Source organism: Gigantopelta aegis, chromosome 15 (genome assembly GCF_016097555.1).
Source record: "Gigantopelta aegis isolate Gae_Host chromosome 15, Gae_host_genome, whole genome shotgun sequence".
In the NCBI taxonomy this organism is placed as follows: Eukaryota; Metazoa; Mollusca; class Gastropoda; order Neomphalida; family Peltospiridae; genus Gigantopelta; species Gigantopelta aegis.
In genome coordinates, this window is record NC_054713.1 from 43,219,867 (window position 1) to 43,291,955 (window position 72,089).

Consider the following 72,089-nt stretch of genomic DNA (forward strand, 5'->3'; position numbering starts at 1 on the left):
ACCACCCCCTCAAACATTCCCATACATACATGTACATACTGGTCTGAGAGTGTTGATGTGATCCACACTGTGTAATAACAGTTAAATCACACCCCACCCCATCAAATATTCCCATACATGTACATTCTGGTCTGTGAGTTTTGATGTGATCCACACAGTGTAATAACAGTTATATCCCACCCCACCCCCTCAAACATTCCCATACATGTACATACTGGTCTGTGAGTTTTGGTGTCATCCACACTGTGTAATAACAGTTATATCCCACCCCACCCCCTCAAACATTCCCATACATGTACATACCGGTCTGTGAGTTTTGGTGTCATCCACACTGTGTAATAACAGTTATATCCCACACCACCCCCTCAAAAATTCCCATACATGTACATACTGGTCTGTGAGTTTTGGTGTGATCCACACTGTGTAATAACAGTTATATCCCACACCACCCCCTCAAACATTCCCATACATACATGTACATACTGGTCTGAGAGCTTTGATTTGATCCACACTGTGTAATAACAGTTATACCAGTCTGTGAGTGTTTGATGTGATTCACACTGTGTATGAACAGTTTATATCCCACACCACCCCCTCAAAAATTCCTATACATGTACATACCAGTCTGAGAGCTTTGATGTGATCCAGACTGTGTAATAACAGTTATATCCCACCCCACCCCCTCAAACATTCCTATACATGTACATGTACATACCAGTCTGTGAGTTTTGATGTGATCCACACTGTGTAATAACAGTTATATCCCACACCAGTCTGTGAGTTTTGATGTGATCCCCCTCAAACATTCCCATACATGTACATACTGGTCTGAGAGCTTTGATGTGATCCACACTGTGTAATAACAGTTATATCCCACACCACCCTCTCAAACATTCCCATACATGTACATACTGGTCTGAGAGCTTTGATGTGATCCACACTGTATAATAACAGTTATATCCCACACCACCCCCTCAAACATTTCCATACATGTACATACCAGTCTGTGAGTGTTGGTGTGATCCACACTGTGTAATAACAGTTATATCCCACACCACCCCCTCAAACATTCCCATACATGTATATACCGGTCTGAGAGCTTTGATGTGATCCGTGCTCTGTAATAACTTGCTGGCTTCTCCCAACAGAACAAAACAACACGGTCGACTCTGAAACACACAACAAAGTCAAAATGTGTACCGGTAAATTGATGGCAAATAAATGAGAAACAATAATACTAGTAATAATAGTATTTAGTAATAATCATTAAAAAAATAATTTCACATCTGGTAGTATGGAAGGTGAGAAATAATGCAATAAATATCCTGTGTTCCGTGGATCACAAATATACCACTACTGAATGTAGATTTCATATATTAGTTAAATTTACTCTGATGGATATAAATGCACCACCCTAGCCCAAAGTAAACAATTACAGAGATTAGGAAAAACTGTTAACCTCTGTAACAAGCCTGTGATGAAAGTAAGGAATACTGTTCTTCCACACTGTTCAGCACCATCTGAAAATTTTAATTAAAAAAATATATATATATAACAAGTACTATATATATAATTTATATAATATAAAAAAAGTTTGTTTTGTTTAACGATACCACTAGAGCACATTGATTTTTTATATATAATAAACATATATGTATATACACATTTATACATATAAGTATATAATAGCAGGAGTATCGGAAGCAATTAAAAGTTGGTATGGCCATGAAAGCAATATATATATGAATAGAGGATTTCTCATGATTGTTTTTTTAATATTGAAAATATAAGTAGATTAGGCTGATGCATAGTAATAACGCAAGTAGTAATCCTACTTATGCTACATGTACAACACTTCCAAATTAACATTTTATTTTGATATTTAGTAAATCACAGTTCTAGAATTGCCTCCATCGATAATATGAACATAAACGCTATGGTCAGACCATGAAAACAAAGAGTATGAAGCTGTGATAAATAAACTAATACTGAAGTGAATTAATTGGGATTGATCCTATGAAATGTTGCACCAAGGACTGCTCTACGTGCTAAATGCACCAGCTACCAGGGTTTCTGCACTACATTGTACAGTGTGAATTTTAAAACAACTTGAAAATTTTCGGTTCATTTGGTGAAATAATTTCATACACTAATTAACAGTGAGCTCAACAAACATCTAAATAATGCATACAATATGATGTCACAAATATGTCTGGTAAAATACTTTGTTTTGTTTTTTACTATGCAACTTGATTTTTGTGGTAACCAGAAGTTGGGGTCAAGGTTTTTTTTTAATGAATGCCACTGAACACTAATTAATGGTGTCTGCAATTGGTTGCGCTTTAGTTTGAAAAGTAAACAATGTGAATCATCATTAGTCCAAAATGATCTGACATCACACCCACCCACAATGTTTTATGTTTCGCTGACATCACTACATAGTATACAGAAAGGGGAGTTAACTACATATATAGACCTCAACTTGCACCTCCCTCCACCAGGGCTAACTCTGCCACTCGCCAATTGCAAATTCTAAGAACAATTGGCAACCACATACCACAGCCTTTGTCCATTTGTGGTGCACTGGCTGGAACAAGAAAAAAAAAATCTGCTGAATGGATCCACCAAGGTGGTTCGATCCTGCGACGCAAGCACCTCAAGCGAGCACTCAACCGACTGAGCTAAATACCGCCCCAAGGATATTTTAAATGCAGTATCCCATAAACAGGACAGTATATACCACAGCATCTGCGGAGCAATGACTGGAACGAGAAATAACCCATCGACAGGGATCGATCCTACACCGACCGCGCATCAGGCGAGAGCTTTCCTCGTGGGAACATACCTTGTATTAAAACACATTTGGAGCTTTCAGTTCCGTTACACAGTTCTTTCAGCATTTTTCATTCATGTAAGAAGACAAAGAGAAATATGAAACTAGTCAAACAAACTAAAATAAATAAATAAACAAAAATCGATGTCAACTTATGGGAGCAGCCATTATGTCTCTTTCTATGTACATCCTACCTTTTCCAGAAATAAAAATAGAAAAATAGAAATGTTTTATTTACCGACGCACTCATCACATTTTATTTACGGTTATATGGCGTCGGACATACGGTTAAGGACCATACAGATATTGAGAGAGGAAACCCGCTTTCGATTAGCAGCAAGGGATGTTTTATATGCACCATCCTACAGACAGGATAACACGGCCTTTGATATACCAATCATGGTGCACTGGCTGGAGCGAGAAATAGCCCAATGGGCCCACTGACGGGGATCGATCCCAGACCGACCGCGCATCAAGCGAACGCTTTACCAATGGGTTTCCTCCCCCCCCCCCCCCCCCCGCCCCGAAATAATATAGTATGGTGAAATATTTTGCATACGAGGTTAGACATTATTTACTTCTGTATCGGTAACTCTTTGTCTGTTTGTTTTTGGGTGTGGGGGTTTTGTTGTTGTTGTTTTTTGTTTTTGTTTTTTTTTTTTTGTTTGTTGGTTTTTTGTTTTTGTTTTTTTGTTGGTTGGGTGGGGTTTTTTTGGGGGGGTGTTGTTGGGGGTTTTTGGGGGGGTAAACTAGTATTTAAGGTAGTAAGGCTGTGGCAGACCTATATTCTTGTAAACGGTTTTATTTTAAACATTTACTTGTGTAATTTAGAGATTATTTCCCAATGTGAAGCATCACTGTCTAAAATGATGTATAATGCTACATACCATATTTTTGACAGTGTGCTGAATTTTTCATCTTCTTTGATAACAACTATTGACTACATGTGCTCATGACGGGTGCCACCAATGGGGTAGGATATGATTCACGAATGCAAAGGCGGGTCAAGGGAGCTGACCAGGGGGCATGTCGCCCCATTAAACAATTCAAGTAGCTATTTTAAAATATTTTTACAAATTTCATTTCACGAAAGGAATTTTTTTAATTATTATTATTGAAGTGCGCATTGAAGTTGGTCCAAGTGCTTTTTGGTTCTTGGTCCCCTCCCTCAAATATTTCTTGGACCCGATAATTGGAATGCATGTCATTAGAACAATTTAATTTGTGTAGGTTTATATTGGTCGATCCTATCTTGCAACTGGCAGACATCCTACAAGAAGGATGTATCGTCCTGGTGAGTGGTAGTCGTCCAATCTATAGGCGAAGCGTTTTGCAGTGGTTCATGAGATCAGCACATTGTCAAAACATCATTTTGACTATGTCTTGCTGAGAGATACAATTTTGAAAGTGTTAAACGTTTTGACATTCAGATTGTGCTGTCTGCAAGCGGTCACATATACAATACAAACAACTGAATAAGTATTTAAATTTACAAAAAGTCTGAACGATTCAATAATTATTTTTATCCATCTAGCCTACGATTTTGGCAATGACCAGTATTCTTTTTCAATTGTTTCAATGTATTCATTGTTCAGGGCCTGGTGGTATTGTTTGACATAATAAATAGAGCTATGCTAAATCTGTCACCGCCATTTAATGGGTTTTCTTATTTTTATCATCATCAACATCACCATAATCACCATCATCATCGTTGTCGTCTTCGTCATCATCATCATCATCATCATCATTATCTTCATCGTCGTCGTCGTCGTTGTTGTCACAAATACTAGTTAGCGTTGGAAAGTAACGAATTGTGCGGTGCTCTAATAAGAGAGCCTAGAGGGATGTACCAACATACACCAAATTATGGCGAAGGTCTCACTACACAGATCACTTCCGTGTGAGAGTTGATTGATGTTATGGTTCACATAGCCTATTCACTTCTAGGAAATGGTGAAGAATTAAAACAATATGTATATTTAATGGTAAGCCTCCTGGCTGTATTTTGCCCATGTTATTTTGTAATATTGTGCATCGACCTTTATGGGCATGGGTATATAGCGCAAGTGACAGCCGGAGCGAATCGGTTAATGAACCACCTGTTCGGACCGGTACTACAGCCAGATGCGGTCATATAGCAAAAAACTGAGATGGAAATGTTCTAAATTTTGGAGTGAAAATAAATGCTTATATAATGTATGTTTGCAATGGTGTATGTTGTTAGTGCCAACGAGAACCCGTTCTATGGGCAATCTTCGCTTGAAGTTGGGCAGTTTAACATGGGTTTGAATGGCAGATGACATCTGTGTAGTGAGACCGAAGACATTTTGTCGCCATGGAAGATATGATGCGTGATAGGAATTTTACACATCAAAACAATTTTGATTTGTGACTGTTTTTTAATTAGTCAAATCATAATGTAGAACGTGTTGTTTCGCAGTCATAGTTTATATCTACACGTCTAATGACTTCCACGCACGGTTAGTTTGGACTAAAAATGCAATAACAAATAGCAGTGTTGACAATGTGATCTGTTTTTGTGTAGACTCGGAGCCATTTCCTGTTAATTGTTAGTAAAGGGGTTCTGTCGTAGTTGTTTAATGATGGCTTCTCGTACAAAGTATTTATTATTTTTTGTGTTGAGATGTAAGGATTATATGTTAACTAAATTGCCATAACAGTATTAACACATTTAATATTATTTACTAAAAGACATTTTATTTGGCTACTTTTTTTTTTAACTTTTTTTTGGCAAGTCTTCTTTCCTTTGCCCCCATATCAAAGGTTTATTAAAAAAACATTTTATTTAAATTTTTATGTTAAGAATTTTAGGGTTTCATTGGGGTTAAGGTACGGTTTCATTCAATAATACCAACATACTGTTCATAATTCATAATCTAATATCATGTAAATTCAGTACACCAAAGGAGGGAATTGGGGTGACACTTTACAATGCAAATTACTTTTAATGCCAGAATATTTTATGACCGGAACATATTACTTCTTACAGCATTGAATCATACATTAGCATATGCAACAAACGTTTTAATGGGCTATCAAACTCTGCAATTAAGAAGATGTCTATAGCAAGTAATTTGCCATGAAAAAATGGTGTCCACAACATTTTCCATTGCAATTTTGTTTGAAACTCAGGATTGTAAGTAAATTTGAATGATTAATTTGTTATTTGTGTTGTTTGCCAATATGCTGTAAGATTTATTCATACCAGGTGGCAGTATTCGTTGATTAAAAGTGACATAACAGTTAACATGACGTGCACGTTAAAAAACAATGGGGTTGCAAGGGGATGACAATTTATCATATACAGCGTAGTCAGTCCGTAGTGACATGCCTGTTCAATCTTTATATTTTAACTAATATTTTATCAGTGACAGAATATATTTAATGCGATGTAGAATTTTACTAATTTTCTTTAATAACGGCATAGCTAGTTTCTCTTAGGAAATCTGTCACGAAAGAAAGAAAGAAATGTCTTATTTAATGATGCACTCAACACATTTTATTTACGGTTATATGGCGTTAGCCATATGGTTAAGGACCACACAGATATTGAGAGAGGAAACCTGTCACCACTTCATGGGCTACTCTTTTCAATTAGCAGCAAGGGATCTTTTATATATGCATCATCCCACAGACAGGGTAGTACATACTACAGCCTTTGATATACCAGTCATGGTGCACTGGCTGGAACAAGAAATAGCCCAATGGGCCCACCGACAGGGATCAATACCAGACCGACCACGCATCGAGCAAGCGCTTTACCACTGGGCTGCATCTCGCTCCATCTGTCACGAAGACCAAATACCCCTCTTTCAAGCCCAAGTAAATCAGTAAAGTTTGTTGTTGTTTTGTCGGATTAGGCCACTCGGCACCAGAAAAGGGAAGCATATTTTGCTAATATAAATGACTGAGAAATTTTTATTAAACTATCGGAACGATCTCTATATATATATGTGTCGTCGTTAAATAAAACAAACTTTACTTTTTCACTCTCTATATATGAAGAGTTCAGGCGCAAAACGTGATATAAACTATTTTCTTCAGTAAGTGCTAATCGTAGGCCCACTGATTTGCTGCAAAACGTGATTGATCCTTATGAAATTGTGTTGGGTAAATCCCGGGGTTTTTTCCCATCAAAACGCGATACACGCCAATTAAAAAACATGTTTTTATTGAAAATGAAAAATGGATATATCGTGTTTTGCGCCTGAACTCTTCATATGTAATTCTACAAATATCATCATCAGGCTGACCATAACACTTCAAGTGACTTGTATGCTTTTATGTTAAACATTTTACTGAAAATAAAACACCCGTAATTAATGCAACAATGTATAAGCTGTCACACCCCTGCAGTTCAGTGGTCCCTGCAATGCATGTGCTATGAACAGTCAACAGAGTTCAATGACCTAGTTGATACTCGCTTAATGCGGGTAATTTACATGTATTTACGGCCTCAGTGGCGGAGTGGTTAAGTCATCGGACTACAGGCTGGAAGGTACAGGGTTCGCAGCCAAGTACTGGCTCCAACCCAGAGTGAGTTCTTAAGGTCTCAATGGGTAGGTGTAAGGCCACTACGCCCTCTTCTCTCTCACTAAACAACTAACCCACAGTCCTGGACAGACAGCCCAGATAGCTGAGGTGTGTGCCCAGGACAGTGTGCTTGAACCTTAATTGGATATCAGCACGAAAATAAGTTGAAATGAAAATGTATTTACGATCATGTCAATGACGCTGATATTCAGACACATAGTAATAATGGTGCAGTTACTGTTTTAATATTTACTTTTAATCTGTTTTCAGTTCACAAAGTATATTTTATTTTTAACAATAAGGAAAAAATACATCTTGAAAACAAAAGTCCAATATACTAGTAGTCCATGGCAAAAGAAATGCTGCAGAGAACGAAAAACTCCACAGTATTGCTGATGGTCGCTGACAATTGCAGAGGTTGACCATGGATGTTATTCATGATTAGAAACAGTTATCAAATGCCTTCGGGACTAACATGACTTGAACGTGTGGTGTTCTTGTTTTTTAGAAGTGAAATATGACATAAAATCGTACACGATGTTCGAACGACCGAAAACCAGCCACGGGAGACGGGCAAGTACCGGGAATTCCATGTATCACGAGGCGAAACCCGTCCGACGAGAGTACCAGTATCCAGACAGAATAGAGCATGTCCCGTGGGAAGGTACCGGAGGGGAGCAGGATGGCGAGGGGCGGTTCCACGACACTGATCCAGGGGGCAGTGATCAGGGGATGGAATTTCACCAGCATTCTAGGAACCACAGGAGAGAGTCTGGAGGGCAGCAAGTAGAGGGGTTTGACAGGCCCGACTCTCGGAGGGGGTATCCCCGTCCTGGCAGACCATTTGTGTAGGTCACTTTCTCTTTTATCTTTTATATTTATACATTAAATTGTCCGGCTTCTGAAAAATTGCAAGAACGATCGTTTTTGTTCACATGTCACTTACATAAATCTATGTTTTGTTCACACATTAAATTTAGGCATGATTTATATCCATGGATAGTATGGGTTAAACAAAAAGGAAATGTGATTCTTGAATTTATAATGTTTAATTCTCAAAGGCCTGATAGTGGGGGGGGTATAGGGTGTTGCTCAGTGGCAGTGCACGCTCACTTGAAGTCTGGTAGGTCATATATATAAATAAAATTATCTCAGCCAAGTATCAAAGATAATATTCAACACAGATTTGTAATGGTGAATGTTTTATGCACTGATGTATCAATACATGTACATTGAACAATGCTTATGGTTCGAAAATCAGTGTTGAGCAATAAACTGCTTTCCTGAAGTTGCATAGGAGACCAACTGCCACGTTGACAGTCAATTTGAGTAAAATAAATTAGCAATATCAGCATTTGCCAAGGAGAGAAATATTTCACCCACACGGAAATAATTTTAGCAATAGCAATTAGCAATTTATCACATCAAACGGAAAGATTGCATTGAAGTGATTGATCAGACATTCTCCATTCCGTTCTTGAATTTTCTTCCCTTTTTTAATGACTAAGTACATGTACCTATGACTGTTTCTGATGTTACTGTTTCATAATTAATTTTAAGCGACTGTGGACTCGACAGTCCTCGTTGTGCCTCCTTTGATGATGAGAGTTATGTCCCTTCTTCTCATCCTGCGACTGCTGAGGAACCTAAACGAAAGCTGCGGCCGAAGTCGGCTAGACGACACAGTACACACGGTCCACACGGTCCACACAGGACACAAGTCTTCGGTACGTACACAACTTAGTACTCAAGTGTGTATGTTGTACATGGTTTAGTAGGTGAGTGTGTGTGTTGTACATGGTTTAGTATGTGAATGTGTGTGTTCTACAGTTTAGTAGGCGAGTATGTGTGTTGAACAGTTTAGTAGGTGAGTGTGTGTGTTGTACATGGTTTAGTAGGCGAGTGTGTGTGTTGTAGAGTTTAGTAGGTGAGTGTGTGTTGTACATGGTTTAGTATGCGAGAGTGTGTGTTGTACAGTTTAGTATGCGAGTGTGTGTGTTGTACATGGTTTAGTGTTGTACAGTTTAGTAGGCGAGTGTGTGTTGTACAGTTTAGTAGGCGAGTGTGTGTTGTACATGGTTTAGTAGGCGAGTGTGTGTGTTGTACATGGTTTAGTATGCGAGAGTGTGTGTTGTACAGTTTAGTATGCGAGTGTGTGTTGTACATGGTTTAGTAGGCGAGTGTGTCTGTTGTACATGGTTTAGTAGGCGAGTGTGTGTGTTGTACATGATTTAGTATGCGAGTGTGTGTGTTGTACAGTTTAGTGCGTGAGTGTGTGTGTTGTACATGGTTTAGTAGGCGAGTGTGTGTGTGTTGTACATGGTTTAGTATGCAAGTGTGTGTATTGTACATGGTCTAGTAGGCGAGTGTGTGTGTTGTACATGGTTTAGTAGGCGAGTGTGTGTGTTGTACATGGTTTAGTATGCAAGTGTATGTGTTGTACAGTTTAGTAGGCGAGTGTGTGTTGTACATGGTTTAGTAGACGAGTGTGTGTGTGTTGTACATGGTTTAGTAGGCAGGTGTGTGTGTTGTACATGGTTTAGTACGCGAGTGTGTGTTGTACATGGTTTAGTAAGCGAGTGTGTGTGTGTGTTGTACATGGTTTAGTATGCAAGTGTGTGTGTTGTACAGTTTAGTAGGCGAGTGTGTGTTGTACATGGTTTAGTAGGCGAGTGTGTGTGTTGTACATGGTTTAGTAGGCGAGTGTGTGTTGTACATGGTTTAGTAGGCGAGTGTGTGTGTTGTACATGGTTTAGTAGGCAAGTGTGTGTGTTGTACATGGTTTAGTAGGCGAGTGTGTGTGTTGTACATGGTTTAGTAGGCAAGTGTGTGTGTTGTACATGGTTTAGTAGGCGAGTGTGTGTGTGTTGTACATGGTTTAATATGCAAGTGTGTGTGTTGTACATGGTTTAGTGTGCGAGTGTGTGTGTTGTACATGGTTTAGTATGCGAGTGTGTGTGTTGTATAGTTTAGTGTGCGAGTGTGTGTTGTACGTGGTTTAGTAGGTGAGTGTCTCTGTTGTACAGTTTAGTAGGCGAGTGTGTGTATGTTGTACATGGTTTAGTATGCGAGTGTGGGTGTTGTACAGTTTAGTAGGCGAGTGTGTGTTGTACATGGTTTAGTAGACGAGTGTGTGTGTTGTACATGGTTTAGTAGGCAAGTGTGTGTGTTGTACATGGTTTAGTAGGCAAGTGTGTGTGTGTTGTACATGGTTTAATATGCAAGTGTGTGTGTTGTACATGGTTTAGTAGGCGAGTGTGTGTGTTGTACATGATTTAGTAGGCGAGTGTGTGTGTTGTACATGGTTTAGTATGCAAGTGTGTGTGTTGTACAGTTTAGTAGGCGAGTGTGTGTTGTACATGGTTTAGTAGACGAGTGTGTGTGTTGTACATGGTTTAGTAGGCGAGTGTGTGTGTTGTACATGGTTTAGTACGCGAGTGTGTGTGTTGTACATGGTTTAGTATGCGAGTGTGTGTGTTGTACAGTTTAGTAGGCGAGTGCGTGTTGTACATGGTTTAGTAGGCGAGTGTGTGTGTTGTACATGGTTTAGTAGGCGAGTGTGTGTGTGATGTACATGGTTTAGTGGTTGAGTGTGTGTTGTACATGGTTTAGTAGGCGAGTGTGTGTGTTGTACATGGTTTAGTAGGTGAGTGTGTGTGTGTTGTACATGGTTTAGTAGGCGAGTGTGTGTTGTACATGGTTTAGTACACGAGTGTGTGTGTTGTACATGGTTTGGTAGGCGAGTGTGTGTGTTGTACATGGTTTAGTATGCGAGTGTATGTGTTGTACATGGTTTTGTAGGCGAGTGTGTTGTACATGGTTTAGTAGGCGAGTGTGTGTCTGTTGTACATGGTTTAGTATGCGAGTGTGTGTGTTGTACATGGTTTAGTATGCGAGTGTGTGTGTTGTACATGGTTTAGTACGCGAGTGTGTGTGTTGTACAGTTTAGTATGCGAGTGTGTGTGTTGTACATGGTTTAGTAGGCGAGTGTGTGTGTTGTACAGTTTAGTAGGCGAGTGTGTGTATGTACAACACACACACACTCGCATACTAAACCATACGAGTGTGTGTGTGTTGTACATGGTTTAGTAGGCGAGTGTGTTGTACATGGTTTAGTAGGCGAGTGTGTGTGTGTTGTACATGGTTTAGTATGCGAGTGTGTGTGTGTTGTACATGGTTTAGTATGCGAGTGTGTGTGTTGTACATGGTTTAGTAGGCGAGTGTGTGTGTTGTACAGTTTAGTAGGCGAGTGTGTGTATGTTGTACATGGTTTAGTATGCGAGTGTGTGTGTGTTGTACATGGTTTGGTAGGCGAGTGTGTGTGTTGTACAGTTTAGTATGCGAGTGTGTGTGTTGTACAGTTTAGTACGCGAGTGTGTGTGTTGTACAGTTTAGTATGCGAGTGTGTGTGTTGTACATGGTTTAGTAGGCGAGTATGTCTTGTACATGGTTTAGTATGCAAGTGTGTGTGTTGTACAGTTTAGTAGGCGAGTGTGTGTTGTCAATGGTTTAGTAGGCGAGTGTGTTGTACATGGTTTAGTAGGCAAGTGTGTGTGTTGTACATGGTTTAGTATGCAAGTGTGTGTGTTGTACATGGTTTAGTAGGCGAGTGTGTGTGTGTTGTACATGGTTTAGTAGGCGAGTGTCTGTGTTGTACATGGTTTAGTAGGCGAATGTGTGTGTGTTGTACATGGTTTAGTAGGCAAGTGTGTGTGTGTTGTATATGGTTTAGTAGGCGAGTGTGTGTGTTGTACATGGTTTAGTAGGCGAGTGTGTGTGTGTTGTACATGGTTTAGTAGGCGAGTGTGTGTGTTGTACATGGTTTGGTAGGCGAGTGTGTGTTGTACAGTTTAGTATGCGAGTGTGTGTGTTGTACAGTTTAGTACGCGAGTGTGTGTGTTGTACAGTTTAGTATGCGAGTGTGTGTGTTGTACATGGTTTAGTTGGCGAGTATGTGTTGTACATGGTTTAGTATGCAAGTGTGTGTGTTGTACAGTTTAGTAGGCGAGTGTGTGTTGTCAATGGTTTAGTAGGCGAGTGTGTTGTACATGGTTTAGTAGGCAAGTGTGTGTGTTGTACATGGTTTAGTATGCAAGTGTGTGTGTTGTACATGGTTTAGTAGGCGAGTGTGTGTGTGTTGTACATGGTTTAGTAGGCGAGTGTCTGTGTTGTACATGGTTTAGTAGGCGAGTGTGTGTGTGTTGTATATGGTTTAGTAGGCGAGTGTGTGTGTTGTACATGGTTTAGTAGGCGAGTGTGTGTGTGTTGTACATGGTTTAGTAGGCGAGTGTGTATGTTGTACATGGTTTAGTAGGCGAGTGTGTGTGTTGTACATGGTTTAGTAGGCGAGTGTGTGTGTTGTACATGGTTTAGTAGGCGAGTGTGTGTGTTGTACAGTTTAGTGACTTTTGCCGCTAATAAACTTGACTGAAATGTTATTTTGCTGTGTATAGACATATTTCAAATGTGCAGATACTGGCAGATAATGTACATCAGATGTATACATTTTGCAGTCGTTGAGGAGCTTTACTGATGGCACCAGTGATGCACCCTGCCCACTGCAATTTATATCTCAACAATGGTAATTGTTGTCGTTAAGTTCGAGCCCTGGCATTTTGGAAATGCACTCTCTATATCTACATGTATATCCAAAACTATTGTTTTTAATTATCAGATGTCCCCATCACTCGTCCACCATCGTCTTTGACCAGGTTTCAACCCTTACCTTCAATTGGATCAAAACCGGACAACACAGCGGGGGGCGAGATGGATCGACTCGTGCTTCACGCAGACAAACTACAACTCCATGATGGCGAGGACCACATGGGCAATTCCGTGTCACAACATCCGACCAGACACGAACCCAGATCAGTCCACCACGATCACAAACACAGATCAAAACAACACCAAGAACCGCACGAACCAGAACATAAATCACACTTAAAACACGGATTCGAGTACAAAGAAGACGACTCTGATTTGAAATATTCCGGACTGTCTGAAAATCATGGTTTCCATCAAGAAATAGACGGTGAAGGATTCTTGAGAAAGAGTGATGTCAGACAAGAGAGAAAATGGTTGAAGCACTCGGAGAGGAGTCACGCTTCACCAGACAGATCGCCGAGGGCTGAAGACCGGGGGTTGTTCAGACCGTCTCAGATTGGTGGAAGAACTCGAAAAGTCAGTCTGTCTCCAGAACCATCGGACAATGAGTCTCGTCTGCTGTTGGCGGTCAAACTTCCGAGCGACGGGCAGCGTTTCCAGAGGTACTTCCGACCGTCGAGTTCGCTGAGAGAGGTGATTGTGTTTGCCGAGAGTGCCGGCGAGGTCGACCTGTCTGCCTACTCCATTGCTTGTAACGCCCCACGGAGAGTCTTCACGGACTTCGATCAGACCTGTCAGGAGGTTGGACTACAGGACCGCACGCTGCTCTATTTCGAACGGAGGAACATTTGAGTTGACAGATGTGTTTACCTGAATCTCATTCTGTGCAGTGTTAGACAAAAGTTTGAGAAAGTCTCTAGCCTCAATGCAGTGTTTGAGAAAGTCTCTAGCCTCAATGCAGTGTTTGAGAAAGTCTCTAGCCTCAATGCAGTGTTTGAGAAAGTCTCTAGCCTCAATGCAGTGTTTGAGAAAGTCTCTAGCCTCAATGCAGTGTTTGAGAAAGTCTCTAGCCTCAATGCAGTGTTTCTCGACAAATGTTTGAGAAAGTCTCTAGCCTCAATGCAGTGTTTCTCGACAAAAGTTTGAGAAAGTCTCTAGCCTCAATGCAGTGTTTCTCGACAAATGTTTGAGAAAGTCTCTAGCCTCAATGCAGTGTTTCTCGACAAAAGTTTGAGAAAGTCTCTAGCCTCAATGCAGTGTTTCTCGACAAAAGTTTGAGAAAGTCTCTAGCCTCAATGCAGTGTTTCTCGACAAATGTTTGAGAAAGTCTCTAGCCCTCAGTGCAGTGTTTGAGAAAGTCTCTAGCCTCAGTGCAGTGTTTGAGAAAGTCTCTAGCCTCAATGCAGTGTTTCTCGACAAATGTTTGAGAAAGTCTCTAGCCCTCAGTGCAGTGTTCGAGAAAGTCTCTAGCCTCAATGCAGTGTTTGAGAAAGTCTCTAGCCTCAATGCAGTGTTTGAGAAAGTCTCTAGCCTCAATGCAGTGTTTGAGAAAGTCTCTAGCCTCAATGCAGTGTTTGAGAAAGTCTCTAGCCCTCAGTGCAGTGTTTGAGAAAGTCTCTAGCCTCAGTGCAGTGTTTGAGAAAGTCTCTAGCCTCAATGCAGTGTTTGAGAAAGTCTCTAGCCTCAATGCAGTGTTTGAGAAAGTCTCTAGCCTCAATGCAGTGTTTGAGAAAGTCTCTAGCCTCAATGCAGTGTTTGAGAAAGTCTCTAGCCTCAGTGCAGTGTTTGAGAAAGTCTCTAGCCCTCAGTGCAGTGTTTGAGAAAGTCTCTAGCCCTCAATGCAGTGTTTGAGAAAGTCTCTAGCCCTCAGTGCAGTGTTTGAGAAAGTCTCTAGCCTCAATGCAGTGTTTGAGAAAGTCTCTAGCCTCAATGCAGTGTTTCTCGACAAATGTTTGAGAAAGTCTCTAGCCCTCAGTGCAGTGTTCGAGAAATGTTTGAGAAAGTCTCTAGCCTCAGTGCAGTGTTTGAGAAAGTCTCTAGCCTCAATGCAGTGTTTGAGAAAGTCTCTAGCCCTCAGTGCAGTGTTTGAGAAAGTCTCTAGCCTCAGTTCAGTGTTTGAGAAAGTCTCTAGCCTCAATGCAGTGTTTCTCGACAAATGTTTGAGAAAGTCTCTAGCCCTCAGTGCAGTGTTCGAGAAATGTTTGAGAAAGTCTCTAGCCCTCAGTGCAGTGTTTGAGAAAGTCTCTAGCCTCAATGCAGTGTTTGAGAAAGTCTCTAGCCTCAGTGCAGTGTTTGAGAAAGTCTCTAGCCCTCAATGCAGTGTTTGAGAAAGTCTCTAGCCCTCAGTGCAGTGTTTGAGAAAGTCTCTAGCCTCAATGCAGTGTTTGAGAAAGTCTCTAGCCTCAATGCAGTGTTTGAGAAAGTCTCTAGCCTCAATGCAGTGTTTGAGAAAGTCTCTAGCCTCAATGCAGTGTTTGAGAAAGTCTCTAGCCCTCAGTGCAGTGTTTGAGAAAGTCTCTAGCCTCAATGCAGTGTTTGAGAAAGTCTCTAGCCCTCAGTGCAGTGTTTGAGAAAGTCTCTAGCCTCAATGCAGTGTTTGAGAAAGTCTCTAGCCTCAATGCAGTGTTTGAGAAAGTCTCTAGCCTCAATGCAGTGTTTGAGAAAGTCTCTAGCCTCAATGCAGTGTTTGAGAAAGTCTCTAGCCTCAATGCAGTGTTTGAGAAAGTCTCTAGCCTCAATGCAGTGTTTGAGAAAGTCTCTAGCCTCAATGCAGTGTTTGAGAAAGTCTCTAGCCCTCTGCAGTGTTTGAGAAAGTCTCTAGCCTCAATGCAGTGTTTGAGAAAGTCTCTAGCCCTCAGTGCAGTGTTTGAGAAAGTCTCTAGCCTCAATGCAGTGTTTGAGAAAGTCTCTAGCCTCAATGCAGTGTTTGAGAAAGTCTCTAGCCTCAATGCAGTGTTTGAGAAAGTCTCTAGCCTCAATGCAGTGTTTGAGAAAGTCTCTAGCCTCAATGCAGTGTTTGAGAAAGTCTCTAGCCTCAATGCAGTGTTTGAGAAAGTCTCTAGCCTCAATGCAGTGTTTGAGAAAGTCTCTAGCCTCAATGCAGTGTTTGAGAAAGTCTCTAGCCCTCTAGCCCTCAGTGTTTGAGAAAGTCTCTAGCCCTCAGTGCAGTGTTTGAGAAAGTCTCTAGCCCTCAGTGCAGTGTTTGAGAAAGTCTCTAGCCCTCAGTGCAGTGTTTGAGAAAGTCTCTAGCCTCAATGCAGTGTTTCTCGACAAATGTTTGAGAAAGTCTCTAGCCCTCAGTGCAGTGTTCGAGAAATGTTTGAGAATATCTCTGGCCATCAATGCATTGTTTGACAAAAGTTTGAAAAAGTCTCTAGCCCTCACAGAAGCTTTGGCTAGTGCCCTATGCATTATAGTAATCTACACTATAGTTGATAATTTCCACTAGCCCAGGCCATCAGTTCAGCAGCCGAGATCGAGGGCTGGTGGATTTGTTGAATCCTGCCTGTGGTGTCTTCAATGTTCTGAACACGATTGATGTCAAGATAAGATACATTCCTTACTTTGTCTTAGTAGTGTGTATTTCTGTGACATCATGACTACTGTAAGCTAGACTTGCATTAAGAGAATCCTGGCCATTCACAAATCAGTCGAATGCTAATTTGTATACCAAGTGGCTACAACATTTAGTCTTTGGCTAATAACTTTCTTCAAGGAAAAAACCTATATATCTGAAAATTGGCTAAACCAAAATGTGTTCCAGTATGAGATCTGGAGAATTATATTTCATATGTTATAAGTACACTGGATTCTGAATGATACTCTGTTATTCTAGGTGATTGTGAAGGAACAGCTGTAACAGATCATTAACATTGTATCTTATCACTGTCTGAATATCAGTGATATGTTTACTTCAAGAGAATTGTGTTCAAATTTGGACATTTGATTTAAATTTTGTCTTAATATTGGATTCAAGACTACACATATTTTGTAGGGAAAGTTCAGAACTTCAAAAACTATTGTAATGGTATTGGAGATGCCCATACCGTTCTACTCTTCACACTCTTCGTGAATTAATTCACTTCAATTCCAGATACAATTTGAAGAGGATTGCTTTGTGCTTCGGAGTCCAGTTTTTACTTACAAATTCTAGGACTGTTTATTTTTTTATGAAATCCACAATGTGACTCTTATTAGCAACTTTATGATTACTTTTGAAGGGCAATTCGTTACAGATGACTGTACCAATGCATCATCTGAAAAGGGCAGGATTTAGTTAATTTGGTAGAATGCTCGCTTGGATCACAGTATCAAACCTCGGAGGAGGACCCATTGGTTATATCAAAAGCCACGGTATGTGCCATCCTGTCTGTGAAAGTGTATACGAAAGATACCTTGTTGCTGTTGGACTGGATGATTCATGTGAGAATTATCAAATACTTGACATCCAATAACTAATGATTAATTAATCAGTGTGCTCTAGTGATGTCAGTAAACGGAAAACAAATTTTCATCTGAAGGAGATAAAGAGGTGCTAAGGGAAGATCCAATTTTTTTTTTTTATTGGTGCATTGTTTGAAAAAGGTTGATGTTGGTGACACTTTTTAAATATTTTATGGGACATGTTTCTGTCTCTGGACTGACATTTGCTGCATTTTATACAAAGTCAAAAAGGGGAGGCCTAAAGCCTACCCCCTATAGCCACCACTGCACTTTAAAAACTGATGCACTAATATTGGGCCGCCTTTGTATGTTCTAAAGATCCGTCCATCTACACATCTATATCCTTTTGTTTTATTTGTTATTGGTGCCTTAAAACATTTGAAGTCTTATGTTATGGTTTAAACAATATGAGACTTCGAATTGGAAAAAATCAGCTTTTTATGCACTATAGTGACTATTTCATTGTTATATAATTTACTATTTGAAAGTGATGCATCAATATTGGATAGTTTTAATTTTATTATATTCCGTACGGTAGGTTGATTCATCTGTAACCCTTTTCTTAATTTATTGCTTTGAAACAACATATTTTAAAATGAGAAAGGTAGATTTGTAAATATGGAAATTTAAGTCATTGATGTGTTTTTTAATTTCTTTTTATACTCGCTTTCTTCTAACAATACATTATCACCCTCACGTGTTGTATGTAATATAATTCTTAAAAGTAAATTTACATGGAAAGTCATTGAAATGTTTTTAAATTTCTTTTTACTCACATTATTCTCATAATAAAAGATCACCCTCCCATTTCTTGTATATAATATAATACATTTCAGTAGCAGCAGACTTTGAATTTGAGGATTTGTTTTAGGCTTTCACCGGAATCGTATCCATAGTCACATATTGAATACAGAAGTGAAATTAAACACTGGAGTAGGTGTTTAACGTTTCAGATATTTTGCTTTATATTTGCTTTATAATAGTGTAAAAGTGTGTAAATATATACATGTCCCCCCCCCCCCCCCCCCACACACACACACACACACACTTTTTGGCAGCTTCCTACACCACTGTTAAAGATGGTAAAATGCTTGCACATTTAGTTTAGGCTCATTTGGATTAGACTATCAACATTTAGGTTATCTAACATCAACATTTGATCTAGATTATCAACATTAGACAATCCACTTTTAGAACAGATTATCAACATAGAGACCATGGATATTTAGAATAGACTGTCAACATTTAGATTGGACAGAGTAGTATTATTATCAATTGATACAGATTAGACTATCAACATTAAGAGAGGATAGACTATTGTTATTATCATTACTGATTAGACTATCATTTTTAGATTGGACAGTCTATTGTTATTATCAATACAGATTAGACTCAACATTTAGATTGGACAGACTATTAAATTATTATCAATACGGATTAGACTATTATCATAGACAAGACAATATCAATATCAATATTTAGATTGGACTATGAACATTTAGATTAGACCATTAATATTTACATTAAGACTAAATTACAATGTAATGCATTTTCCTTTCATAGGTTCTCCTGCATCCTGATATAGATACATCGACTTGTTCCGAGGTACGCACCTCTGTATTAAGGAACATGAACTAAACTTGGCAGTAGCTTTAGATTAAGCCATCAATCTTTACATGTATGTTACTATGTTATACTTACACACACATTAAAATTTGATACCAACAAACCAATGTGTTTTTTCATGCTGGGGTATCATTAAACATTCACTAGTTCACTCATTACTTCATCCTCAAAACAAAGGGGTTTTTTTCGGGGGTGAGGTGTCAAGAAAATTGATGTCCGTATGTGTTAATCTACATCAAATATACATGTACAGTGATAAACCGAAACAATACAAAATTTTAAAAGTCTGAAAATCTGTAACATGACTATTACGAATCTGCCTTTAGCATATATTCAATAGCGTATCTCTGCACAAGAAGCTATGATAGAATTGTGAGGGTTTGCGGCCATGACTCGCTGTCAGGTCCTTTGTCTACAGAGGAGCTGTTCCATCTCCACCAGGTCGGGTCAGGTCATAGGGTTTTACGTGCACATTCAGAACAAGCTGTTGTAGCACACGCCTGTCGTGGGCACAAGAGTCGGCCTTGGCCTGCTCCTCCGTCCATGACAGGAAAGGTGGGGGGAGGGGAGAGGAGGGACCTCCTGCACTGGCAGGTGCAAGGGAGCACCAGCAGCCCGATCGGTAGCAGGCGGGTGGTGGTGGTGGTGGTGCTATGGAATTTTGAATGGAGCCGTTAATGCCAAAGAGAAATGGGTATGCAATTTTGATTGAGGAAATTTAGCACAATTTTGAACGGTCGGTCGAAAGGTAAATGGCCGAGCTAATATAGGTTTTGATATTAGTGAATCAAGAGTAGCTCGTTAATTATAGACCTCTATGATGCTGGGTGTCTCCATAGGTTGCCCATAGGGCCCTTATAAAGGGCCTGACCGCTTCTGGTTGCGGCATGACAACCCAGGGGAGACTCGTCTCCACCTGTAGGGCTGCCACTTTTACAGGACATGTCAGTACAGGTGTGGGAAACCTTTCTTCAGCTTTCACAAGTAAATGGAAGTTTGATGGTGCACATGGATGTGTATAGAATAATGTTTGAAGCAAGGCACTAAGTATTTTACAGATGTATTTCTCAGAATATTTTGAGGATGAAGTACTTTTAAGATCAGTTGATCAACAGCTGCAGACATTGAACATTGCTTTTTTTCTCATCAATTTGTGCTATTTTTTTTCATATTGAGTAAAACAATTTTAATGCTTTTTCATTTGTTTTTGTGGGGTTTTTTTTTTTTTGAAATTATTAAGTGACTTTAAAAAAAATAAAATAAAAACCAATCATGTTGAATACAAAATGTGCTGGACATTAAGTTGTAATATAATGGATTTACTTTCTTAAATTACTTTATAAAAGCTTGCATATACACTCGCACAGACATGCACATACATCTGTGCACATACATGTACATGTATGCAATATGCATGTAAGCACAGTGAAAACAGACATGGTTGCATATGCACATATGTACTCTGATGATTTAATTATTTGATGAACACGCCATATATTGAGTTGTTGCCGTGAAATACATGTAAATTTGATGTCTTTGTACTGGGCCCTGCTCTGCGAAGCGATCTTAGCCCTAAGATCACCGTAACTGCGTAACTACCTTATGCATTTACGGTGATTTTAGCCCTAAGATCACCTAAGTGTAGAACTACCTTATGCATTTACGGTGATTTTAGCGATTAAAATCACTTTCTGGAATGGGTCCCAGGTGTGTATTTACTATTACTTATTGTTCGTGCTAATTGTTCATTTATAGATGTTAAATTTGTAAAACATTTTGTAGATTTTCTATTTTTAATTACAACATTTATGATGAATGCTATTGTACATACATGTAGTTTGTGCTGCCGTTGTGCATCGTTAAAATTTACTTTAATATTGATTTTATTAAAAAAAAAAATTAAAGGATGTTAAATTATTGTGATTTTTCGTTTACTTCTTGATTTTAAATAATACTCTTTAAATCATGCACATTTTGTACTTATATTTCGAAGTAGAAGTTAAATTACATTGCTAGCACACATTATACCAGCATTGCTCTGAAATCATCATATTGTGAGTGGTTCTTATTTACAGAACATTTTTTAGCTTAATGTTTTTTAATGCTATGGCAAATATGTACTGCAAATAAATATCTAAGTAATTGAAACAATTTTATAATTAGTGTGTAATGTACAAAATATATTCTGTTTGAAATGCACAAACAACATTGCTGTATACTGTGTGAAATCTGCTGTGTATGTTAACATCCATTCCATGTTTATGTTCTTGTACATGGGGGTTATTGTAGAAATTCTCATACAAGATGGGTGATAGGGTGAGGCAGTTGTCATAGATATACTGAACAACAAAAGAAATGTCAATATTCAATGTTTATATATATAGATAGATATAGATATAGATATAGATAGATTTTTCCTTATCATAATAAAATGAATTTGTTATAGAGAATGGGTGAGATGTAGCCCAGTGGTAAAGCGATCGCTTGATACACGGTCGGTCTTAGATTAATCCATGATTGTGGGCCCATAGGACTATTTTTCATTCTAGCCAGTGCACCACTGGACTGTGGTATGTGCTATCCTGTCCATAGGATGGTGCATATAAAAGATCCTTTGCTACTAATGGAAAAATGTAGTGTGTTTCTCTAAGACTATATGTCAGAATTACCAAATAACCAGTGATTAATAAATCAATGTGCTCTAGTGATGTCGTTAAACAAAATAAACTGATATAGAGATTGTCAAAATGGGCTTTTAATAGACACAAATTAATGGGATTAAAACTGAATAATTTTAAATAAATTAAAGAAAACTAAATTAAGATTCACATTTCTTTTGTGTTCAGTGTATTTTATGTGTTGGAAATTCAGAAAGTTGTTTATTGTAAGCTGTGATACTAATTTATTTTATTTTGTGCTTGGTGAGTATCATAAACAACAATGGCTCACCTCAGATTCCATTCCTAACCAAATCTAATTATTCCTGTAACAGTCCAAGACAACTGGTGACACGGTGTGCTAGTGAGCATAATCAAGTGTGTTTAATATTATAATTATACTTAAGTTGAACTTGTTTTATTTGGTATCACTTTCAATTGCTACTAGAGAGGTTTTGTTATTCCGTCCAAGAACTGATCAGCAAAGACGGTTCCCGTTTCTCATAGTTGTATTGTGTTTCAAAGCATGAGGGACCAAGATGGTGAATGCCAAACAAATAAGCTTAGTTCAAGTTAAATCTTAACAGATGTGTATGTGTTGACCATGTCAGAATGAAATGGCAAGACTCGATCAAGATCCAGAGCCGGATTCGACTAATCCCACAACAAGAATGGTAACCAGTTCACCAGAACTGATGATGTAATAACAAGGACTATAACTCTGTCAAACATAGATATAATCCAATCATGACAGAGTTATGGCCCTTGAATAAATTCCCATTGAAAGTCCAATTCGATCTGTCCCTAATTCTTGTCAAGAATGGGTACATGCCCATCTAAGTCAAATTGTATCTGTAACAGTTAGGAGATAGCCATATGGACTTCTTAGTTTTATGGGTGTTATTATCTATTCAATCTCACAAATGTCATTTTTGACCAACGGCATTAGCCTGAAGTTAAAAATGAAACATTTGCAGGCATCAAATAGACAATAACACCAGCAAATCTAAAAACTCCATATGGTTATGTCCATATTATAAACTGAATAGATTTTTTACGGAACCAACTGTATATTTAGTATTTCTTGAAAAAAATACCTGGCTTCAATCTAACTGTGGACCCTGGAACCGTCAACTTCGCCTGTTCCAATTGCTAATGACGTCACTTTGTAAACACATTTTATTTACGGTTATATGGTTAAGGACCACACAGATATTGAGCGAGGAAACTCACTGTTGTCACTTCATGAGCTACTCTTTTCGGTTAACAGCAAGGGATCTTTTATATGCACCATGCCATATATAGGATAGCACATACCACGGCCTTTGATGTACCAGTTGTGCACTGGCTGGAGCGAGAAATAGGTTAATGGATCCACTGACGGGTATTGATCCCAAACCAACCGTGCATCAAGCAAGCCCTTTACCACTAGACTACATCTCGCCCCCTCGAACATTAGGATGATAATAAGAAAGACATTGAGTATACAGACACAGTAAAATGTATTCAATATGTAATTTTGTTTGTAAAAAAGAATGTATATTAGAAGATAGAAGAATGACAACAAACTCAGGAATATCCCTTTGAGTGATCACCTGTCATAATTAGTTATTGTTCTTATATTGATGGATGTCTATAGAAGATTTCACTTTATGCAACTTATCTATATTACTGCAGTGAAATGTACTTTTTAATTTTTATATTACAGTCCGTCCACATTCCTAAATGGTGATTTGTTATGTTTAAGCCTATTGTTTATTTTCTGTTTACATTCTGTCCACATTACTAAATGGTGATTTGTTATGTTTAAGCCTATTGTTTATTTTCTATCTACATTCCGTCTAGACTGTTATGTTTAAATGTATTGTTTAATGTTTATTCATTTTGTCCAGATTATTGAATTTTAACAGTCATTTTAAAGTGGATATGTATAGTCATTTTTAAGTGTATAGTCATTTTTTAAGTGTATTGTTTAATATTTATTTTGTACAGGTAATTACCTAATGACACATTGCCGTGCTTTTGTATTAAGGTGCACTTGCATGGTGCAACTTTCAGTAACCACTTGCAACATGTAATTTATGTGAATATATACACAAAACTGGATAAAAAGAATTTGAGTAAATCAATTGCATTGACTTGAAATGGCAGAATCACCATATTGATTCTCTTGTTACATGTATATTCAGGTTTTATGGGGTATTAGGAGTTTAAGCTGCTAAGTAAAAAATAAATAATGCTCCTTTAATTTTTTGCTCTTTTTTTTTCATTGGAAACACAGAGAGAGAGAGAGAGAGAGAGAGAGAGAGAGAGAGAGAGAGACAGACAGACAGAGAGAGAGACAGATACAGAGAGAGAGAGAAAGGGGGGAGAGAGGGGGGGAGACAGACAGCCAGACAGAGGGATAGATAGATATAGAGAGACACACAAAACACACACACACACACACACACACATCTGAGAGATAGTGGATCTGCAAGCACACATAGATGCAACCCCTCAATTCTGAAAATCCTAGATCCGCCCCTGAGGATTAATAGCTGATGTTATAAAAAGTCACACTATGCAAACATACCTTCATACCAAAAGCGTTAGTTCCATGCATTGTTTTACTTAAATTATACAAACCGATTGCACCAGTTATTGTATTACTGTGTTTATTGCAGGTGTGTTTGGGGCTACTAATCTATGTTAGGTTGTGATTGTTACGTTTTTGCTAATTTGTGTTTAAAAGGGGAAAAAAAATATTAAAAAATGTGTATTACTATTTAATAATTTCTGCTGAATAAAGGGCGCTGTGATCATTGTAGAGTTCTCGTTTTAAATTAATTTATGATCAGACGATACATTTACGCACAACAAAGACTAGCACGTGATGTGTTAGTACATGTGTACATGCAGTTACTAAAAAGTTTGTGGGAGGGTGGTCAAAGGGGGCACAATGAATAATAATAATGAGGTGTCTGGCTAAGACAGTATGTTTTAAGATTTAAATGGATATAAATACGAAATTTAGTGGGAAAGAAAACCAACAAAAAAGCCTATAATAACGTTCTTGAACTTGGGTCTGATACAATTACGAAACTTCGAACTTTTGAATTGTACGAAGTAATACAGGTGAAATGTTTTAACAGACTGAGTCATATTTTTATTCTTTACTTCATCTGCCGTTTTCAAGTTACACCTACTGACTTGACCAAAAAAAAAGTTCAAGAGATCAGAACTTTGGTATCGTTTTAACAACAGGCAAATTACATCCTGTCCAATCAGATACAACAAAGGCTATGGTCTGTGTTGTGTATTTCAGTTCTTTAGCAAGATGTAACATGCAATAGTCCGTCCTATCCTCCTACGAGAATGTATTTTGTTTAGTTTTTTTAAATAATTTAAGTTTGGTTTGATTTAAGAAGAAAAGTATTTTTGTGCAGTTTAGAAAACAGTTCGCTCAGAAATAAATAACTTGTAATATTTTTCATAGTACGAAAAAAGGGCGTTCCCTGTGGGAAGGATTATAGGTGTGAATGCTTCTAAAAAGAACATAAATCAAAACCAAATTTCAGGTGTTCACAAAAAAGTTTGTTTTGTTTAATGACAGCACTAGAGCACATTGATTCATTCATCATCGAGTATATTGGATTTCAAACATATAGTCTGTAACCTGAGTAAGGGATCTTTTTATAAATGCACTTTCCATCAGCAAGGACAGCACATGGCCTTCGATATACCAGTAATAGGGCACTGGTTGGGACGGACCGGCCTCGGTGGCGTCGTGGCAGGCCATCGGTCTACAGGCTGGTAGGTACTGGGTTCGGATCCCAGTCGAGGCATGGGATTTTTAATCGAGATACCGAATCCAAACCCTGAGTGAGTGCTCCGCAAGGCTCAATGGGTAGGTGTAAACCACTTGCACCGACCAGTGATCCATAACTGGTTCAACAAAGGCCTTGGTTTGTGCTATCCTGCCTGTGGGAAGCGCAAATAAAAGATCCCTTGCTGCCTGTCGTAAAAAGAGTAGCCTATGTGGCGACAGCGGGTTTCCTCTAAAAACAGTGTCAGAATGACCATGTTTGACGTCCAATAGCCGATGATAAGATAAAAAATCAACGTGCTCTAGCGGCGTCGTTAAATAAAACAAACTTCTTTTTTTTTTGGTTGGGACGGGGGAGAAACACTCGGATAATGGATCCACTTGAACACAAAATATTAACGTCATGTGGGTATATTATATTTATATAGTATACTTTGAATTAATTAAGTCCAGTAGATATGTTTGTAATTTTTCTTTATATATGGTAGAAAATACCTTTTTAGGGGTGGGTTTTTTGGGGTTTTTTTTTTTTACAAAGCATACAAAGCTATCATTTTCACATGCATCACTGGTGAGAATCTACTAAAGCAATGTTTAGAAATCCTGTGGTCAAAACGAGCACACTGAATATGATACTAGCCAAACGGTCTACTTTCCCTTACCTAATGCTGTTGAGTATATGTGTTGTAAGAAGAAACTGTTTATTTAACGACGCACTCAACACATTTTATTTACGATTATATGATTAAGAACCACACAGATATTGAGAGAGGAAACCAGCTGCCGCCACTACATGGGCTACTCTTTTCGATTAGCAGCATGGGGTCTTTTATATGCACCATCCCACAGGCAGGATAGCATATACCACGGCCTTTGATGTACCAGTCGTGGTGCACTGGCTGGAATGAGAAATAGCCCAATGGGCTTACCGACGGGGATCGATCCCAAAGCCGACCGCGCATCAAGCGAGCGCTTTACCACTGGGCTACGTCTCGCCCCCAGTATATGTGTTGTATGCGAAGTGCAAACAATAACAAGTATTTTATATTTAAATATTATATTGAATCATCAAATAGGGACAATAAATTGATTTTGTTGACTTAACATTTGAACTTTTTCAACTGAAAAAAAAAATGAATAACGAAACGATCAATACCCACAGGCCATTTGTTGTAACTAGTTTGTATAAGACCTTTGGTAATCTGTTGGACAAGTGAAACAACCGGTTTTTTTAATGATTCTTTATTGAAAAATTAATTTAAAAATTAATTAAAAACTGTTTACCGTGCCAATGGCACCTGTACAACCAAAAATATATACTGAGAGGCATAAATAACGCAATGGGTATTTCATTGATTTATATATATATATATATATATATATATATATATATATATATATATATATATATATATAGGCATGTTATGTCATATTTAATAAAAATGCGGACAAATAGCATATTGATAACAATGTAAGTGAAAAAGGATTTTGTTCAAATCAGAAAAAAAGGAATAAAATACCTTTGAAACAAAACAAAAAACAGAAAATTTGTGGCGATATTGAATTTGTAATCTCCCGTTGGATTAAGTTCAAATTGTTTTTTAAAGATTGCGCAGTTTTCATGAGGTAATTTGGCGCATAATGTTGAACGGTTCATCGGAAAAGATAATGGAGTTATTTGAGTACTTTTGACTTAGTTTGCCGATTTATAGCTCGTACTGCAGCCTTACCTATTGAGGGCCGTCGTGGTTGGTCTCCCATGATTGCCACCTAAAATGATAATAATAACCAATTTCTTTTATAGGGCGACGAGTACAGGCAACTAAGTTATGTTGGGAGTTGTTGTTTTTTTTGTTTTGTTTTTTGAGGGGGGTTCTTCAAATACATTTTATTCCAAACATTTTCGCCAAGTTGAACAAAATCCCCTTGTTACCAATATGACATTTGTCCACATGTATAATATATATGATATGACATTTCAGTAAGGAAATATCAGTGAAATACACAATGCGTTATTTATGCCTCTCAGTGTACATAAGACTGAACACTAAGTGTGCATTTTTATGTATATATGATAACGGCTGAATCGATTTAGAACGGAATTGGACAGTGTTGGTCACGGCTGAATGACACATGGTTTAATGTATATGTAATATAAGTAATGTATATTACTTTCTGTGAATGACGGTTGTCACTGACAATGTATTGACACTAAGTACGTAAGCAAGTGTAATAGACTTGTCGTCAAACTAAGAAAGGGTAGCTCTACCACCGTTATTATGCACGGTCGTTTATTGCATGTGTCCTTAACCCCAGGTCATTATTCAATGATCGCGTTTAAAAAAAAAAAAAAAAGGAACGGTAAGGAATATGTCTCTTTAACGACGTTTTAAATTACTTGGTGTCTAGCTTATAGTAATTCGAACATCGAGAGACAGACAGACAAATAGATAGTCACAGTGACCGAGAAAATAGAGAGAGTCACACACACACACACACACACACACACAGAGAGAGCGAGAGAGAGAGAGTGACACACACAGACAGAGATAGAGAGTGAGGGTGGGGATAGAGGGAAGGAGAAGTGGCAAAACCAGGATTTTGTAGGGGGGGGGGGGGGTCACCCAATTATGAAATGGGTAAGTTGGAGCAAAATCTATAGGGTGTCTAGGACAGGCTCCTCGGACCTTGGAAAAGTTTGATATAAAGACTGTCAGAGACGCGGTTTTAGGGCAATTATTTAGTGCTGTATATTGAGGATGATGAATTAAACAAAAATTAAAAGTACACATCAAAAACGGATGATATGGATCACTGGAACCCTGTTACCCTCAAAGAGAGAGAGAGAGAGAGAGAGAGAGAGAGAGAGAGAGAGGGAGAGAGAGACACACACACACACACACAGAGACAGAGAGAGAGAGAGAGAGAGAGAGAGAGAGAGAGAGAGATAGAGAGAGAGAGAGAGAGAGTTTACGTCAGATGTTTTGTTAACAAAGTAGAGCTGGTTTTGATCACGACATAATATGATTCTCACTATGTCTGTATGAGAACTCCCACGTTCCAACATTTCTACAGCTTCTGTAAACAATGGCATGCCTGAATGTGAACATGGATATGCGTAAAATAATATTTGAAGCAAAGAACTGAAATATTTGACAGAAATATTTACAAAGTATTAAGAGGGAGAAGAATGTCATTTAAACCAGATGGTTCAATCACATCGCCAACCAGGGCCGTCAAAAAAACGAAAGAAACCGAAAAAAACGAAAGAAATGTGCACGGAACAAATCTCCTTGTCGCATTCCAGGCTATACAGGTAATAACATGCCCAAAATCGTCGTTCGTTCATAATAGATCGCATTAACAAGAGAAAGCATTCAGGCCGGATTAAGTGAAGCATGTGTGTTCCACTCTGCCGGTAACCAACTCAGTAACGGGTGAAACTATTTTCTCCCCCATGTCTAAAATGTGTAAATATATCTGACCCGACCAGGATACAGGTATTAATAGAGAATCAGCGGTGAATGCTTTAATTACTTGGAGACTAGGTGTAAATATCCCTTTCGTAAAGGTAACTTATGTTATGAGACTTATTTCACTGTGACTGTGGTTTTTTAAAGTGAGTTGTGTATTTACGTTCTCTGATTGTTCAAACGTCAGGTGAGTGAGTGAATGTTTTGTGATTGTTATTATGCTGACTTATTGTAAGGTTGCGTCTCTTCACGGTGAATGTGTACTTACAACAAGTGGAGAGTGTTTCATTTAATATACAGGTGTTGATACTGGTTCTGATGTGTCGTTTACCGTTACCAATTTAGTTAAAACAACAGGTAAGTGAATATTTAGTCAATCATGCAATCTCTCTACATTGTTTCTTTGTTTTTCTTTCTTTCTTTTCTTTCTTTTGTTTCTTCTGTTGTTGTTTCTTTCTTTCTTGCGTTCTTTTACGTAAGGCAAACATTATATTTCTCTCTCTTTCTTCCTTTCTCTGTCCTTCATCTGTCCGTCTCTCTGTTGAAATAGTAAATGTCTTTCTCTCTCCGTCTCTCTCTCTCTCTCTCTCTCTCTCTCTCTCTCTCTCTCTCTCTCTCTCTCTCTCTCTCTCTCTCTCTCTCTCTCTCTCTATCGTCTGCCCCTCTCTGCCTCTTTTCTCTATGCCCTCTCTTTCTCTATCTCTCTCGCTTCATTATCATTCTCTCTCTGCCTCTCTCCCACTCCCCCTCGTCTCTCTCTATCTCGTTCTCTCTCTCTTCCATTCTCACTGTCCCCCCATTTCCCTCTCTCTCTCTCCTCCCATCTCTATCTGTATCCCTCCCTCTCTCTCCTCTCTCTCTCTCTCTCTCTCTCTATATCTCTCCGCTCTCTCTCCTCTCTCCCTCCCTCCCTTCCCTCCTCTCTCTCTCTCATCTCTCTCCTCCTCTATCTCTCTCTCTCCTCTCTCTCTCTCTCTCTCCTCTCTCCTCTGTTTCTCTCTATCTCTTTCTGACCTCTCTCTCTTCAACTATATCTCTTTGCCTCTGCCTCTCTCCCCCTCTCTCTATCTCGTTCTCTCTCTTCCATTCTCACTGTCCCCCTCTCTCTCCCTCCATCTCTATCTGTATACCCCTCGCTCGCTCTCTCTCTCTCTCTCTCTCTCTCTCTCTCTCTCTCTCTCTCCCTCCCTCCCTCCCTCCCTCCCTCCCTCCCTCCCTCCCTCCCTCCCTCTCCCTCTCTCTCTCTCTCTCTCTCTCTCTCTCTCTCTCTCTCTCTCTCTCTCTCTCTCTCTCTCTCTCTCTCTCTCTCTCTCTCTCTCTCTCTCTCTCTCTCTCTCTCTTCCCCCACTGTCCTGGACAGACAGCCCAGATAGCTGACAGGACAGCGTGCTTGAACCTTAATTGGATATAAGCACGAAAGTAAGTAGAAATGAAATGAAATATGAAAATTGTGATGCTGCGCAACTATTAATTGTGAGTACCTAGTATATTAGTTTATACTCTTTAAAGATTAATTTTTTTATTATATATTTATTCATTCATTTGTTAATAGTGGTGGGTGTTACGTTTACTTATATTACGTTTACCTATATTACATAGTTAAAATATCTTACTTTATTTTGTGGATGGAAATGGGAATGCCCCCCCCCCCCCCACACACACACACACACACCATCGCCCACGTGATAAATTTGATTGATTTCAACTTATTTTCGTGCTTATATCCAATTAAGGTTCAAGCACGCTGTCCTGGGCACACACCTCAGCTATCTGGGCTGCCTGTCCAGGACAGGACAGTGGGTTAGTTGTTAGTTTGTTAGTGGTTAGTGAGAGAGAAGAGGGTGTAGTAGCCTTACACCTACCCATTGAGCCCTTAAGAACTCGCTCTGGGTTGGAGCTGGTACCGGGCTACGAACCCTGTACCTACCAGCCTGTAGTCCGATGGCTTAACCACTGCGCCACCGAGGCCGGTGGAAAATTTGAACAACATTTACGTGAACCTTTTTCTTTTTCTTTTTTAAATTCTTCAGACCAGTCAGATGGAGAAAGCACCAGTGGTGACACAACCAAAGAAAGAAGGTTAGTGTTAGTTCCGCGATTAGAATTATTCATGTACACTTAATTCATCGATCTCAGTTTGTCAGTATCTTGTCGTGAGTTTTCTGCTATTGCACAACGCTACGACCAACAGAGCTTTTTTAATTGCTAAAATCGAATATAAAATGCATTTTCTTGTTTAGAATGTTAGCGTCTATATATACAATGTTTTTTTGATCAGCTGAATGTTTATAGAAGCTGAGGCTAGCTTTATTTATTTGTTTATTTATTTATTTATTTATTTATTTATTTATTTTCATTCTAAAACTGAGAACATGTATATTTCTATTTTTTGTTTTTTGTGTTTTTGTTTTGTTTTGTGTTGTGTTACATATTTTTGAAGGAATCGACTTCCACCTTCGCTTGCTAAAACGTACTTGCACAGTTTTACAAACTCCAGTCAGAGAATATAGTGACTTTCATTTCGCATTAAAGTGACAAACCCTAGTTTTTAAACATTATGATATACGTCTCACTATTAGGGCCTGGGTATTTTTTTTATATTGGGATCTGACATTACTTAGATTGTATTGTTCATATTATCCATTTCCGTACATTATATGTGTTTCTGGACATCATGGTATTTGTGATTTCACGAAATACATTTTTTCATGTTTTTAAAAACACACGTGCATTTGAGAAATAACGGTTATGGAGACAAGTTTTAACGGTATTTCCACGTTTCAACATCGCAGTCTCTTGTTTCACTCTATTTTAAGTCTATCTAAATGTATTGCAGGTTTGTAGATTAATCCAGTGTCACGGGTTGAAACTAGGGTCTGTGACTTTAAGTCAGTTAACGATATCTATTAGATCGATCCCCGTCGAAGAGCCCATTGAGATATATCTCATTCCAGCCAGTACTCCACAAATGGGGTAACAAAGGCCTTGGCATGTACTATCCTATCTTTTAGGTGGTACATATAAAAGATCCCTGCTACTAATAGAAAATAATAGCCTATGTCCACCTCCACCTCCATGTCCTTGTCTCAGGTGCTTGTCTCTTGTGGCTATTCGTGCAACACACCCGTCATTTCCCCATCAGCTTTAGCTGTGGGCTTAGTTTGACCAGTTCGGAGAGTATTCAGTAGTTACATCTGTAACTAACTACGGTCGTTAGTTAGTGCCGTGGGTTAGACCAGCTTTATGAGCGGTAGAGGACGGTCTGTTTCTCGTGTATTGGTAGCTGATTGAAATCAATTCAAAAGGTGTCTGCATGGAGATCTGGCATTCTTACAATTGTGTTATCACCTGACACATTACAGCAAATCGCATTTCGTTAATCTTTACGTTCGGTCTGCTGAACAAGGGCAAGTTATTGACTGGTTCATTGTGGTAATTCCGTACACTGTTGGCCAGGGTCATAGCCAACATATTTTGGATGGGATCATTGTAATGCTAATAACTGGCCTCATTGGTATAATGGTTAAGCTATTGGACATAAGGCAGGTGGGTATTGGGTTCGCCTCCCGGTAATGGCTCCAACCCAGAGCGGGTTAGTGGGTAGATGTAAGGCCACTACACCGACTGCTCTCTTACTAACAAACTAACCACTAACCCACTATTCATATAGCCGAGGTGTGTGTGCGTACTTAAGCCTAATTGGATATAAGCACGAAAATAACTAGTAATTAAATTAATGATAATAATATCTGAAACTCACAAATGACAAATACTAATATCATTTTTAAAATTACATACACTGTCATCATTAATAATTTATTAACAAATATATTTCCAATAAGTGGATTCCTACCTACAGCAACCCCAAGTTCAGCCAGCAAACGTTTCGCTAACGTTCGCTAACTATTTGATTGGTTCCCAACGTGGCCATTTGCTTTACCGTGAAGCGCATAAACCAGTCTAGCGGACGTTTTTCTGCTCGGTCTGGCTGAACGTAATCCTGATGTTCGTTGTGAATTAAGAACGTGCTGGCATGGTTCAAATTACACCACAGCACTGACGGCAACTGGTTGCCCTTCTTACTTGCCCCGAAAGTCAGACATTGTCGTCGACGACAAGAAGAATTGATGGTTTGGGGAAACAGTTTGCAAAAGGTTTTTAAAATTATTTTAAGTTTTTTTTTTTATATCTTCACAAACACGACAAGCATATACCATGGCCGTTGATATACCAGTCATGGCGCACTGGTTGAGACGCGGGGGGGGGGGGGGGGGGGGTATTGTCCGCTGAGGAGGTTCGATCATACAATCCAAGGACGGGGGGGGGGGGGGGGGTATTGTCCGTTGAGGAGGTTCGATCATACAATCCAAGCACCTCAAGGAGAAAAATTATTTTATTATAGTGTCACATGCTGTACATAAATCATGTACTATAAATATATCTACCAACTGAGTTAAATCCCGCCCTCCTGATGAATTTAAAGTGTACTGAGGTGTCGTTAAATCATTCCTTTCTTTCTCTCTCTCTCTCTCTCTCCCAGTACAATGGATGTCGAGCGACATAGTCGATGTCCCAGACGGGTGTCCTATCGGCCTGGAGTACCTCATCCACCTAGACCAGCTCCTGGTGAGGCAGGAGGCGCACTTCCTGGAAGGTTCGTGTCCTAGTGTGTCTGTCCGTCCCACTGGGAACGCCTTGTTTCATGCTATGGAATTTACTACAAGTTATTTATTTCTGAGTCGAATGATTTATAAATTGCACACAGAAACAGTATATTTTTGTTATTTCCACAACAGTTTTATTTTTCTTCTTTAGTTAAACCAAACTGACATGATGTACAAAAAACATATTTATAGAAGTTATAGTAGTTCAGTTATTAAATGTTTCTCTCTTTTTTTCATGTTCAAACAAATTGTCGCAAAAGATTTCTCATTGGATTTTAGTTCTTTGATACCTCTACATGAAAACAAAATGTTTTGCCTCAAATTAGGCCAAATCCAAGATGGCCACCTCAAAATTAAAAATAAATAAATGAAAAAACCGTCATAAATATAGAACCAATCAAGATAAAGACATGTATGATAATTCTAGTCTTGAATTTTTAATGACTCTAAATATGAAATATGACTTCCATTGTATGTATATTTGTCAAGATAATGTGAACACAATAATAAAACATGTATTTATCGTGATTGGTTCCATATTTATGACGGGTTTTTTTTGTTTATGTGTTTTTTTTTTTTTTTTTTTTTTTGGGGGGGGGGGGGGGTCGTTAATTTTGATGGCGATCATTTTGGATTTGACCTAATTTGGTGTACTTCCCCACGTTATATTTTGGTAAATTGTTTTTTTTATCTACATATTATGTAAAGGTAAAAAAAAAAAACTGAAATTAATCAAGAAACCTTTTTTGACAATTTTGTCGAACCTTCACCATTTAATGTTTGGACTATAGTGATGTCATATGTATACTGAACCGCATTAATTAAAGTTGTGATCACGGATGATTTCTAAATATTGTTTGAGGACATTTTGACAAGTCATTCGCGCAAAAAATCGTGCTCGCAGTGTTTTTGATCGTTTATAAGTTTGTTCTATACATAAAGAATGTGGGTTTTTTTCAGTTTTGATGGAGTGGGAGTGTGCTAACAAGTACCGAATAATGAACAGTTTTCAACAACAAGTCTTTTACGCCACTGAAGGTCAGTATGTAATCACTGAGCATATTGGGAGGGAGGGGGGGGGGGGGGGGGGTCCTCCAAAGGTCGGAGTTGATACTTAAAATGAATGAATGAATGTTTAACGACGCCCCAGCACGAACAATACATCGGCTATTGGGTGTCAAACTATGGTAAAGGCAAAACTAACGTGAGTTGATACTTAAGGACGTAGTGTGTGTGCGTGTGCGCGTGCACGTGTGTGTGCGCGCGTGTAACGTGTACGTGTGTGTGTGCGCGCGTGCATGTGTGTGTATTGGGGACTTTATACTTTAAAGGATAAGATGTTTATGGTTCAGAAGACAGGTATATTTTTGCCTAATAAGATGGGAGTTCATACTTAAGGCTGTGTGGAGGGGTACTTTATGCTTCAGCAAGTTGTGAAGGGGGGTTTAAAAGTTGGGTGATTTATCCTTTAGATGGTTGGCTGTTTCTAGATATACGTCTTGTAAATTTGGATTTTTATGCTTTGGGTGTAGGTGTTTTATGCTTCCGAATGTGAAGGAAATTTTCCTCACAAGATGAGTATTTTATGTACCTTAAAAAGGGGCCTATATATTTGGGGGGATGGTAATTTCAACAATGTCTTAATTCCATATCCTGGCCTTTACTGCTTGACTGGTATGAACATTTAGACAAATACATTCTTGGTCGTATGATGAAATCACTGGTTTGACATGATAACTTGTACAGATTGTTTGTTTCCTCCACCTCAGTATAAGCAGCATAGTTTTATTAAAGGGACAGACCCTAGTTTTTTAAACACTATAGGCTTATTTTTCACTATTAGAGCCGTTTATGATCACTGAAATCAAACTTTACTTATATTTTATTGTTTAGATTATCCATTTCCGTACAAGCGAAGTGTTTCCGGTCATCCTGGTGTTTCCAACACCACAAAATGCATTTTTCATATTTTTAAAAACGCACGTGTTTCTGAGAAGTAACGGTTATGGAGTCGCGTTTTTGTCTATTTTTTAAAGATATTTCAACGTCACAGACTATTGTTTCACTCTTTTATATCCAAATTTGTTACAGGTTTGTAAATTAGCCAAACTTAGTGTCCAGTTTTACGGGTTGAAACTAGAGTGTAGGTGAAAAAATATGCCGTAGTGTTTAAAAACTAGGGTCTGTCCCTTTAATTATTACTAAACCATAAATTATATATAACATTATGTGCCATTATTCACTTAAAATCTATACATGACTGTATAAATATTCCTACTTATGTTTTAAAATGTGCCATGCATGTTCTTTGTACTATTCATATATAGAGAAATAAAGATTAATTGATTGTTTTGACATATACAAAACATGTATAGATTGTTTGTCTGTTTGTAATCGTCATACAGACTGGTTTCTTCTCTGTTTTAAGAGTCAGATATCTGCATGATACAGTGCTGCGGTCCACGGCGAGCGTTCGTTATTCACATCACGGACAACCTGGGCCAGGTAACACAGCTTGAACAAACTATGACATGAAGAAGTATAAAATTTATAGAAATAACACCACTTATGTACTAAATAAGGGGAAAGAATATGGCCCTTAACAGACGTGGATTTTGGAATTTTTGCAGGAGTGTCTACTTCAATTTAACTACTTCAATGAATGCACTTTAAGATATGTTTTAAAAAACCAACTGAGGCGTCCAAATCCCCTCAACACACCCCCCCCCCCCCCCCCCCCCCCCCCCCCCGGATTCGCGCCTTTTTGAAAGAAATTTTAAAGAAAATTAAAGCAATTGTTTCCATAATATTTGAGGATTCTAGCTTCATTACAATAAATAAAGGAATTAACGAGTTTTAAGGAAATATTTCACTGGTGCAATAAAAAATATAACAAAAAGAATGTAGCCTTGACTAAATCTCTTTTTATTTGTATTGAAGTCATAGAGATATTGTTTAACTTTATTAATTTTTGAAAACATCAAATCCACAGCCAAAGTTTATATATCTATATATGAAATGGAATGAGAACTTTTCTTTCAGGAAGTATTACGTTTCATTCGAAAATTCAAGTCTTGTGGCGGATGTTGCTGTTGCGCAAATAATGATTGCGCAGCCCATGAGGTCAAAGTTCAAGCAATTGGTGGAAACGTTCTAGGATATGTTCGACAACTGTAAGTAAGAATTTGTTTGTTTAAGACTGTTAATTAGATATTGGGTTTTGATCCCTAATACCAGCATAAATGTAGAGTTGACAGATCAGTGAAGAGGTTTGACATCAACACTACAATATGTTTGCGTCAAAAGAGAGTTGACATTATCAAGACAAGACAAGACAAGAATTTTATTCTCATAAACTGCACCGAGTGCAGTATGGAGAAAATATAAACAAAATAAGTTATAAAGTGTTTTCTGTAGTGGTAATGGACGTAATATTTAAATAATATTAACCCGGAAGACTGACCCTCTCAATGACAATTTGCAAATATTTACATAGTTTACACAAAAGTGATTTTTTAGTTGTAAAAAAAATAACAGCACTTGCTCTAGTGGTATATCAGATCCGTATCTCTGCACATTATTCACCAAGGTAATAATCTACGGTCAATTTTTTAACGTTACGGCACAGCAATAAACATCACAATAATAAATATCGTGCCGGAGACGTTTATCTTGATGAACTACTCTGCACAATGCAGAGTCGAATGGGCATTTGGCAAAATAGTGATTGACTCCATGAATCTATCTAGTGCCTCGTCTATAGGACAGCCATTCCCGAGAAAATCATTTACTGGAGATTCCATCCGTCTTGCACCGCCAAAAGACTGCCACTGCCATACTAGTAATTCCATTTGTCCGTAGTCCGTATACGTGAACCACAATGCGTATAATGGTCGCATACGCATACGCGTATTTAGAAACCATCAGTGGAATCTACTCAACCCATTTGCATACAAAGTGATTGAAAGAAAGAAAGAAATGTTTTATTTAACGACGCACTCAACATAGGTTACTCTTTTACGACAGGCAGCAAGGGATCTTTTATTTGCGCTTCCCACAGGCAGGATAGCACAAACCATGACCTTTGTTGAACCAGTTATGGATCACTGGTCGGTGCAAGCGGTTTACACCTACCCATTGAGCCTTGCGGAGCACTCACTCAGGGTTTGGAGTCGGTATCTGGATTTAAAAAAACCATGCCTCCACTGGGATCCGAACCCATTACCTACCAGCCTGTAGACCGATGGCTAACCACAACGCCACCACAAAGTGATTGATGCAAATTACGTATTATGAATTACGTATATACGTATGTACGCATGCAGATTACGGACAAACGGAATTTGCGCCAAACTCCGTAATAATGAATACAGTTAAAACTCATATAAAAACATATTATTAAGTTTTAAACTGATAACAACTCACATAACATGTTTGTTTGGGGGTTTTGTTTTTTTGCTAAACAATCTCAGGATAAATAAAAATAGGTTCTTAACATAAAATTCCGTAGGTTAATTCTTTCTTTTTCATACAGGGATGCAGGAAAAGCCTGCACAATTCTACCTTTAGTATCTGCTGCTTTTATCGATTGCCAGTAACAATTCTGTCTATCTTGGCTGTTCTAGATTTTTTAAATTATTTATCAGTATCATTAGTGGCGGATCCAGAAAATCCTTTTTTTTTTTCTTCTTTTTTTTTTTTTTTTTTTTTTTTTTTTTTTTCGGGGGGGGGGGGGGGGGGGCAATGCCATGAGGCGGAATGCCAAGGGAACTTTGAGGGAGGTTTGGAGGGGGATCGTAAAAACATTTGTATTGATATAAAACAAGTGTACACAATATTATGGGAGATGGTGTGTTTAAATATTAATAAAATAAATATTATTATTATCCTGACACCCCCACTCCCCCCCTCTTTCTCTCTCTCTCTCTCTCTCTCTCTCTCTCTCTCTCTCTCTCTCTCTCTCTCTCTCTCTCTCTCTCTCTCTCTCTCTCTCTCTCTCTCTCCGTCCGTTCGTCCGTCCGTCCGTCCGTCCGTCCGTCCCTCCCTCTGTCTGTCTGTCTGTCTCTCTCTCGCACCTCTCTCTCTCTCTCTCTCTCTCTCTCTCTCTCTCTCTCTCTCTCTCTCTCTCTCTCTCTCTCTCTCTCTCTCTCTCTCTCTCTCTAATATAAAAAATAAATATTTGTGAACAAATATTTATTAAGAAACACATCTATTTGATTTTTTTTCAAGTCTAATTGTTCAAACAATGAATTGTAAGATAAATGGTATCTAACGAACACGAATGTTGTATTCTATTTCTTACATATCCTGAAAAAAACCTCTTTGAAAAATAAATTTAAATGCCTTTTCCAAGGAAAACCTATTTATGGCCCTTGCGCTTATAGTTAACTTGTGCGTCACAGACAAGTCAACTTCAGTATATATCTTGTACGTCAAGAAATTATCGATTCGACCTTTCTGTTTGTTTTTCATTGGATGGTATGGCATTGGTGACCTGGTCATCACCTAGGAGCAGCTAGTCGTATGTCTTTGAAATGTTAACGCACGTGCATGTGTTAACAAACTACGTGTATGTGTTATCAAAAATAACGAATGATGTTCTCGCCAATGGGTGTGTAAGCAATGAAAATAATAATACCTCTTTTCCTCAATTTGAAATAAATTTGTATATACATTTTATATGTATATTACTAGTATATTATAATTATGTAATTATCACCATTTTATTACATTGTGTGTATATAGAAGTGGGTCTAGTAAGTTGGCAAGCCCAATCCTTTTATTATTTATGCAATAAAATAAGTTTTACAATCAATCAAACACTCGCACACCCGAGAAAAAAATCCCTTTTCAATTTAAAAATATCTCTAGCTGCGGAAGATCCTATATTAATATACATTTATCTTTTTCACTATTCCCAACAGGAAGAAGAATTTATTTACACTCGGGCCGTTGCACAACGGCATAGGAGGAAATATATATATATATATATATATATATATATACAATTTATAACACCACTCCACCCCCAACCCTAGTTAATTCCGGTTAGCCGTGACACTAGCGATCAAACACTCGGACACGATACTGGCAGATTAATTAAACTAAAAGGTGTTATAGCAATTTAGTCTAGAACACGGTACTAAATTTAGCTTTGAAGGGTTTCTCATTTGAATTTGTTATATTGCTTTTTACCAGTATGTCATTTGTACATGTGTGATTATAGGATTTCCTGGTATTTATAGCCTAATTGTTTCATGCATTCTCGTTATATTCGAATAGATCTTCGATCCGTACACATCCAGCAATTGGTCAGGTGTGCTCATCAAGGGGATTTGTAATGTTTCTCGTTTACTACCCGGTTTCTTTTTTTTACGTACTTTTAAAATAAAATCACCTTTTCGTACTTTTGTCTTTGCCAAGAAGAAAAACGTTTCTGCGAATATACATTGTTTCTTTGTTTTTCTTTCTTTCTTTTCTTTCTTTTCTTTCTTCTGTTGTTGTTTCTTTCTTTCTTGCGTTATTTTACGTACGGCAAACATTATATTTCTCTCTTTTTCTTCTTTTCTCTGTCCTTCATCTGTCCGTGTCTCTGTTGAAATAGTAAATGTCTTTCTCTCTCTCCGTCTCTCCGTCTCTCTCTTTCTCTCTCTCTCTCTCTCTGTATGTATCTCTCCCTCCCTCTCTCTCTCTCTCTCTCTCTCTCTCTCTCTCTCTCTCTCTCTCTCTCTCTCTCTCTCTCTCTCTCTCTCTCTCTCTCTCTCTCTCTCTCTCTCTCTCTCTCGATATTAATATTGTGTTTTCCTATCTTCAGACAATCAGGCTGGAGTCCACATTTCGGGATATTTGATTCCAAACGAAAGCTTTTATTTGAGAGTTGGGGTCCGTGCTGTCCGTGTCAGAGTCCGTGTTGTACATCTGACGTCACATTTCCGGTAATCAGGGACAAATTAGTCTCGGTCTACCAATAATCCTGTGGTAACAACAATAGTAATTTTTTGTACAAAAATGAATGTCTCGGTGAAATAAAAAATAATGTACGTGTGTGTGCGTGCGTGTGCGTGTGTGTGTGCGTGCGTGTGTGTGTGTGTGTAAGCGTGCGTGTGTATGTATGTATGTATGTATGTATGCGTGCGTGCATGTATGTGCTTGTACCTAGAACAGTATGCTCTAACCATAACTGGATATAAGCACAAAAACTTTGATATAGCATTCTTGGATTACAGGTTGTGACGAGGGGAAAACACCCGTCAGTCGTTTGAATCCTATATGAGGAACATACATTCTACTGTTTTAATAATTATAGTATTTTACTGGTGTCTTAAAAATGAACTTTGATATAGCATTCTTGGATTACAGGTTCTGACGAGGGGAAAACACCCGTCAGTCGTTTGAATCCTATATGAGGAATATACATTCTACTGTTTTAATAATTATAGTATTTTACTGGTGTTTTAAAAATGAACTTTGATATAGCATTCTTGGATTACAGGTTGTGACGAGGGGAAAACACCCGTCAGTCGTTTGAATCCTATATGAGGAATATACATTCTACTGTTTTAATAATTATAGTATTTTACTGGTGTTTTAAAAATGAACTTTGATATAGCATTCTTGGATTACAGGTTGTGACGAGGGGAAAACACCCGTCAGTCGTTTGAATCCTATATGAGGAATATACATTCTACTGTTTTAATAATTATAGTATTTTACTGGTGTTTTAAAAATGGGCATATTGTTCCTAGGGGGCAAGACGTAGCCCAGTGGTTAAGCGCTCGCTTGATGCGCGGTCGGTCTGGTATCGATCCCCGTAGGTGGGCCCATCGGACTATTTCTCGTTCCAGCCAGTGTACCACGACTGATATATCAAAGGCCGTGGTATGTGCTATCCTGTCTGTGGGATGGTGCATATAAAAGATCACTTGCTACTAATGTAAAACAATGTAGTGGGTTTCCTCTCTGTGACTGTCAAAATGACCATATGTTTGACATTCAATAGTCGATGATTAATAAATCAATGTGCTCTAGTGGTGTCGTTAAACAAAACAAACACACTTTTTATATTTGTTCCTAAGATGGTTACAACGAAAGCGTTAAAGATACTTCTATATACACAAGGGCGGATCCAAAGATGAAGATAAAAGTGTCCTTTTTTTTAGAACATTTTGTTTTTATTTATTTCCATCGAAGTGCTCTTACCAGGGAGTTGGTCTATCTGCCCTTTTGCCCTTTATTTGGTCCCCTCCCTAATATATTTAAGGTCCGCCCTTAATATACGTAGTCTTTACTGTTTTGTCTTCTTGCTTTAGCCGTCGGTGGGCCCATTGGGCTATTTCTTGTTCCAGCCAGTGCACCACGACTGGTATATCAAAGGATGTGTCATGTGTTATCCTGGCTGTGGGATGGTGCATATAAAAGATCTCTTGCTGCTAATCAAAAAAGAGTAGCCCATGAAGTGGCGACAGTGGATTTCCTTTCTCAGTGGTTCTTAACCATATATCCGACGCAATATAACCGTAAATAAAATGTGTTGAGTGCGTCGTTAAATAAATAAGTTCCTGTTTCCTGTTTCTTGTTTTAGTTCAGATCGATCAAGGACGGACAGATTGTTGCTACTATCGCTAAACAGTGGGCTGGGGCGGCGCAAGAATTGTTCACAGACGCTGATAATTATGGCGTCTCTTGTAAGTATGACATTTTTGAAATTCCAAGCACTGAATATTACAGTATCTTTTAGGAGCTGATGCTTTCTATAATGCTTTGGACTTTCTAGAAGCTTCCAATGGCTGCTATGTTTTAGTTCTTTCCAGAATGTTCCAGTATATTCTAGAATGTACCAGTCTTGTCTAGAATGTCCTAGTGCTGTCCCCAGATGGTGTATATACAGGCCTATACTTGCATAGGTCAACTTAGTATTTTTCAGGTGCGCAATGTCTTCATCGCAAAGCTGCTTAAATTCTGCATAAATACATACATACATACATACATACATAAATACATACGATGATGGTGCTGATGATGTTAACGGTGATGATGGTGGTGATGTTGGTGATGTTAACGATACGACGACGATGATGATGATGGGCATTATGGTGATGATTATGATGATGGTGATGATGATGATGATGATGATGGTGGTGGTAGTGGTGATGATGATGATGATGGTGGTGATGATGATGATGATGATGATGGTGGTGGTAGTGGTGATGATGATGATGATGGTGGTGGTGATGATGATGATGATGATGATGATGGTGATGATGATGGTGGTGATGGTGGTTATGGTGATGATGATGGTGGTAGTGATGTTGATGATGATGTTGATGATGATCATTCTGCATACATACATACATACATAAATACATACGATGATGGTGCTGATGATGTTAACGGTGATGATGATGATGATGGTGATGATGATGATGATGATGATGGTGGTGGTAGTGGTGATGATGATGATGGGCATTATGGTGGTGATGATGATGATGATGATGGTAGTGGTGATGATGATGATGGTGATGATGATGGTGATGGTGGTGATTATGGTGATGATGATGGTGATGATGATGGTGGTGGTGGTGATGATGATAATGATGATGATGATGATGATGGTGTTCATTATATTATTATTATATTATATTGTATTGTATTGTATTGTATTGTATTGTATTGTATTATATTTATTATTTCAGTTCCAGCGGATATGCAGGTTGAGATGAAGGCTGTATTATTAGGAGCAGTATTTTTAATTGTAAGTCCAATGTACTCTATTCAGACTTTATTCATGCTTTTTCAACATTATTATTTTATCATTATTTAAAACGTCAAGTCATTTAAAAACGCTAGATTATTAATTATCCACTGGAATATATTACTTCACATTTAAAAAAAAAAGATATTTAACTATATTCAAAATTAAGCGCTTTTAAAAAAAAAACTTTTTATTAACAATTTGGATTAAATATATAACCTAAATTGTATATGATGATGTAGTTAATTCTCATAAAAAAATAAAATAATTACTATACATATATATTGTAAAGCTATACTTGGTAATATGTGTTTGGTTTGGTTTTGCTTATACCACGTGACTAATAGTGCTTTTAATATGCTTTATAGGCTTCTTAAAGGTGCAGATTCTAGTTTTAGCCCGTGAAAGTGGACGCTAAGTTTAGTTCTTCTACAAACATCCAACCCACTTGTATAAGGTTAGAACAGAGACAAGCTAAAGTCTGTGATGTTATAACAGAGACAAGCTAAAGTCTGTGATGTTATAACAGAGACAAGCTAAAGTCTGTGATATTTAAACGGGGAAATACCGTCTAAAATACCTAGAGCTTGTCTCGATAACCATTACTTCTCAGACGAACGTGCGTTTTTAGAATTATGAAAAATAAATTTTGGTGTATTACAAAAACCTGGATTACCATAACCAATTCAGATGTACGAAAAATGAATATTCTAAATAATAAAATGTAAGAATTTCAAATTTAAATTATCAAACACGGCTTTATTACTGAAAATACGCCGTAGTATTTAAAAATTAGGGTCTATCGCTTTAATACTGAAAAATACGTCGTCGTGTTTAAAAACTAGGGTCTGTCGCTTTAACTGTTAACTTAACAAGGCATTTACATTATATCTATTCATTTTGCTTTTTAGTTATTAACAAAGGTTACTATTGTCATTAGTATTAAAGGGGCAATCCTGAGTTTGTAACCACTTTAAAAGATTTTCGGGAAATATAATATTTTACATCAATTCAATTTATCATGTTTGATAAACGATTGATTGATTACCTAATTAATTAATTAATTTAAAGACACCACATCACAAAAATACACATCGGTAATCGGGTGTCAAACAAAGGTTTACTTTGTTTAACGATACCACTAGAGCACACTGATTTAATAATCACCGGCTACTGAATGTCAAACATTTGGTAATTTTGACATTGTTTCCATTAGTAGCAAGGGATCTTTTTATGCACCATCTCACACACAGGATAGCACATACCACGGCCTTTGATATACCGTGGTAGCAAATATAAGATTTTAATTAAAGCTGTACTTGTGGTTTTCATTAATAAAATATTTTAAATAGGACCTAGTGGTGTAGTGAAATTCCATAAACGAGTTACGTTAGGATAGCAAGATGTTTTCATTCACATTTTCCACGCTTGTCTTTTCAGGATTTTATGCATTTTGATCACAAAGAAAACCAATGCTAACAGTCATCCTTGCTTCTAACCACTTCGCTGCTTTGTTCTCAAGTATATAGCCATTGCTTTTGTGTTGTCGTCATTATCATTTTATCGATATCATTCGTTTTGTTTTTCTGTTTGTTTTGCATACTGTAACGACAGGTGCGTGTTTTTGCATATTGTAACGACAGGTGCGTGTTTTTGCATACTGTAACGACAGGTGCGTGTTTTTGCATACTGTAACGACAGGTGCGTGTTTTTGCATACTGTAACGACAGGTGCGTGTTTTTGCATACTGTAACGACAGGTGCATGTTTTTGCATAATGTAACAACATGTGCTTGTGCAGGGGGGATTCGGGGGTCGACATTTCTTCCTGTTCAACTAAATTAATTAATTTTTTCTCAATATGTATTCCTGGGGAGCATGTATCGACCCCGCTAAAAACGTGGGTCGCGACAGATGATCCAGACCTAGTCCTGCCATATAGATTTTTTTTTAAATTAATGTGTAAAAATAAACCCATTTTAACAATATAAAAAAAACCTATTTAAGACCTCCGAATGTGATCTCAGCTTGCATAAGACAACAATCTGTCAATTTAAAAAAAAAACATTTGTCTATGTATATGTTTTCTCTGTCTGTTGTCTGTACGTGTGTATGTACGTACGTACGCGGAGTCATACAGTGTTAACATCGTTGTTTGTTTTGTTTTTCGGTTCATACTTGCATGAACCAAACACTAATTGCGGTAAATCCTTCAATGTTTGAGAATGTAAAGATTCATTTAATGTGAAGAAATTTGAAACTACAAGTAAGTTTAGTTTCAAAAAAAAAAAACATTACGTACGGCGCATTTAAGTAAAATTGATATTTCAAGTGTATATGCATGTGTTGTATATTAATAGAACCACGTTATAATAATTATGTTTATATTTGTATTTTAAAAATATTCTAGATTATATATTTATACGTTACCGGTATATACTTCATAAAGTCTAAACTAAAAACGCATATGGTGATGATTATTGTTATATGACGACTATGATGATGTTGTTGTTGGTGATGACGATGATGACGACGATGATGATGATGATGATGTTGGTGATGATGGTGACGACGATGATGATGTTGTTGGTGGTGATGTGGTGGTGATGATGGATGATGATGATGATGATGCGACGACGACGATTAATGTCTACAATATGATGATTTAAGAATATTCTCTTCGTTTTAATTTTTCAGGATTTTATGTATTTTGAACACAAAGAAAACCAACATGTCACCTGAGAAAACCACGAGGTTTACTGATTGTGAACACTTTAAAGACTCTCTGCAAACTGAGTCTATATTAAATCCACGTGCATTCGAATTTTACAAGACTTTTTTTTAATCAATAAGACGAACTTGGCATAACCGAGATTACAGATGTCGACATAACGAAGTTTGATGTGATTTGAACAATTAGCTTGTCAACTTGCTGTTTGACATCATCACGAAGTTTATTGACTGAACTGTTGAGACACTTTCTACAGTATGTTATCAATCTAGGCGCTTTCAAATTTTACTGGACATTATTTCAAAACAAATCAATAAGACGAAATTGGCATTACCATGGCGTTGACGTTATTTGAATACTAGCTCGACATCCTGCTGTGTTTGACATTACCACTCAAAAACAAATGACAACTGTATATTATGTATATAGACAGACAGTTTATTAGGACCATTGGCCCTGCATGTAAGTGACAACATGTACATTCAAACTTTTATCTTTATGAAGGAACCGAGCCGATAAGTTCGAGATATCGTTGGTTCGAGATAAATACATTATATTTGCTGATTTAAATTTATTGACTTCGGGATATGGACAGTCGAGATTACAGATGTCGACATAACGAAGTTTGAGAATTCACCATAAAATCAGCATGATAAACACGAACACAGGAATGGTTATGTATGTTTTTACCGACATGACTGAAATCATATTAACTTCCTTTACTTTCCATTGTACAGAAATCTCGTTAATAAATACCTTGACCTTTCTTGTGTGAACTTTCATCTGTGAATATGTAAATACTTTTTAAAAAATGGTATAAATGTATGTCTAATGATTGTTAAAAAGACAAATGAATGAAAATTATTGTTCTGTTGTTTTGATTTGCTGAATATATGGTCACCAGGACTCGAAGAGGTCGTTTAAAGCCACAGACCCTAGTTTCAGCCTATAAAAATCGACATCGTCATTGAGTTTTGTTAAATTACAAACCTGATACACAGTTAGAAGGTTATAACAGAGAGAATCTAAAGTCTGTGATGTTTAAATGGGAATATACCGTCCAGAAATAACTAAAGCTTGTCTTGATAACCGTTACTTCTCAGACGAACGTGCGTTTTTATGATTATGAAAAATGCATTTTGGGGTATTACAAACACCAGGATGACCAGAACCACTTCAGATGTACACAAAATAATATTCTAAACAATAAAAGGTAAGTCATTTTAATTTAAATTGTCAAAAACGGCTTTAATGGTGAAACATACGTCGTAGTGTTTAAAAACTAGGGTCCGTCGCTTTAAAGAGATGCTTCTCAAACTGACATACAGATGTCCAAATGTATGACAATTTCAATAGTGATCTGGATGGCCAGACCTAAACAAATTTGTCTATGTCGAAATAAGCTGTGGTCGTTGAACAATAAACAAATTAATCGGATTGAGTTTTATTCAACAGTGTCATGTCAAAGGTTAAGGGTGTCGTATGCCGTATAGTGTATGTGTTGTTAGGAAAGTAATATTTCAAAGGGAGGTCACTCGCATTAATTTCAAGTCGCATTTCAGTCTGCCCGCTGTCACTCGCATTAATTTCAGGAGCTACGGTATTTAGCATAATACATAAGCTACATAAAATTCCCTTCTAGTATGTGTGACTGGTGAAAATTGCAAACACATTACTAATCAAGTTCCAAAATCATATGTGGCGCATTATTTTGTCAATTGCTATTTTTGTTTCCAAATACAAATGGTGATGGCATGTAACTAAATGTGTCCTATTTTCCTTTTAGAATAAATGAATGAATGAATGAATGAATGTTTGACGACACCCCAGCACGAAAAATACATCATTTATTGGGTGTCAAACGATGGTAAATGCAAACATTAAATATTTTCCTTTTAGTTTAATAAATTATGTTTATGTTGATTTAGATAGCAACGCTGTTTATGGCTCGTAAGCACGAACTCGACAATGACACAATTTTAACATGCATATATGCTAATTATTACCGATTATATGCACATAAATATTATTTTATAAATATTAAATAAATTGAGAATTACACCAAATAAAGTCTGGCCTGAAGGAAGCCCACAATTATTGGCAAGGCCTAATTTGACTGCACCATACGTGGAAAATGTCAGATAATGCTCCACACCATTTCAACTTATTTTCGTGTTTATATCCAATTAAGGTTCAAGCACGCTGTTCTTGGCACATACCTCAGCTATCTGAGCTGTCTGTCCAGGACAGTGGGTTAGTTGTTAACTGTTAGTGGTTAGTGAGAGAGAAAAGGGTGTAGTGGCCTTACATCTACCTATTATGTCGTTAAACCTCGCTCTGGGTGGGAGCCGGTACCGGGCTGCGAACCCAGTACGTACCAGCCTATAGTCCGATGGCTTAACCACGACACCACCGAGGCCGCTTCCCCTCCATTAAGGTCTCCACGAGAACTTGGGCACGTGACCAGTCTAGTAAGACTCGGAGTCCGTTCACAGGACTCGAGTATCCGTGCAAGTAATAGGATAACATAGGATAACATATATATTAACGTGCCCATATCCAATTACGGTTCAAGCATTGTGCAGTGCAATATAATGGCATGATTTGGCATCTATGTTCAGCGCTGGAATTAAGAAGCATAATACTATTTTACTTTATTTCTTAGTTCCATTATCGTTAAGTGTATTAAGTGTCGGGTACTCGGGGTTCGTGTCGAGTTTCACTCTAGAGTACTCGAGTGAAATAGTTTGGAATCGTGGAGGCCCTACCTTCCATATGTTTGGTTGTTGTTGTTGTTTTTAAATACATGCTTTTTGCTGCACTTTGAAGCGACATTTCAAGCAGGTTAACGACTCCATGCAGGATGGGTTTGGATGGAGTCCTATCTGTGTGTGTATGTGTGTGTGTGGGGGGGGGGGGGGTGTTATTGGTGGTGGTGTTGGTGTATCTTTTGTTTGTTTTTTGTGTGGGGTTTTGGGGTTGTTGTTTTTTTTGTTTTTTTTTTTTTTTTTGGGGGGGGAGGGGTTGGGGGCTGTTCTGTTGTCTTTGTGGGATTTCGAAGCCATATAACCGTAATTAAAATGTGTTGAATGCGTCGTTAAATAAAACATTTGTGGGATTTGTTTTATCTTAAATTAAAAATTTAAGCCAAATATTGGTTATACCGAAGCCAGATCACAAGCATGACTGAAGCAAGTAGTCATTGCCGGGGGGAGGGGGGCGGCTGACTGAGATCGAGGGCGCAAAGCAAAATTTCTAGATGGTTCGGGGGGGGGGGGGGGGGTATGCTCCCCTGTAAAATTTTGAAAACTAGATGTCCTGAAATGCAATTTCCTGCATTCTACAAGTAAAATTCATCTCTGCCTTAGGATTTACTATCAATAATATTTGTTCATTCAGCCACCCCTGCTCCGCTGTGCCTGGGCCAGCCTTTCTGCCCTGTTCGGCCTTGAATAAAGCATCTATGGGATTCGTTTTTGCAAATGAAGACCGCCAACTGGTTCTCGAGTATCGTCTGTCAATAACATAAGACATATTTTATTTTATACACTAGCTTTTGGACACTAATGGACTGGACTGAAAATAGATTACAGTAATATATTTTTCTCCAAGATTTATTGATTTAAGACAATAGCTGAAACAAATTACACTTATATTATTTTGAAGTGTGTGTTCTGCGCTTTGAGGTCAGTTGATGGATTAGCTACAGAACACGTTCTTAAATATACATTACCCTCGGAAACGTACCAACGTGGCTTTAAGAGTTCTGTCTGAATTAGGGCGTAAAAATTAAGGATTCGGTTGAGATCTGTTCAAGGACATGTCGAAGATTATATTACAAGAGATATTGATTAAGCGTGGATTCTCTATTTTTGAGGTAATTAAAACAACCGTATTTCATAAATAAAATAGCTGAATTACAATATATGGAAAGGAATATTTCGTTAACAACACCTCAGCACATTTTAAACAACGGATAATTGGTATCTAACATATGCATATTAAGGGACCGTTCAAAATACGTAACGCAAAATCATTTACATAACCCGTCCACATATGCATATGTAACTGATGAACAGCCCCTACTTGCAGTGAGCGATAAAGTTAAAAGTTTTGTTTAACAACACCACTAGAGCACATTGATTAATCATCGGCTATTGGATGTCAAACATTTGGTAATTCTGACACATAGTCACCCGCTATATTTTTCCTACTGCAGCAAGGGATCTTTTATATGCACGTTTCCACTAACAGGAAAGCACATATCACGGTCTTTGACTAGTTGTGATGCACTGGTTGGAAGTTGGTAGTTAGGCTATCGGTCTACAGGCTGGTAGGTAATGGGTTCGGATCCCAGTCGAGGCATGGGATTTTTAATCCAGATACCGATTCCAAACCCTGAGTGAGTGCTCCGCAAGACTCAATGGGTAGGTGTAAACCACTTGCACCGACCAGTGATCCATACAAAGGCCATGGTTTGTGCTATCCTGCCTGTGGGAAGCGCAAATAAAAGATCCCTTGCTGCTAATCGGAAAGAGTAGCCCATGTAGTGGCGACAGCGGGTTTGCTCTCAAAATCTGTGTGGTCCTTAACCATATGTCTAACGCCATATAACCGTAAATAAAATGTGTTGAGTGCGTCGTTAAATAAAACATTTCTTTCTTTCAACTATGTATGTATACTCCTCAAAAAAAGTAGGAGAACTTTAATAAGAATTTACAATTGTCAAAATTGTAAGGTATATTAGCTGTGGGGAATGATTATATGATAATAGTGAATTAATTGGGCAAACATTACAACCGGTAGTTCAGTATTACAGTAGGTTTTGTGACCACCAAAGATCTTGAAGGACGATTGTGGTCAGAAGTGAAATTTGAAAGTTGACGTTTTTTATCAGTAAATCGCAAATTCAAACAATAAAAATGACTAAAAACAAAACAATAACAACTGTATGATCAACAGAATGAAAAAGATTGACAGAAATAATGTTCGACCTTCCTGGAAATTGTCAAAATCGAGAAAGACACCCTACGCACGTGTACGGGGCAACTGCGTGATGCATGTGCAAACTATGGAATGTGTTTCGGTGTGTTGATAAACAGACTTGAACGTTCTTTACTATGATGTCTGTCGTCAAAACGTATGTTTTAATATTTCAGGTTCCCCTACTTTTTTGAAGAGTATATAGCAAAATAAAACGCAATTAAAGGCGCATGATCACAGTAGCAAGTACTGTACATTTCTATGTGCAAATCCACAGCCTTCAACGTCTAGGCCCTCACTTATTTGTTAGGAGTCAGCACGGAAACTAATTTATATATGTAAATATTGGCCGATTTTTGATAAAAAATAATTATCGATTTATATCAATTTGTGGATGGCCAATTCAATGAAATAATTTTCAAAATCTAAGATGGCCATCATATTGCTCATCATTCAAAATGGCCACCAAAATGATAAAATGTTCTAATGGGTTCACCAAGTATAACTCCTCTTAATGGTTTTTTTTATTTTTGTATACATGTATATTTTTTACCTTCACGTTTGTTTCTTGTAAATTTAGTAAGGGGTAAACATGTTAAATAGGGCATACGCTACTACAAGCAGTTGTTTAAAGCACTCCTAAGATCAACTTTAGACAGATTTCTGTTTGGATCAGACTTCACATGCGATGCCCCTCGTCCACCTCCTAATAAATACAAACCGGTCTTGTCACCTTGTCACCACACTCTGAGGGCGGAACGTAGCCCAGTGGTAAAGCACGAGTCTGATGCGCGGTCGGTCTAGGATCGATCCCCGTCGGTGGGCCTATTGGGCTATTTCTCGTTATAACCAGTGCACCACGACTGGTACTATCCTGTCTGTGGGATGGTACATATAAAAGGTCTCTTGCTAATAAAGGACACATGCAGCAGGTTTCCTCTCTAAGACTACATGTCAAAATTACCAAATGTTTGATATGCAATAGCCGGTGATTTAATAAATCAATGTGATTAATTAATTTAATTAATCAAGGTGTCCATAAACAAAACAAACTTTAACTTTAACTGATAGTTTTAACAATATGGAAAGTGAGAATATTTCTCCAGAAATTGCTTTTTAAAGTCTAAACAATGAACAGGCACCAGATACACTTGATAAAGTAGTAAACAATCAAGCACTAAATCCACACCGCCACACCTTGGATGTATGGCCATATGGATGCACTCATCACTAAAATCCACACCGCCACACCCTGGATGTATGGCCATATGGATGCACTCATCACTAAAATCCACACCGCCACACCCTGGATGTATGGCCATATGGATGCACTCATCACTAAAATCCACACCGCCACACCCTGAATGTATGGCCATATGGATGCACTCATCACTAAAATCCACACCGCCACACCCTGGATGTATGGCCATATGGATGCACTCATCACTAAAATCCACACCGCCATACCCTGGATGTATGGCCATATGGATGCACTCATCACTAAAATCCACACCGCCACACCCTGGATGTATGGCCATATGGATGCACTCATCACTAAAATCCACACCGCCACACCTTGGATGTATGGCCATATGGATGCACTCATCACTGAAATGTGGATCTACTAAATGTCCACTTGAAACATACAAGAAATGGGGAAGGATTCTTTGAAACAGTTTACAACTTTCTATTATGGTATTTTGGTTTTAACTGCCAGAACTATTGTCAAAACATTCGTTACTTTTATGTAGAGATGAGAACATTCATATTCAAAAGCTCCGACTCTCTGTGGGGCGAGACGTAGCCCAGTGGTAAAGCGATCGGTTGATGCGCGGTCGGTTTGGGATCGATCCCCGTCGGTGGGCCCATTGGGCTATTTCTCGCTCCAGCCAGTGCACCACGACTGGTACATCAAAGGCCGTGGTATGTGCTATCCAGTCTATGGGATGGTGCATATAAAAGATCCCTTGCTGCCAATCGAAAAGAGTAGCCCATGAAGTGGCGACAGTGGGTTTCCTCTCTCAATATCTGTGTGGTCTTTAACCATATGTCTGACGCCATATAACCGTAAATAAAATGTGTTGAGTGTGTCGTTAAATAGAAGATTTCCTTCCTGACTCTCTGCTGTTTATTAGTAACTCTTGAATGAAAACTTCCAATGGTTCTCTGAGTGGTGATAAACGTGTATTAAAATACCAATGGATCAGATCATGGAAGTATTCATCCACAGATTCTCGAAGACGACAGGTGATCTGTTGAGTTTGTGCTAGTGAACGAGGGATGCACATAAACACTTATTTGGCCGCACTCAACAGTCCGCGAAATGCAGAAAAACAACGAGTTACCAGAATATTGAACTTAGTGCGAGTCCTAACAATCATATGGGACTATTTCAGCTACCAATCTGATTAAAATTAGCTCTACTGGGTCTACCAGTAGATCTAACAGCATTACGTAGACTCCCATGTCCAGGTGACATTTCATCTATAAATAACAATTTAAATATCGACCAATTACACCACGCCTTTTATAGCGTTATTCTGGAGCATACAAATTCTAAAAATATCGGGCGAGACTATTTATGCAATAGGCGAACTTGTTGGTCTATTTCAACACTGAAAACAAAGGGGGGAAAGTGCAGTAATAAATTCTAGATTGTATACTAGTATAAACCGATTTTATGGCTATACCATCACGGTTTTTTGTTTCGTCTTGAAACGAATTTTATATAAAATGTTATATTGCAATTAGTTTCCGGCATACTTCGTAATTCATCCGAAATCATTTCGTATACCCTCCGCATAATCCCGAATGTTTTCAAATTCTTTTCAAATCACTGGCATGATTTTGCAAGTAAGGTTTTCATTGGTCGAATGAAAGGTCATCTGGACATGAGTTCCAACGGGCTGCTGTTAGATCCATAGGTAATAGTGGAGCTAATTTTAATTAGATTGGTTTGCTACAGGTATTGCTGATTTTGATGAGAAAAAACTGGATGTTCATTGTATAATATGGAATAGCTGATCACATGGTGGGGACGGGGACATGCCCCCCCCCCCCCCCCCCTCTACACACACACACTTTTGTAGTGGGGGACCAATGTTCAAATGCTCCCCACCACCACCCCCCCCCCCCCCCCCCCCCCCCCCCCGAACACACACATACACACGCAAATACACCTTTTACGATGGAAAACAACCCCCGAAAACAGGTTTATTTATTAAAGCCAAAACGTCATTGCGTTCTGTTAATAGCTAATATTACTGTTAACATTTCTATAGCCATGCTCGTACCAAGTTACAAACAACATGGTCTATAGACTATACCTCTAGACGCTTTGTTTTATTATTTCTGTGTTGACAAGAACACAATAAACAAAACGCCTTGTTCACATTATTATTCTCTGTGATTAGAAACCACTCGCATGTTACACGTGTGGTTTGGGATTCAGTTTACGAATCTATCCTCACGCTGAATGCACGCAGTTATAATGTCAGAAGATTTATTTAATTTTAATTGACAGACTTGTTAAGCTGTTGTCATGGATATGCGCAACTTCTTGCTCCTGTCTCTGCAAGTCTGTCAAAAAACGGTCACTGACGGCGCCAGCGATTATTTATCAACGGTAGGTCTACCGCATTCGCCGGTAACAACTGAAAAGCTGGATAACAAGACCGGTGAATTCAGGTATGTAATATGTATTGACATGGGCGTTAATTGGCGGGGGATATCGGGATATACCCCCCCCCCCCCCAACAATTTTTCAATTGGTGTCCTAAATAGGTCTATGGCTATGCCTTGTAGTTAAATATTAAAATCACACCCCACACTCCATAATTTAACGTCTTTGAAATAGTTTGTGACAAGACTGAACAAAGTCAAACAGTAATGTTGAAATAAAGTGTTTCATAAGCGCATGTGTTCGCCATTTTCCGAGTTGCTATACAGACCGACATTATAATTCTTTAATAATGTTTAAAACTGGAAATTAAACTGTAATGTTCATATTATGTTATGTAGCCGATGTGTCACATGGTGGAGTACGGGAGGATATCCCCCCCCCCCCCCCCCCCCCCCCCACACACACACTTTGGCAAGCTATACATTGTGTTTATTATGTTCTTACATGCTTTTTAACCACTGTAATCTATACAAATGATACATATGCTTTACTTGAAAACCGATATTGAGCACGTGTATTAAAAATACTGGTTAGTCGTTACAAATGAAATATCGTTTGCGTCACAATTATAATAGTATCTAATGCTACATGTACATTTAAGTTGGAAATGAATATTTGTATACATAAATCTGTTCAAGTTATAAAAATTAGTTCACAATGTAACTATTTTAGTATACATAACACATTATCACGCAGTAATGTACTGTATTGTATCTCATACATGCTATCAGAAAGAAAGAAATGTTTTATTTAACGATGCACTCAACACGTTTTATTTACGGTTATATGGCGTCAGACATATGGTTAAGGACCACACAGATTTTGAGAGGAAACCCGCTGTCGCCACATAGGCTACTCTTTTACGACAGGCAGCAAGGGATCTTTTATTTGCTCTTCCCACAGGCAGGATAGCACAAACCATGGCCTTTGTTGAACCAGTTATGGATCACTGGTCGGTGCAAGTGGTTTACGTTGTTTTTGTCAGCGAAATGAAGTTTTCTACTGGGATGTATGCGGCCATTGGAACTGATTGAACGCTGGAACGCTTCTCGTTTCGACAGCCTGCACCACCAGGTTGGATTCTTTTTTAGCGACATTCCTTGCCTTCACATCATTTCTCCGTCTGACTGTCGGACTTGTTTTTTCCGTGACTCGTATGACGGCCATTCTGCAGAACGCCACGGTTGTTCGCGTTTAGTCTCTACATGTCCGAGCCTGTCCTAGCAGCACTGGAAGATTGACCGCCCCACTCTAAGAAGAAATAGGAAGCGGGGTCGGCCCCTACTACTCTTTTTCTAGACTTTACCTTGCTTTATAGTGATACCATCTCGTATCCTCCGGAGTCGGGCCCGTCCGCACCACTATACCAAGCCATGACGACTGGACTATACCCTAGTCTGATACTCTCTCTCGTTCAGACGGATCCGGCTTCTCAAGATCTGCATTTCAGCACAGCACTACACCTTCAACGTCTATCGACTGTCAATCTAGGGGTTTTCTTGACGGGATGCAACCCATCTCGTCCCTTTAAGCTGTGCAACCAAACGGCCTTAACGAGGCCACTCGCGTGGACATATCGATCGGACTTTAAACTTTTAGATCTGCGTTCAAAATTTTATGTCGAAATTACTTTCTTTTTTTTAAATCTTATTTAATTTTGGACTGTCCTTCTAAAATCCTATATAAATTCGGCCGATTAGTCTCTTTTATTTATTTTTGGCTTGTACCTTTTGGACTAATATTAATATTAACTTCCTTCTCAAAATGCTCATCCCGAGTCAGGCCTCCGATCTTATCGGAGGTCGGACTTCGAAACCCTAATATGGGCACGTTAATAGTTCAAGTGGTTTACACCTACCAATTGAGCCGAGTAGGTTTCAATTCTATTTTTACCAGCCTGTAGATTTTCGAGGGCATTGTAACCTTTTTTTTTATTTTTTTATTTGGGGAAGCTATTGGAAACTTCTTGAAAGGCACACGACATTAGGGGGTCTGGGGGTATGCTTCAATTTCAAGGCTATTTCAACGACGCAAAATTCTGCCCATTTCCCCATGTATAATACCAGTAACTGGCTGGAAGATACCAAATTTAAATACAGGGTGTATACGTAACAAGAATTTCAAATTTATCCATGTTAGAAAAGAATTTCTATACCATGAGAAAGAAAGAAAGAAATGTTTTATTTAAAGACGTACTCAACACATTTTATTTACGGTTATATGGCGTCAGACATATGGTTAAGGACCACACAGATAATGAGAGAGGAAACCCGCCGTCGCCAGGGATCTTTTATATGCACCATCCCACAGACAGGACAGTACATACCACAGCCTTTGATATACCAGTCATAGTGTATTGGCTGGAACGAGAAATAGCCCAATGGGCCCACCGACGGGGATCGATCCCAGACCGACGGAGCATAAAGCGAGCGCTTTACCACTGAGCTAGGTTCCGCCCCTACTATACCATGAGTGGCACCACCCCTACTATACCATGAGTGGCACCACCCTGTGAGTATGACATGTATGTGAAGGGCAATTATTCAGTCAACAAATAATCCAAAAATACATATACGTTTTTCGGGCTTTTTCAAAACATTCACGTAAATTGATGAAAGAGAAACGACCCCCAACCTCCCCCAAACTCTCCCTCACCCAACCCAACCCCGTTAACCTAGTTTCGGTATTCACGGTCACGAAGATTAATCGCGTTCTCACGATTTCCGGTGTGCGCGATAGAAAAGGAATTAACCATTTCAGTATATAGAATCGTCAATGACGTTTTCCTGACAACCAATTCTGTTTTCTATTTCACGAGACGACAACGTTTTAATTTGATCTGCATTCTTATCTCTTTCGGATCAAGCCGTAACTTGGTGATTTTCAGTGACCGTCTGAGGTTCTGTTCATAGGCGTACGGGCTCCCATTTTTGAAGTGGGGGGAGACAGACTGGCTTTTGCCCGAATTAAACGAAAATGCCCGAATCTGGATAACAACATTTAGTCATATGAGCATTACTACTAAACACCTATATGTTGCAAACGAATCACTACGCATTTTTACATGGAGTACAACCAATTTTGAGGGTAGAATGATAGAAACACATGGTAAAAAGGTTTCTGGTTTAGCACATTTCGCTCGAATATCTGTATAATGTTTTTCATGAATTTGAGGTTTTGCTCCAGCACGGGGTGGGTGGGTGGAGGTGGGGGGGCAATCCCCCCTTCCCCCTGTCTTGTACGCTTATGGTTTGGTGGAGCGCAGGTCGATACTCTTCGGTGAAGCCACTGGGTTACACTTCGGTTCATAATTACACAACCGTTCTATGAAAGTTTGTTTGTTTAATTTGTTTAACGACACCACTAGAGCACATTGATTTATTAATCATCGGCTATTGGATGTCAAACATCTGGTAATTTTGACATTTAGTCTTAGAGAGGAAATCCGCTAAAAAAAATTCCTTTAGTAGTAAGGGATCTTTTATATACACCATCTCACATACAGGATAGCACATACCACAGCTTTTGATATAACTAATGTGGTGCACTGGCTAACTACTTGTCAGAATTACCAACTGTTTGACATCCAATATCCGATGATTAATTAATCAATTTGTTCTAGTGATGTCGTTAACAAAACAAGCGTTAACTTTGGTGCACTGGCTAAACGGGAAATAGCCCAAACGGCCCATCGACGGGGATCGATCCTAGACCGATCGCGCATCAAGCGAGCGCGTTACCACTGAGCTACGTCCCGCCCCTGTTATAGGAAAGACTGCCGTGTATGTTTAATCGTGTCTGTGATTAATCGGTATTTAAAATTGTCCTTGCTTTTAATTGGAAGGTGTAGATTATTTGGCGGCGTTGGCTCAACTTCAGAGTTCGCTTTGTTTAACGACACCACTGAAGCACATTGATTAATTAATCATCGGCTATTGGGTGTCGAACATTTGGTAATTCTGACTCGTAGTCATCAGAGGAAACCCGCTGCATATTTCCTAATGTAGCAACTAGCAAGGGATCTTCCCCACAGACAGGAGAGCACATACCACGGCCTTTGTCCAGTTGTCATGCACTGGCTGGAACGAGAAAAAACCTACTCAGCTGAATGGATCCACCGAGGTGGTTCGATCCTGCGACGCAAGCACCTCAAGCGAGCACTCAACCGACTGAGCGAAATCCCGTCCTCCGGTTCGAGTTCAGAGGCAGTACGTAGCACAGTGGTAAAGCGCTTGGTTGGGGTCGAGATTTTGTTTAGTTTTTTTATTGTTTGTTTTTGTTGTTGTTGTTATTCTTTGGTTCTCTTTGGTTGTTTTTGTTTTCTCCTTCTCATACTTCTTTTATCTTTCCATTTCTCCTTTCTGCTAATGAATAAAGGTACCGCAGTTTTCCGTTCAAGGCTGTATGTCAGAAAAAATAATTAAAGTTCCACATCCAATAGCCAGTGGTGTAATCAACGTTTTTTGGGGGGTGTTTGTTGGGGGGGGGGGGTTTGGGGGGGGAGGGTTGGGGGAGGGGGTTGTCATAAAAATAAGTTATTTTTTTTATGAATAATATTTGAACTCAGTGGGCAGAGCGAGTCCAGGGAAGACATGGTATTCACAGAAAGTTATATATTAGTGAACGTTTGTCTGGAGGCAGGTGCTTCAAAGACGTGAATCATATCCGTCTCCTTGTACCAACTTTACCCAGATGTTTTCCCCCCTTTTGGGCCGGTTGTATACCATAAGTAGAATAAAATCAACCATCTTATCCACATGTACATATATGCTATTTTGACCGCAGCTTGTCAGTAAGGATGTTACGTCCCGATGTTTTTGTATCTTCAGAATCTCTGAAACATTATGCATACTACTAGCCTAACATCTACAATACTGGTTGGAACCGATGTCGGTGGTTGTGGGGGGCGGGAGGATATGGATATTGTTTTTAACAAGGACTTTGGTGATGTCCTGCTCATTACAAATAGTGTGTGTGTGGGGGGGGGGGGGGGGGGGGCAAAAACAAATCCGCTAAAAATAACAGAAATTTAGAGAAAATCGTCTTCTTGGTTTTAAGTATGTCACTTCCCCTGCAATGGTATTTCTCGTTCCAGCCAGTGCACCACGACTGGCTTATCAAATGCCGTGGTATGTACTATCCTGTCTGTGGGATGATGCATATAAAAGATCCATTGCTGCTAATCGAAAAGAGTAGCCCATGAAATGGCGACAGCGGGTTTCCTCTCTCAATATCTGTGTGGTCCTTAACCATATGTCTGACGCCATATATCCGTAAATAAAATGTGTTGAGTGCGTCGTTAAATAAAACATTTGTTTCTTTCTCATGGTATAGTAATTCTTGTTCGTAACACACTGGATAAATTTGTGTCCGAGTTACATATTATACGTGATACTATAGTTGTATTTAAAATAGTTAAAAGTCTGGTAGGTCTAGAAAAAAATATTTAATCCCTTGTGTGTCTATATACTTCCTTGTAATTCGGTATTTTATGCTCAGTATAATTGTGATCTTTTTCTTTCTTTTTTTAATTAGGAGAGTTTTTGACACAGCATTTAGGTGATGTTTATATGTCAGTAGGTGACTATACTAGTCGTACTCGTACAAACGATGATTATATAAGATCAGATATTATTCACGAGAACTTGCAGTTTAAACTGAATTCAGTATTTACATATGTAAGTGAAGAGTTATTATCTACACGTGTAAACCCTGATACTGGTGTTAATGAATTTGGAAATAGGCTGTTAAATTTATGCAAAGCTTCAGATTGGCGGATTTTTAATGGCAGGGTTAAGTATGGGTTTTCTAACGAGTTTACATTTAATGGTTCCAATGGTTTAAGTGTAATAGAGTATCTACTGTTATCTCCAGACATATTACCACTGATAGATAAATTTATTGTGTGTCATTTCACAGAGTTTTCAGATCATGCTCCCTTACATGTACAACTGAAAGTTGTCAAAGATCTGAATAGAATTAATAAGTTGTATTGTACTGGTAACAGTGCCGGTACTAAGAGAACTATGTTTAAAGAGAAGGATGAATTTAAAAACCAGTTGACACAACTACTTATTGTCAATGCAGATAAGTTAAAGTATGCAGTTAATATCGAAGGGGAGATAACTCAGAACTCTATTGATAAGAGTGTTTAACGTTTTACAAAAGAATTGCAGTTTTTGATGAAATCTTGTTTTAGTACTCATTCAAATGGTGGTAACACTTATCCTGCACATAGCAGTGATTCCTGCAGGACTAACAGTCAGAGAGGTAACATAAATATTAAGGTATACAGTCAGGAAGAAGACAAGCGTTGGTTCGATGATAATTTAAAGCTTTTAATGCAGAGTTATTTATCAGCTCTTGTGCAGTTTAATAATGTAAAAAATGAGGAAAATCATATTGATTTAAAATGTAAGAAGAGAAGGTATAAATTATTGGAACGGAAATTGAAACGTCAGTATAAAACAAAAAGAGGCAAATATGTTAGAATATTTAAGGAAATATAATCTCAAACAGTTTTACAGTAAGTTTGGTGGCAAATCGAGAAAAGGGACAACTTTACTTACTTTAGATCAGTTCTATACGAATTTGAAAGATTTAAGTAGAACTAATACTACTACTAATAATAATAATTTCAATAATAATAATAATAATAATAATAATAATAATAATACAGAACCTATTAATATTGTTAATGATGGTTTTTCTATTAATTATACAGAGCAATATGTTTATAAAGATTTGGATAATTTTATTACAGAACAGGAGGTTATTGATGTTATTCACAAGCTTAAACGTGCCAAAGCTCATGGGCCAGATGGGATATTGAATGAGTGTATTATACAAGGTAGGCAAACGTTAGTTACTTTATTAGTAAAGATGTTTAATAGCATTTTAAATTCTGGTTATTTTATGGTCATCTGCAATTATAATTCCAGTGCATAAAAAAGGAGATTGTACTGACCCAAATAACTTTAGGGGGATTAGCTTAATAAGTTGTATCTGTAAATTACTTACATCTCTTTTAGTCGTTTAATAAATGCACTTCATGCTATTATAGCTATATCACTTGCTAGTAAAAAGAGATTATGATGTTGTCTTGTTGACTTGCGCAAAGCATTTGATTATGTCGACAGATTAAGTGTATGGTATAAATTATATAAATTGGGTGTAAGAGGTAAATTTCTGTCGGTAATACAGTGTATATACTCTCGTGTTAAATCATGTGTCACTATTCACGATAAACGTTCGCAGATTCTTATTAACAATTGTTTGGGATTGATGCAAGGAGACATTTTATCCCCTCTAATGTTTTCAATTTTCCTTAATGGTGCCGTGGAGTATTACTTTGGTGAACTTAGTTTGTGTTTATTGCTGTAAGCAGATGATTTAGTTTTATTCTCTGAAACTGTGAAAGGTTTACAAAATTTATTAGACAACTTACATGTTTATGCAAACAAATGGCATCTTACTGTTAATACAGATAAGACACATATAGTCGTTTTTAGAAATGGGGAAAAAGTAAAGAATTTTGAAACTTGGACGTATATTAAATCTCCCATTAATATTAAAGATGAGTTTTGTTAATTAGGTGTTCCTTTTAGATATAACAATAAATTTAGCTTTTTACAAAAACATTTAGCAGACCAAGGTCGTAAAGCTTTATTTGCCCTGTATTCTATATGCAAACCTTTGAGTGTAAACTGTAAAACAATGTTAGATCTTTTTAATACATAATATCACAAGTATTTTATGCTATTCATGTGAAGTGTGGGGATTTTGTAAAGGTAATAAGATAGAGAAATTACATTTGAACTATTGTAAACGGTTATTATGTGTAAAGAAATCAACTTGTAATGTGATGGTTTATTTTGAATTGGGAAGAATTCCCATGCAATATATTCGCCTGTTTCACATGATCAAATATTGGTATAGATTGCTTTCGACAAGAAACAGTATTCTTAAAGAAGCATACACTGTACTATTCAACCTTGCAGTAGCCAATGTTTTTAACGTTAATTGGGTATCTTTAAAAAAAAAAAAAAGCTTATGTCATTAGGTTTTGGTAATTTATGGGTAAGTCAATCATTGGTAAATGACAAATGCTTTTTACCATTAATTAAAATTCGTATTTTTGATCAGACTAAAAGGTTTTTATTTAATATGTTACACAAAGTGTATTTTATATAAACGTCTTGTAGATCGAGTGTGTTCACAATATCATTTGCAAAAAATATATTCCGAAGCACAATCGCATTTTATTAACTAAGCTTAGATTGGCAGCCATTTCTTTAGCGATAGAAACCGGAAGGTATAGAAATATAGAAAGGTCAGACAGAATATGTAATTATTGTAATGTAAACAAAATTGAAGACGAATATCATATGCTACTAGAATGTCCCAAAATATGACGATCTTAGACGAAAATATATCAAACCTTTTTATTGGAAGAAACCTTCAAATAATATTAAAGTTTTAAACCAGCTTAGTAAATACCTCTCTGAATGTAACATGTTAAGAAGCACCTAATGATTAATATCAAACCATTATGTATAATTGTGTATTACATTATATTTATATTATGTAATCACTGTTATATTGTTTTTGCATCTCCTGCACTATATGCAGCCGTCGTCTTTATTTATATTTCTGTGTGTATACTGATGAGCTGTAAAGCTAAAAGTTAATAAAAGAATTGAAATTGAAACGAAAACGTGAACTTTATTTTTACAGTTTGTTTTCTTTAACAACGCATTGATTTATTCATTATCGGCTATTGAATGTCAACCATTTGGTAATTTTGATATGTAGTCATAGAGTGGAAACCCGCTATATTTTTCTATTAGTAGAAAAGGATATTTTATATGCACCATCCCATAGACAGGATAGCACATACCACGGCCTTTGATATACAAGTCGTGATGCACTGGCTTGGACGAGAAATAGCCCAATGGGCCCACCGATGGGTATCGATTCTAGACCTACTGCCTACCTGGAGAGCGCTGTACCACTGACTGACCTTATGTTTTGTTCAATTACATTATTGAACAATTTATATAACGGTTCCAATATTGGCACCAGTTGTGGAATGAGATAACTGGTCGACATTCTGCTGATGGCGGAAACGTAATAACTCCCAATTCGTCACTAAGGTAGGCCATACGCTTAGGACCCGTGTGGTTCCATATTTTCATTAGCCTGTTCCATTCATCAAATCCATTATCTGTTTAATCCCAAGAGAAGCTTCGTTCAATCGAATGAAGTAATCGACTATCGGGCATTGCCAGCGACACTCGTGTCAACCAATACAATTCTTTGTCACTGCCAGAAGTGTGGGATGCGATAACAGATAAATTGTCTCCAGCTTTTACGACACCACGTGACCGACTTGTGTTCTCACTCACAGCAAGTGCTAAACCAATCATAACTGCGCAAACAAATTTCGTTTGTTTCTACACCAGAAACTTTAAAGCATTAATTGATTAATTGTGACGTGGCCAATGTGCGTAAGTTTCCTGAAACATGCGTGGGATGATCATGGGATGCCGTCTGTTTGTCTTTGAGTATTTTTTTATATATGGGAACGTTCGTGTGTACAGTCAAGGGATGACCAATCAAAGTGCGCCGTGATTTAACTACTAGTATATAGAAACACACTGGGCGGAATATCATCACAGGAGGAGAGAATTCGAACGTCTTTCATAGCAGGACCTCAAGGATGAAGTTTGCCGTCCAGATCCTGTGTGTCCTGGTCTTCGTGTGTATCGTGCAGTACACGAGGTCACAGTCCTTGTATCAGGTCAGGTCAGGTCATAGGTTTTAGCTTGCACATCCAGAACAAGCTGTTGTAGCACACGCCTGTCATGGGCGCAGGTGTCGACTTCCGCCGACTCCTCCGTCCAGGGCAGGAGTCCTTGTATATGGTGGTTTGTGTTTTAATAGCGAGCTGACAACATTCTGTTTATTTGTGGTAAAAAAAACCGGGCATTTTTATATAAATATTATTTTTATCATGTTTATCATTATTTTTATTATTATTATTATTATTATTATTATTATTATTATTATCATCATCATCATCATCATCATCATATGATTGCGGTATCATATATTACAATTTTTGGTATATTAATGCACTTATCAGATTAAATGAAAGTAAATTATGAATCATAATACTCGCGCATTATCGTTTCGAGAAGAAAGATATAATGCGTTTTATATCAGTCAGTTATTCAGTCAGAACAGAAGTCTATTTACACGTAGATCACCATTATTATGGCGATACATAAACGTGATTTACAAATATACAGTAAAGTAACATATCAAATGGAAAATAGTATAGTACAATAGACGAGCAACTATAGCAGAGTATAACAAATTGTGACTTGTTGTAACTACAGGAAATGTATTCCAATTATAAGAATCGAGTAAATATAAAAAACATATTCTAGATATAAGAATCAAGTAAATATATAAAACATTTTCTCTATATAGGAATCAAGTAAATATAGAAAACATATTCTAGATATAAGAATCAAATAAACATCTGAATAGAAAACTATTTAAATAAAAGAATCAAACATAAAAATGTATTTTAAAGCCGCACACCCTAGTTCCATCCAGCGAAAATAAATTATAATTTGGTTAATCTACAAACCTGTAACACACTTAGATCACGTTTTTATCAAATGGAGTGAAAAAGCAGGTTTTATATCGATAAATACCATGGGAATCCCCATGTCCCAATTGCTTGAAATAATTTTAAAAGTTAGTATTCTGATGTCACCGGTAGATGTCGCTCGAAGCACAACAATGCCTACGTCACGACAAATTCCACAGACTTGGGGTGCGTTCCTTTCACCTCTCCTGGACATGTTCCAACTGTTCTGTCCTGGTTGTATCCCCTCTCCAGATATCGTAAGACTTAGCAAAATTATTGGTTTTAAGAGTTTGTAACGTTTTGTATTGAGACACTTACTTGTCTGAACTTTATTGTTACTGAAAATGTTCACGAACTGTGAAGAAATATCTCACAAATGAACAACAAGCAAACGACAACAAATCGGATGTTGATTGCGCGAACCGTGCACGAGAAAACAAACCGAACCAAAATGATAACGGTCACGTGGTATACCAACGTCTGTGACGTTTACACAGGAAGATTCCCTCTAAAAATAGATTGGACCTCGCTTGCTTAACGGTTTTTTCTCGAGTGCGCGCGGCATTTTAAGAAATACAAAAAATGCATTTCGTGGTTTTACAAACATCAGGATTACCAGGATTACCAAAAAGCATTTCAGGTTAATGGAAATGTGTATTCTAAATAATAAAATGTAAGTAAAGTGCAATTTTATTTGTGAAAAAATGGGTTTAATAGCGAAAAACAACGCCGTAATGGTTAACAACTAGCCGTAACTAGGGCGTGTCCCTTTAATATAAAAATGAAAAACAGAAAACATATTCTAGATGTCAGAATCAAGTAAATGTAGAAAACATACTCTAGATATAAGAATCAAGTAAATATAAAAAACATATTCTAGATATTAGAATCAGGAAAATATAGAAAACAATATTATAGATATAAGAATAAATGAAATACATGCATAGAAAACTATTTAAATAAAAGAACCAAACAAACATAAAAAAATATTTTAAATATAAAAATGAAATACATATTGAAAACATTCAAGATATAAGAATCAAGTAAATATAGAAAACATATTCTAGATATATATAGAGAGAATACTACACGAGTTGTCGCTAGATATCATTTTTACGAAACGAGTGAACTTTATATAGTATCTAACCGAACGAAAGTGATGTCAAATACAATGGAAAGTTCACGAGTTTCGTAAAAGTGATATCTAGCGACAACTAGTGTGGTATTTTATTTATTACCCACCTTTAAATGTAAAATGTGGCTAAAAAAATCATGTAAATATTTTTGCTTTTCAATACCGGAAGTTCATTGACATAACAAGTCATTGCACCAACAGTTTGACCAAGTTTTGTCACATTGAGAAATAGTTTGCTATACTTCCGTTAATTCTTAGTGATGTAGCCAGGGAGTGGTATAGACGTATTTCCCTTAAATTTCCCTTATTTCTAGTTTCTTAAATCGAAACACAGCTAGCAAATGATTTATTTAGTCAACTGTCACATCAAGTTTTTGTTGTTTAGCAGGCGGGGAATTTCGATTGTCTATGTTTATGTTAATGGTAACCCCGTATATCGGTGCAGCGAAAATGGACCCTAGAAAATCAAAGCGGGTTTGTTTTGACTCTGTTGCTGCTACGTTAACAGTTTGTTTCGACTGAGTGAAAGGGACGGCGAGGTCATCAGGTACATTGGAGGAGGAAATTATGTTACTAACTTATCGCTGTTGAACTGTTGATATTTGCCGTAATTATTTATACTTTATATGTTTCGGTGGCCAGATATTTGCATGATTTCAATGAGAGGTACATTGTTTTCTCTAAGGGTTTGAATAATGATTTTTTTTTCTGGCCGAATGGTTTGTTAGATGTTTTACTGTGGACCCAACTGAATTCGCCATGCGTTTCATTATCAAGCCGTGTTTGTTTTTCCCACTGGCCCACGCTTGAACCAAGAATGGTTGTCCGAAGGTGCAGTTTTTTTAATTTGTTGCCAAATGAAATGGAAATGTTTTATTTAACGACGCACTCAACACATTTTTTTTACGGTTATATGGCGGTTAAGGACCACACATATATTAAGGTTGGAAACCCGCTGTCGTCACTTCATGGGCTACTCTTTTTCGATTAGCAGCAAGGGATCTTTTATATGCACCATCCCATAGACAGGATAGCACATACCAAGGCCGTTGATGTACCAGTCGTGGTGCACTGGCTGGAGCGAGAAATAGCGCAATGGGCCCACTGACGGGGATCGATCCCAAACCAACCGCGCATCAAGCGAGCGCTGTACCACTGGGCTACGCCTCGCCCTGCCAAATAGAATGGGGTGAAGGAAGAACAGAATCCAAGGTCGGAAAAGAGAATACAGTTTGTAGAGTGCAACCGGACATCGTGGATCATTCGGAGTAGCCCAAGCGCGAGGTGCCACGTTACGGAGTTTTGGTTTGCTGTTCATTATATACTCAGGTTGGACTATACCAATTAAAATCCCATAGGCGACCATGTTAACGTTTGTGTTTAAAAACACTATATGCAATATATCAACCAAACTATGACCCATAAATATCAGTACTACAACCCCTACCTCAAAGTATTAACTGCAGAAAATGGTACCTTTCATGGCTCATTTTCGGTATAACCAGATGTTTCTACAACACGCCTAGTTTCGCACAAAATGTGAGTACTTTTTTTTTACAGGTACCCCATACATGTTCCAAGCACAAGGCTACTTGACAATGTGGTACTACATCAAATAAAATTGCATACATTTTTAGCCCAGATGAAACTAATTTTTTTTACAACCAACACACTCACATTTATAACCAATCACAGGACTTGTGGTGTTAACTTCTCTATCAAAAGTCCGGTGCACCTCGAACTTCGACCCAGCCGGAAATTAATTGGTATAGTGCAACCCTTAATGAACTCCCTGCCGTCTGTATCAACTTCCAGTGTCAAACCATCCCATTTCATCTTGTGGTGTGGTGTGACACTTCCAAGTCCAAAATGTCGAGTGTTATTCCACCATAAAGTGTTCAGGATTAACTCTGGATTATTGTGACCTAATTCCCTGGAATTCCAGAGGGTTCGGATTTTATCGGTTGACAAAGTTTCTGAACGGTAAGGTACGTTGATTAATCCTTCCATTTCCTGTACTTTTTGTTTTGGTTAATAATACCTCTCGTGGCTTACAACACTCCCTGTCTCGCAGTAACGACTTTTCATAACGAAGGGATGTCAGGTACCTATCGAACCTAGACAGTTTTTAAGTATGGGACGACGGTTCGTACTCGTCACCATTTGATGTTTTGATGGAAATGAGAAAGCGACACAGAATGTTACATAGATAGCTTCGGGTATTGATTCCACAGGCCTGCTTTCACCACTATCAATGAGGAATTTCAGTAAAATATTTACATCATACTGCTTATAACGCCAGGTAGTTTTATTGCGGTTTGTTTGAATGTAGCTGTCAATATCCGATGTGTCATCGAACTGATCAGCCGAATCAGCTAGTTGAAATTCGTCAAAAAATCATCTTTAAACAGTTCTTCAAAAACACTGTCAGGGATATCATATGCTGATTCTCTGAAACGGTGGCAGACGATATTTTTACGGCAATACAAAATGCATTTTGTTTGTGCTTAAAATCAATCTGATTAAAATTAGATCTACTGGTCTACCAGTAGATCTATCAGCATTGCGTGGATTCCCATGTCCAGGTGACATTTCATCTATAAATAACAATTAAAATATCGACCAATTACACTTCGCCTTTTATAGCGTTATTCGAGAGCATACAAATTCTAAAAATATCGGGCTACAAATATTTATGCAATAGGCGAACTTGTTGGTCTATTTCAACATTAAAAAAACAGGGGGAAAAGTGCAGTAATAAACTCTGGATTGTATACTAGTATAAACAGATTTTACGGCTATACCATCACGGGTTTTTGTTTGTCTTGAAACGAATTTTATATAAAATTTTATATTGAAATTAGTTTCCGGCATACTTTGTAATTCACCCGAATCATTTCGTATACCCTCGGCATAATCCCGAATGTTTTCAAATTCTTTTCAAATCACAGGCATGATTTTGCAAGTAAGGTTTTGTTTTGTGAAAATAAATGTATCTAATGTTTATTCCATTAATTATTTGGGTTGGGTTTTTTTTTTTTTTTTTTGGGGGGGGGGGGGGGGGGGGGGGGGGGGTTTTTTGTGTTGTTGTTTTTCTTCTGTTTAATCTCAGTTCTTGTAACAACGAGTTTTATGCCAACTCTTAATGAATAGCATTACTGAATGACATTTGTAGTAAGTTGTGGAATGTTAATGACCTTGATATTGTCTTTGAATGACAAAAATAGTTCCGTTAAGCTAATAGGGTTACTGTCCAACCAATCAGAATGGACTCTAGTCTCTGTTAACAAATCAAAACGCATCTGTGTGCGTACGAACTTTATACGACACATCCAGACGTTCACCGGGTGGGTAATAATAGAATAAAGTAAATGAATGTATAGAAAACTATTTAAATAGAAAAATCAAAGAAACATAAACATTTATTTTAAATATAAAAATTACATACATGTAGAAAACGTATTCTAGTTAAACGAATCAAGTAAATATAAACAACATATTCTGGATTTTAGAATCAAGTAAACGTAGAAAATATATTCTAGTTATAAGAATCAAGAAAATACAGAAAACATATTCTAGATATAAGAATAAAGTAAATACATGTCTAGCAAAACTATTTAAATCAAAGAATCAACCAAACATAAACATGTATTTTAGATATAAAAATGAAATACATAAAGAAAACATTCTAGATATAAGAATCAAGTAAATATAGAAAACATATTCTAGATGTCAGAATCAAGTAAATGTAGAAAACATATTCTAGATATAAGAATTAAGTAAATATAGAAAACACATTATAGATATAAGAATTAAGTAAATGTAGAAAACATATTCTAGATATACAAATCAAGTAAATATAGAAAACATATTTTAGATATAAGAATAAAGTAAATACATGTGTAGCAAACTATTTAAATAAAATAATCAACCAAATATAAATATTTATTTTAAATATAAAAATGAAATAAATAAAGAAAACATATTTTAGATATAAGAATAAAGTAAATACATGTATAGCAAACTGTTTAAATAAAAGAATTAACCAAACATAAACATTTATTTTAAATATAAAAATGAAATACATAAAGAAAACATATTCTAGATATAAGAATCAAGTAAATATAGAAACATATTCTAGATGTCAGAATCAACTAAATGTAGAAAACATATTATAGATATAAGAATTAAGTAATTATATAAAACACATTATAGATATAAGAATTAAGTAAATATAGAAAATATATTCTAAATATACGAATCAAGTAAATATAGAAAACATATTCTAGATATAAGAACCAAGATGTGTTAAGGAATGAAACATTTTTCTTTTTTATCCTAAAACCCCGTTCTTACTTGAACGATTTTCTACGCGAATTCCGTGCGACCACCAAATCGTACAGGGCGTGCGGGAGTCGCACGGCAGTATGTTGATGATTCGCACACGTTGTAGGGGTGTCGTGTGTATTTCGGACATGTCGCATGCCGGTGCGACATTTTTTAAATGTTTAAAATTATCGTACGGCTGTCTCTAGGTTCGCACAGTTCGCATTGGTCGCATAGAGGTTGCACAGCAGTCGCACGGCAGTATGTTAGGTCGCACGGGAGTCGTACGTGAGTCTTAAGGGAGCCGAGATGTGCGACTCCCAGCGGACCCCCTGCGACTCCCGTGCGACATCCATCAGACTTCCGTGCAACTGTCGTGCAACCTGTGCAAATCTCATGCGAGCGTATGCGAGCCCGGTGCAAAAAGGCAGTCGCATGGCAGTTGCTTGCACAAGTGAGACTGCGCGGGGGGGGGGGGGGGGGGGGGGGGGGGGGGGGGGGGGGGGGGGGGGGGGGGGGCTAGGTATTCGTACGGGAATCGCACGGCTGTACAATCTTTTAGTCGCACCGCAGTTGTACGAAAAATCGTTCAAGTGAGAACTTGGCTTTACGCATTGCGACAACGCGATGCAGACTGAACGCAAGTGCTATAGGTTGGTTCCGTTTCATTGCGACAACGCGATGCAGACTGAACGCAAGTGCTATAGATTGATTCCGTTCCATTGCGACAACGCGATGCAGACTGACCGCAAGTGCTATAGGTTGGTTCCGTTCCATTGCGACAACGCGATGCAGACTGACCGCAAGTGCTATAGGTTGGTTCCGTTCCATTGCGACAACGCGATGCAGACTGACCGCAAGTGCTATAGGTTGGTTCCATTCCACTGCGACAACGCGTGACAAAATCACAAGGAAATTCGCATAGTGTGACCAGGAGTTTAGGGATTTTATGAAATCTGAACGACAAAACTTTTAAAATTCAAAACCGTATCTCTGCACGAGCCAAAGTCGAAATGGAATTTTATCAAAGTCGTGATTGCTTCCACGAATCACTATCAGGTGCATCGACTCTAGGAGGACTTCCACTTAGCCAGTAGGACTCACTCAATCAGGAGATCATTTACATGGTTTTATTTCCTTCTTGCTTCGCCTGTAGG

General features: G+C 37.9%; 4 protein-coding genes and 1 long non-coding RNA gene across 7 annotated transcripts in view; 4 read left to right on the forward strand and 1 right to left on the reverse strand.

The window, feature by feature from the left end:
• LOC121390556 (elongator complex protein 5-like) overlaps positions 1–3,079 on the reverse strand; it is a 23,957-nt gene extending 20,878 nt beyond the window's left edge. Inside the window, exons 1-3 of the mRNA XM_041522397.1 lie at positions 2,846–3,079; positions 1,460–1,520; positions 1,089–1,169 (exon numbers count right to left, since the gene is read on the reverse strand). Of these exons, the coding sequence (XP_041378331.1) occupies positions 1,089–1,169; positions 1,460–1,520; positions 2,846–2,900 (197 nt within the window). The 5' untranslated portion in view covers positions 2,901–3,079. The remainder of the gene's footprint in view (positions 1–1,088; positions 1,170–1,459; positions 1,521–2,845) is intronic.
• Positions 3,080–5,170: 2,091 nt separating this feature from the next.
• Positions 5,171–13,847, forward strand: LOC121390551. Its single transcript, XM_041522390.1, has 4 exons — positions 5,171–5,313; positions 7,896–8,235; positions 8,948–9,114; positions 13,062–13,847. The coding sequence occupies exons 1-4, from the start codon at positions 5,298–5,300 to the stop codon at positions 13,841–13,843; spliced, it is 1,305 nt and encodes a 434-aa protein (XP_041378324.1). The 5' UTR covers positions 5,171–5,297; the 3' UTR covers positions 13,844–13,847.
• A 2,323-nt stretch (positions 13,848–16,170) lies between these two features.
• Positions 16,171–19,163, forward strand: LOC121390552. The gene is made up of 2 exons (XR_005960227.1): positions 16,171–18,367; positions 18,998–19,163. It is a non-coding gene; the product is annotated as an uncharacterized LOC121390552 (long non-coding RNA).
• Positions 19,164–28,668: 9,505 nt separating this feature from the next.
• On the forward strand, positions 28,669–47,580 carry LOC121390429 (phospholipid scramblase 1-like). Of its 3 annotated transcripts, none has more exons than XM_041522241.1 (10): positions 28,669–28,841; positions 31,029–31,077; positions 33,539–33,652; positions 34,623–34,700; positions 36,091–36,167; positions 36,705–36,835; positions 40,477–40,597; positions 42,244–42,346; positions 43,355–43,413; positions 46,110–47,580. In XM_041522241.1, exons 1-10 carry the CDS (start codon positions 28,716–28,718, stop codon positions 46,152–46,154), a joined length of 903 nt encoding a protein of 300 aa, XP_041378175.1. In that variant the 5' UTR covers positions 28,669–28,715; the 3' UTR covers positions 46,155–47,580. The 3 variants fall into 3 exon arrangements, with proteins under 3 accessions (XP_041378175.1, XP_041378176.1, XP_041378177.1); XM_041522242.1 differs by lacking the exon at positions 28,669–28,841 and adding an exon at positions 28,958–29,096; XM_041522243.1 differs by lacking the exon at positions 28,669–28,841 and adding an exon at positions 29,245–29,355.
• Positions 47,581–64,502: 16,922 nt separating this feature from the next.
• Positions 64,503–72,089, forward strand: part of LOC121389987 — a 16,814-nt gene continuing 9,227 nt past the window's right edge. The window contains exon 1 of the mRNA XM_041521678.1: positions 64,503–64,610. Within this exon, the coding sequence (XP_041377612.1) occupies positions 64,530–64,610 (81 nt within the window). The 5' untranslated portion in view covers positions 64,503–64,529. The remainder of the gene's footprint in view (positions 64,611–72,089) is intronic.

Excerpts from the sequence above, each read along its gene's own strand:
- LOC121390551 (XM_041522390.1), top strand. Across the intron at positions 8,236-8,947 it reads CGTCCTGGCAGACCATTTGT|CGACTGTGGACTCGACAGTC; the intron begins GTAGGTCACTTT and ends ATTAATTTTAAG. Across the intron at positions 9,115-13,061 it reads ACACAGGACACAAGTCTTCG|ATGTCCCCATCACTCGTCCA; the intron begins GTACGTACACAA and ends TTTAATTATCAG.
- LOC121390429 (XM_041522241.1), top strand. The coding sequence starts at position 28,716 with ATGTCATTTAAACCAGATGGTTCAATCACATCGCCAACCAGGGCCGTC. Across the intron at positions 33,653-34,622 it reads GGAGGCGCACTTCCTGGAAG|TTTTGATGGAGTGGGAGTGT; the intron begins GTTCGTGTCCTA and ends GGTTTTTTTCAG. Across the intron at positions 42,347-43,354 it reads TGATAATTATGGCGTCTCTT|TTCCAGCGGATATGCAGGTT; the intron begins GTAAGTATGACA and ends TTATTATTTCAG.